This window comes from Nicotiana sylvestris, chromosome 3 (assembly GCF_000393655.2).
Source record: "Nicotiana sylvestris chromosome 3, ASM39365v2, whole genome shotgun sequence".
Taxonomy (NCBI): Eukaryota; Viridiplantae; Streptophyta; class Magnoliopsida; order Solanales; family Solanaceae; genus Nicotiana; species Nicotiana sylvestris.
The window spans coordinates 164,309,670-164,380,058 of NC_091059.1; the positions used below are offsets into that span (position 1 = coordinate 164,309,670).

At 35.2% G+C, this 70,389-nt stretch overlaps 9 protein-coding genes across 16 annotated transcripts; 4 read left to right on the forward strand and 5 right to left on the reverse strand.

The window, feature by feature from the left end:
* Nucleotides 1-9,698: 9,698 nt before the first annotated feature.
* LOC104213391 (putative receptor-like protein kinase At3g47110) lies at nt 9,699-14,108 on the forward strand. Its single transcript, XM_070170125.1, has 3 exons — nt 9,699-9,716; nt 10,622-13,457; nt 13,576-14,108. Exons 1-3 carry the CDS (start codon nt 9,699-9,701, stop codon nt 13,980-13,982), a joined length of 3,261 nt encoding a protein of 1,086 aa, XP_070026226.1. The 3' UTR covers nt 13,983-14,108.
* A 378-nt stretch (nt 14,109-14,486) lies between these two features.
* LOC104213390 (uncharacterized) lies at nt 14,487-15,138 on the reverse strand. The gene has a single exon (XM_009762886.2). The coding sequence runs from the start codon at nt 15,032-15,034 to the stop codon at nt 14,678-14,680; it is 357 nt and encodes a 118-aa protein (XP_009761188.1). The 5' UTR covers nt 15,035-15,138; the 3' UTR covers nt 14,487-14,677.
* A 2,823-nt stretch (nt 15,139-17,961) lies between these two features.
* Nucleotides 17,962-26,781, forward strand: LOC104213389 (putative pentatricopeptide repeat-containing protein At2g01510). 4 transcript variants are annotated; one of them, XR_011406234.1, is made up of 4 exons: nt 17,962-18,103; nt 18,359-18,436; nt 18,535-21,485; nt 26,208-26,781. XR_011406234.1 is itself a non-coding variant. In XM_009762885.2 (3 exons), exons 2-3 carry the CDS (start codon nt 18,363-18,365, stop codon nt 20,918-20,920), a joined length of 2,460 nt encoding a protein of 819 aa, XP_009761187.1. In that variant the 5' UTR covers nt 17,962-18,103; nt 18,359-18,362; the 3' UTR covers nt 20,921-22,802. The 4 variants fall into 4 exon arrangements, 1 of the variants encoding a protein (XP_009761187.1); XR_011406235.1 differs by lacking the exon at nt 26,208-26,781 and adding an exon at nt 22,606-22,802; XR_011406236.1 differs by lacking the exon at nt 26,208-26,781 and adding an exon at nt 22,648-22,802.
* Nucleotides 22,931-28,726, forward strand: LOC104229105 (xyloglucan endotransglucosylase/hydrolase protein 9-like). Its single transcript, XM_009781682.2, has 5 exons — nt 22,931-23,095; nt 27,393-27,494; nt 27,621-27,721; nt 27,819-28,012; nt 28,191-28,726. The coding sequence occupies exons 1-5, from the start codon at nt 22,945-22,947 to the stop codon at nt 28,591-28,593; spliced, it is 951 nt and encodes a 316-aa protein (XP_009779984.1). The 5' UTR covers nt 22,931-22,944; the 3' UTR covers nt 28,594-28,726.
* Nucleotides 28,727-30,005: 1,279 nt separating this feature from the next.
* LOC104229103 (uncharacterized) lies at nt 30,006-34,961 on the forward strand. Of its 3 annotated transcripts, none has more exons than XM_070171138.1 (6): nt 30,006-30,623; nt 31,508-31,557; nt 31,912-31,999; nt 32,276-32,392; nt 33,079-33,155; nt 34,781-34,961. In XM_070171138.1, exons 1-5 carry the CDS (start codon nt 30,126-30,128, stop codon nt 33,127-33,129), a joined length of 804 nt encoding a protein of 267 aa, XP_070027239.1. In that variant the 5' UTR covers nt 30,006-30,125; the 3' UTR covers nt 33,130-33,155; nt 34,781-34,961. The 3 variants fall into 3 exon arrangements, with proteins under 3 accessions (XP_070027239.1, XP_070027238.1, XP_009779983.1); XM_070171137.1 differs by lacking the exon at nt 34,781-34,961 and adding an exon at nt 34,259-34,338; XM_009781681.2 differs by lacking the exon at nt 34,781-34,961 and having other exon boundaries at nt 33,079-33,410.
* LOC104229102 (kinase-interacting family protein) lies at nt 33,501-38,857 on the reverse strand. Of its 3 annotated transcripts, none has more exons than XM_009781679.2 (3): nt 38,642-38,857; nt 37,845-37,995; nt 33,501-34,639 (listed from the first exon to the last, which is right to left on the reverse strand). In XM_009781679.2, the coding sequence occupies exons 2-3, from the start codon at nt 37,972-37,974 to the stop codon at nt 33,645-33,647; spliced, it is 1,125 nt and encodes a 374-aa protein (XP_009779981.1). In that variant the 5' UTR covers nt 37,975-37,995; nt 38,642-38,857; the 3' UTR covers nt 33,501-33,644. The 3 variants fall into 3 exon arrangements, with proteins under 3 accessions (XP_009779981.1, XP_009779982.1, XP_070027237.1); XM_009781680.2 differs by lacking the exon at nt 38,642-38,857 and adding an exon at nt 38,505-38,591; XM_070171136.1 differs by lacking the exon at nt 38,642-38,857 and adding an exon at nt 38,350-38,368.
* Nucleotides 38,858-40,045: 1,188 nt separating this feature from the next.
* On the reverse strand, nt 40,046-50,032 carry LOC104229101 (dehydrogenase/reductase SDR family member FEY-like). Its single transcript, XM_009781678.2, has 8 exons — nt 49,692-50,032; nt 48,783-48,903; nt 48,495-48,612; nt 47,044-47,180; nt 45,761-45,862; nt 44,634-44,726; nt 41,718-41,790; nt 40,046-40,771 (listed from the first exon to the last, which is right to left on the reverse strand). The coding sequence occupies exons 1-8, from the start codon at nt 49,943-49,945 to the stop codon at nt 40,509-40,511; spliced, it is 1,161 nt and encodes a 386-aa protein (XP_009779980.1). The 5' UTR covers nt 49,946-50,032; the 3' UTR covers nt 40,046-40,508.
* A 2,899-nt stretch (nt 50,033-52,931) lies between these two features.
* Nucleotides 52,932-56,216, reverse strand: LOC104229100 (uncharacterized). Its single transcript, XM_009781677.2, has 6 exons — nt 56,066-56,216; nt 55,915-55,941; nt 55,758-55,820; nt 53,482-53,560; nt 53,339-53,384; nt 52,932-53,159 (listed from the first exon to the last, which is right to left on the reverse strand). Exons 1-6 carry the CDS (start codon nt 56,105-56,107, stop codon nt 53,150-53,152), a joined length of 267 nt encoding a protein of 88 aa, XP_009779979.1. The 5' UTR covers nt 56,108-56,216; the 3' UTR covers nt 52,932-53,149.
* Nucleotides 56,217-59,302: 3,086 nt separating this feature from the next.
* On the reverse strand, nt 59,303-60,196 carry LOC138888286 (uncharacterized). The gene has a single exon (XM_070170126.1). The coding sequence runs from the start codon at nt 60,194-60,196 to the stop codon at nt 59,303-59,305; it is 894 nt and encodes a 297-aa protein (XP_070026227.1).
* Nucleotides 60,197-70,389: the final 10,193 nt, after the last annotated feature.

Below are 70,389 nucleotides of genomic sequence, written 5' to 3' on the forward strand. Positions count from 1 at the left end.
TTCAACTTTGTATTTTATTAGTTCTTGCTATTTCCTAAAGGAGACTGAAGGTCAGGATTAGCTATTTCCTTTCAAATTGAATGTCTTCTGTTTTTAAAACATATTCTCCAATATCAATTTTTTTACTTAGTTCACACTCTAGGCTGTCAATAGAAAAAGAAAAGAACTGTGTTGATCATAGTAAAAGGAGTTAGAGGCACATTATGAAGAATTTCCACTACTTTTTAAGCAGATAACAGTTAAAAGATTAAATAAAAGACTATCTACTTATATCCTACTAGACTTACAGTGGTGAAGCAAACTCCTGGATTTATTAGATGCTCTAATGTTGCAGATACAAGCAATGTTTCTGGCAATATTTTCCCAATCCCTGCTTACCTTCTCGAAGATCCTCTAGTTTCTTTCCATCCACACAGCATGAATAGCTTCAGCATACACCCGTTTGAGAGCAGCCTGAGATTTTCCCTTTGCATTTTGATGAATAGTCCATTGCATATAGTGATCCCAGCTACCCATAACAAAAGCATGTCCTCCTAGCCATCAAAGGACTCTATTCCACAAGGATCTAGTCATATCATATTCCATAAACAAGTGATTTCTGGTCTCAAGCTGATTATGGCACAATACACACAAAGGTTCAGCACTAATACCCCATTTTATGAGCCTATCAGCCAGTAGCGTACCCATGATTTTTCATAAGCGGTCATAATTTTAATAATAAACAAATAAAAATTTACTATAATAGTAGCATATTAAAAAATATATAATTTGAATTATTTTTATAAAATACAACTCAATTATATTACCAGATATGAATTTTCATTTTTAGAAATGTATTCAACATAACCGCATTAGAAATAAAATACTAGCAGGGGCGAAGCTACATGTTTTGAAGGGTGGTAAACTGATCACCCTTCGTCGGAAAATTACACTGCGTATATAGGTAAAATATTAAATTTTAGAGGTATATAACATATATTGAACACTCTTTGTCGGAGAATGTTTTTCACTTCTTTCAAGTTTGAACACCCTTGAGTAAATTCCTGGTTTCGCCACTGAATACTAGTAGTATTTTCTTATATATAGAACAATAATCACACAAAAACTCACCATTCATTCGATTCTGCAAATTGTTCGTTCTTAATCAATTTCAATGCTGAAAAACAAGATGAAAGGAAAAAAATAGTCGAACAACTTATAAGACAAGTTAGATGATTTATTGTTGCATAAAATATGCAAATGTGATTCTTGATCTATTGATTTAGTGTAATGTTAATGCTGAAGAGGTCAATGGTTCAAACCTTGATATATTTTTTTATTTCTAGATGAGGCACAAAGACTGAAGCTACATAGAATAGTACTAGTGACCTCTTTAAGAAAATTGAAGCACCTAACCAGTTAAGCTACACAATTGTCTTTGTCAAGTGGTGTCACTTTACTAAATTTATCCGCATTTTTCTAATTGGATTTTAGTTATATATACTTATTTAGTAAAAAAATTCGACCAAGCGGAGTCACGTGACACCGCTTGGGCTAAGGTAGATCCACCCCTGCTATCAGCATTGAGGAGCCTATCTTGTGGGTGCAACCACATTATAAACTTAGATTTTGGTCTTGCCTCAGTACAAAATAATGGGCATTTCCATGGAACTCTGTTAGTATTACCTAGCAGTTGTAGATATATTTGCTTAATGATACTCCTGCCTTCTGTAATAGGATTCTGCAATTAACTCAAGATATACTTAGCCTCAAGAATTTTCCGAATCAATAAGTAAGATCCCATATCATTTCAACTGAGCCAATGAGCATTTTCATAGAGATATTGCATGCCTTCTTTGTGGTGTCAAGATTTTGAATTCAGACAGACGAGTTATAGCATACAACTAATGTCAAATTCAGTTCCCAATGTCAAATTTATGAACCTGTTTCCCGTTTATGATATTGGTTCTGGCTTCTTGCTTTCTGTTGACTAAATTCACCACTAAAAAACTGCTTAAATTCGTCCAAAAAAATCGACCGAAATCGATTGGAAATTGAAAAAAACCGACCGATTTCCGACCGACTTTAATTAGTCGGAAAAATGATGGTCGCTAATGTGTTGCGACCGAAATCGATCAAAATTTTCCGATCGAAATCAGTCGGTTTATTCAAAGCGTTGACTGATTGTCAAACTTCATTTACCGAACGAAATCGGTCAGTATTAATAAAAAAATTATTTAATTTTTAAATATCGACCGACATCAGTCGGAATTTTAAATAAATAATAATTTTATTTAAATATATAATTATTTGTAAATTGTAATAAATTGTTAATTTAAATTCATAATTTCCGACCGAATTCGGTCAGAAATTTTAAAAATCAGGAGATTTCATTTGAAATTTCTGACCGAATTTCTGGGCAAAAAAAAGTATTTTCGACCGATTTCGGTTGGTTTTCTGGGTAAATACTGGGCAGAAAATGTCTGCTTTTAAGCTACACCACCCGCCAATTACAACCAATATTCATCCTATTATGGCAGCATTATATTGCTGCCATTCAACCATAATTAATCAACAACAACAACAATTAACTAACAACAACAACAACAACAACAATTAACCAACAACGATAATAACAACCACAATAACAACGCCAACCACAACAACAACTATACAAATGTTCAATAACAAAATAATATCAACAATACAATCATCATTCAAAACTAGTCCCAACTAAATATTGACAAGTTTAATACTTTGTTTAGCAATACATATCATTCAATGAGTGTTTTATATTGCATCATCTCCATCTTCACTACTAGAACCTTCATCGTCGGCATTAGGGGTGTTCATGGTTCGGTTTGGATCGGTTTTTCCATAAAAAGAAATCAAACCAAGTAAGGCAGTTTTTCAAATATTAGAACCAAACCAAACCAATTAAGTCGGTTTTTCTCGATACGGTTTATGTCGGGTTTTGTCGGGTTTTCGGTTTATTGTCGATTTTTTCTTAAATATAAGACATACTCTACCAAACACATATTTCGGCGACCACATTTTCAACGTAACACTATCAAATCAATTGCCCTTTGAGAAATCTATTATTTACTAAAATATATTGATGATAATTGAATCAAATAGTGATAAATAATTTAAGGACTCAATTAAAAATATATATTTTTCAACATGAAATGGATTCTTACACTTAACAAAAGAAAACTACCAATTAAACTAGAATATAAAGGTAAAGAACTGTACTAAAAATGCAAACGATTAACATTAACCATAAATTTTTTGAAACTTTGTATAAAAATATACATATATATATAGGTGTAATAATAAATTTGAAATAGCTATTCCTATAGTCGGTTTGGTTTGGTTTTTTTGATTTTTTTTAATTAAAATCAAAATCAAACCAAATTTGATCGGGTTTTAAAATTCAAAACCAAAACCAATCCAAACCAAAAAGTATCGGTTTTTTTGGTCGGTTTGGTTTGGTTTTCGATTTGGTTCGATTTTTCGGGTTTTTATGAACACCCCTAGTCGGCATCGTTCAAAGGATAACGAAGAGAAGGATTAGCACATGGGGAAGGCTCAGGAGCCCGGGGAATGGAGAAAGCACCACTAGCAAGAAGATTGGCCAGCTGACCTTGAAGGAGATTAAATTGTCCGTCCTTCTTTTCTAGCTGAACTTGAAGGGTACCAAATTGTTCATCTCTCTTTTGTTCTCTAGCTTTTGTCTCTTCAAGCTCTACTGTCAACTTTGCGATCTTCTGTTCCATAGACGAGATAGTCGACCTATCAATTGCCGCGCCTTGGGTAGAAGTCTCTATACTTGCAATCCAGCCCTGTAGCGCCGAAATGATCTCCCTGGAAGGCCGTATGCTATCCCCTTTTTAGGACCACCGACAGCATCCAACCATATCCTCGGCGCTTCTTCGTCTGAAAGGAGTGGTCGTTCACCTTACTCATTCGGTGGCAAGCTCTGAGTGTACTCCTCCACATTAATCTTGTGGCGACACTTTATTTAGAAAATTATTAACTACTCCCTCCGTTCGAATTTATGTGAACCTATTTCTTTTTTGGTCTGTTCCAAAAAGAATGATCCCTTTTTAAATTTGGAAAGAATTTAGTTTAAATTTTTAATTCTACCCTTAATGAGAAGCTTTTATAACTACATAAATATTCTAGACCCCTTTTTGACTTGTTTAGGACCATAAATTTCAAAAGTCTTCATTTTTTTCTTAAACTCTGTGTCCGGTCAAACAGGTTCACATAAATTAAAACAAAGGGAGTATATAATATTATAAACATTTATAGTAGTTATGACACTTACATATGCAGTCTCCGCCCGGTCCTCGACCCATCTACTTGGATCTGTCGGTGCCTTCTTCTTCCGGATGTGAGTCTCCATGAAGAACTCATCATGAGTCATCTTCCTCCCATATTTTTTTCCTAAAAATATAATAAAATGTGTTAAATAAATTAACATATATAAATATAGTTCGATAAAAATAGATGTAAATATTTTAAGGAATTACCAGTAGTCTCCTCGTAGCCCTCATGCTCCTTGCACCCACACAGTGCAAGGAGCCACCCTTCTCAGATGCTCGGGCCTTCTTTACATGTTCACTCTTCTTGTCAAATTTCTCGATGGTCCAATACCTCAACAGATCCTCCCATAAATACGGTAGAAACCATGAAGGCTTCTTGCTCTTCTTTCGAGCGGAGCTGAATGAATCAGATAGTCTCTTACGACATTTGAGCGCCAAATTTTACTATTATACCGGTCCTCCCAGGCACACTTAGTCTGTAAATAAAGTATATAACGTTAGATGAAAATATTGTTATGCTTAAATAGATAAGAATGGTATTAAAACCTTAAATTGATTGAAAATTTGTTGCACGAGCTCCGGTGGAAAGTCACTCCAAGTCGAATAGGGTGCATTATACAATCGGCCAAGAATTTCAGTGATTATCTTTGTAACCCGATTATTAGGTATGAACCTGCAACATAGAAATTACATTAAATAAACAAGAGTAGCTATTATAATTCAACAAAAATAAAGAAGTAATAAATAAATCTTACCCATTGCCCTCAGGCCTGATGATCATCCTATGATAACGATCATACCGCACTTCATCTGGATCATCATCCTCTGATGAATCTGAAGCGTGCGCAGAAGGGGAGACATCTGGCTCAGCGCTACTATCTCGAAGACAAAGTCTAGAAATGCTAGGAGACGAACTCCGTGTAAAAGGAGACGGGGTCCCTGATGAAGATGGTTGCGATCCATCCTGTGCATCAATCCAGACCATTGTTGCAATCCGGCCACCTGAAATCTAGATGGATGCGATCCAGCAGGTGATGAAGCAAATGGAGTAGATGAGGGGCGTACCACATGGCTCTGTGACTGCTGACTCGATGGACCCATATAACTACATGCATGATCATATTGAGGAAGCGGGGTATAGCCCTGTGGAGGAGAATGGTAATAATACTGCTGGGAGGGGGTATGGTGGGTAGTTTGATGAGTAGATGGATATGGTGGAATAGATGTGTGCCTAGAAGATTGTTGTCGGCCATCAGCAACAGAGGGATGCAAGTGTGGAGTGGAAGGAAGCGAGGGTGTAGCACCATCATCATGATCAATAGGCCTTTTATCCTTCCTAGACCTACATCGACCCCTACCAGTCATCTGCATAAATTAAAGAAAATGTTAGAATTGAGAATATAAATCTATATAAGTTGAGAGAGCTTGAAAAAACTAACATGCTAGTCATCTTCGTCAACGTATCCTTCCTCGTCTGAAAATCCTTCCTCTTCACTTATTTCATTTTCATTAGGTGATTTTTCATCCTCATTTTCTATGAGTGTTATTTCCTCCATATCAACTTCTTCTAATATGCATTGAGGATGCTCCAAGTCATTTTCTAACTGATCATCCACCATTTGGTTAACACTTGAGGTATCGTTTTGGTAAGCAACATCTAGCACATTCTCAACTTCCTCCCTACAACAGGTTTTATTTTTATTACAACCAACCAATCAACCTTATCCCTTCGCAATGGATATGGAGAATAGTACACTTGCCTAACTGTTTTTGCAATTATAAAAGGATCATAGCGATCATACTCCCTCTTTTTATTAACCTCAATTATGTTGTACTGCGAGTGTACATTTGTACCGCTTCTAGGTGCTGGGTCAAACCACTTGCATGGAAAAGTATGATCTTCTTATTTGACCTCTACCCATACAACATTTCATAGGCAAGAAAATCATTAATGGTCCACATTAAGTTAGCACGCAAGTTGAAATTTGGCTTAGTTGATATATTATATGTCTTAACTCCATCATACCACAACTCTTTAAGCTCATCAATCAGAGGTTGGAATGATCCACAGACTTGGAATTATTGTCCCCTCTCCTCTAAATGTTGTTGTTGTTCCAAGCATGATGAAGAAACTAGTCAACACTTGTTTTATGAGAGTCATATTTCAAGACAAGTGTGTGCGTCCTTTGCTAACTGTTGTGGAGTTAAAATGAGCCAGGGAGACATAAGGCAAATGGCTATGGGATGGTGGTTAACTATAGCTAATAATGGAGTTCATGCTACTTTAATTCAATGCTTACCTTCTGTTATCTCTTGGGAAATATGGAAGAAAGGTGTAAGGCCAAGTTTGAAGGGATAAATATGTCTGCTAGAATCACCATTCATCGAGTGTGCAAATTTATGACTTCGCTTAAATTGTAAATTCCCGAAGCTATGGTTGCCTCAATCATGGATGGAAATGTGTCTAGCAACCGAGAGGGTACAACAGGTATATCTAGCCAAGTGATGTGGTAGACCAAGCCAGGGAAAGGATGCTTTAAGTTAAATACAGACGGATGTAGCAAAGATAATCTAGGTAGCTTTGGTTGTGGAGGTGTAATTAGAGATGCTAATGGGGATTTAATTTGTGCTTTTACTGATATCTGGCTGAAGTAAAGGCAATAGTAAAAGGAATGCTTCTGTGCAAGGATAGAATTAAAGGCAATGTTGTTGTAGAATGTGATTTATTATTTCCAGTTACTTTGATTAACAACAAACTGAAACCATCGTGGGAGATAAGACTAATTTTGGAACAGATTCAAAAGATATAATATGATGAATGCTTTACTTTTGTTCACATATACGGAGAAATTAATATGGTGGCCGACTTGTTGGCAAATTTGAAGGATCATGTAGTTTTCAATAGCTAGACAAATTGTACCATACCATATTAGAGTTGTTTTATTGTTGGATAGAGAAGGCATACCAAACTTCAGATTCAAGCCAAAAAGGAATCAGTTTGTTGTTAATGATGTTTCCAATGGATAAAACAAGTTTTTGTATAGTCCTAGTATTAGTAGGATTATCATCTTTTTGAGAAATATTTTGTAGTCAAAATGTAATGGAGAGGATCTCCCAAACTAGGCAGATTAAATTTGAGCAGCAGACCTCAAGGATGATGCATATCGTTCTTCATTATGTATTGGGGCTAAAAGATACATCCTCCTCCATGTTTTACTGCTTTTCGATTAAATAGAGGTAAGGGTTCATGCTTGAAACCTAAGTTGCTCAGATTCGGGTGCGGGTATCCGATACGGGGACGGATCCGAGTATTGGATTCGGTAAAATCTAAATTTTAAGATTCGGGAGTGCGGATCCAGATATGAATATGGGTGCGGAGATTCGGCTAATAAAAAATAGAACTATAAAAATGTTGTAATTTTGAGAGATATTCTGTGAAAAACTTATATGAATATTCTAGAATTTAATCTTTCATTCTCCAAGATGGATATTATTCTTTCATTCTCCTAAATCTGTTTTATTTTTGATTTTGAGAAATCAAAATCTCATTTTTTTTCTCCCAAATTTGTCGATGGACTCCGGTCAAAGTGTCCAAAGTCAGTTGACCAAATCCAGGACGTATCACGCTCCCGCTCCCCTCTCGTATCGGAATGGGACGGCACCAAAATCGAAGAGTCCGCGCAACTTAGCTTGAAACCCCCGGATGCTTTGATTTAAAAATAAAAAATAAAAATCCTTCCCTTTTCAATCCCATTTTGGTTTTGTGAAATTAATGAAGATGTTGGCTAATCTTTTTTTAAAAAATTGTATGAGCTAATTTTGATTGAAAATTTTGCCAGGTTAATCGGTCTAAACTCTAAACTCCTTCAATTGATTATGAGCTCCAGCTTTGGGATAAAACTAGTACATGTGTGTATACAATCTGGAAATTTGCAACCTTCAACTTATACTGTCACCATAAGGTCCATAGCCATTATTTCATGTCTTATGATCTCCCAACAATTCTGAAATTTTTTGGGCGCATGAGTAATTCTTAACAATATATACGAAATTAAGGAAATTTGTATTCAAACTCAGCATCTATTACCAAGAGCGAATTCAACAGAACAGTGCCTAATTTCAACTACGTCGCCTTCGAAGTCATCTTTACTCCATCTTTAATCAATATATATGTCACATCTTAAGTCAATTTTATTCATCTCATTTAGTACGGTTTACATCAAATCTGTACTTGGAAATGAGAACTAGTCTTGCCAAAAGAATATTAGAAATTAAAATTGTTCAAACCCTTGGGATGAATTAATGTGTATTCTTTAGAAAATTGTTATTAAAGGTTGAAGTGAAAAAGAAGTATAGATGACCCAAATTGTGAAGTCAACGACAACTCTTTGAGAAAAGTAAGGCAACGACCATTATATTCAGAGTTTAACCTTTTATTTATTCATTAGATGTTGAATGAAATGTCGCAGTTTGCTTCAAGAACCATATCATTACCTTTTTCTGCGTTGAAAAATAGATCTAAAGTGATGATGGCAACGAATAACATGACCTTATTTCTTTTCTCCTACTTATATTCAGCTCATTCAATGACGTACAAATATTCCTTCTGGCTTCCAAGTGTTAAAGATCTATTTTCAATAGGAACAACTAAACTTTTTTTAATGATAGTGGTGTTCGGATCAGCTTGTGCGCACTTTAACTATTTCACTAGATACCTGCTATATCTTTTACTAGCACAGGTATTGGGTAACTTTACATCTTTGATGTCGCTAGGATTTGAACCCGATGAACAACTAAATCATAGTATATGTCATGAAACTTGTCTAACCGTTTCTTATGAATAAATAAATAAAAAGCAAGCAAGCTATTGCTTGCCTAAAATAAGTATGAGTTTTTTGCAAGAAAATAATGATGCTCTTAAAAGTAATAATTTGGACCATCACGGTCGCTCATCTTTCTGCAAATTAACTTAGTAGTTTATGTTTAATCTGTTGTTTTAGGGGTGTAGAAAACCAAGTTGAATTTGACTGAGTTTCATATAATGGCTTAGTACAGTCCTAAATTTTCATATGTAAAGGTAACATTATAAATGTGCTTGTTTGAGACTTCCACTTACCATGCAAAAGGTAAAATTTAATTAGTAGCCCTTTGTTTGACGATAATTACTCGTTTAACGTAATGCCAAAAGGGTAATCTTGATGACAAGTTTTATTAGATCCTTTCTAAGCCATAGTCTTCTCTCTTAGAAAACCAGAAAAATAGAAAATGAAACAGAGTATATATAATCTCCTGACGTCTATTGGAATTTCTTGAAAGTCAACTCAATAACTCCAGGAAAAGAAAGAGGCTACTCAATGCCACTATTTGCGGCGTAAATTGAGGAATGACATGCCTAATCTTCAAGAGGTAATTAGAATATAACCACGCTTACATCACTTTCAAACAAGGGCGGGATTAAATCTATAATAGGGGTACCACTTCGTCCTTGCATTACATATTCTGTTTGTTTACTAATAAATCGACTAATTAAACTCATGTTTTTTCCATGATAATTTGTGAAAAGCCATCTTCTTCTCAAGAATATCTTTGTCTATGAGCATCTTGTATTTCATATGTGCTGTTTTGACCTTGTTCCAAAGTTGTTAGAACAAAATTAACTGGATTTATGTAGTACGCTCTTACTGCATTTCCTTATGGCCAAGAACCACAGAAGCACAGTTCCAACTTATGTAAAACAATTTGATGTCATTGTTTTACTCACCGATATGCTTATGCAGACATTGCAATTGAGTATAAAGGCGCTATAATAGTGACTTAAAGTCACAATTTGAAGCTTAAAACTGATGCAAATACATATGCTATAAATCGGTTGCATTTCATCCTATAAAGCACTTGAGTTTAAAAGAGAAAAGACGACCAAGCAAGAGTATTTTATTCAGAATGAGAAATATAGCAATTCCACCTTAATTTATTCTGAATCAGTTATCTTATAGAGAAAAGATGGAATTAACTTACATGAAGCATTACAGTTAGTCAACCCGACCCTTGATTAACAAAAAGAAATAGTTAGTCAACCTTCCCCTTGTCTTGCGTGCACCAAAACTAAAAACAACATTTCGTTTTTAAAGAAAAAAGATACTCTTAATGCATATTTTAAAGAAAAGATTATGACAGCACTGATAATAAAAAGAAAATAGTTAGTCAACTTTCATTTCCAGTTCAAGAGCTGGAAAATTCTTAATGCATATTTTAAAGAAAAGATTAGGCTGATCAATCATCAAAGTCAGAATCAATCTTGGAAAAAAAAATAGTTAAACAATAAATTTTTGTTGATATGCCGTGGTACCTTTTTTGTGTCTTGTATACAATGCACCAGTGCTCCAATACCAAAAACAACATTTCCCAAAGCTATCATCTCTTGCTCCTTGACATTTTCCAGAATGGATGTTTTCCCCGCGAGTTTTAATTTCCACACCTTTTTGGCTATCCATGCTGTACTTCACGTGTTCCTATTCTTATTTTTCTCCCAATATGCTGCAGCCGCTACATTACTTGGTAATGAAACGGACAAACTTGCCTTACTCGGGTTCAAGTCCCAAATAACTGAAGATCCATCAGGAGTTTTGGCCTCTTGGAACGATTCTGTTCATTTCTGTCTATGGACTGGAGTAAGATGTGGCCTTAGACAGGAAAGAGTCATTAGCTTGAATCTAAAAGGGCTAAGCTTGGCAGGTCCAGTCTCCGCTTACCTCGGAAATCTTTCCTTGCTCAATTCTCTTGACCTTGCGGAAAATTCCTTCCATGATCAAATTCCTCGACAACTCAGCAAGCTGTCAAGGCTTCAAAACCTGAATTTGAGTTTTAACTATCTAGGAGGGGAAATTCCAGTTAATCTATCACATTGTGTTAACCTCAAGAGCCTTGCCCTCGACCACAACAATCTTGTGGGACAGATTCCTGACGAAGTTGGATCATTAACGAGGTTAGTGAAATTGTATCTCAAAACTAACAATCTGACAGGAGTCTTTCCAGGTTCTATTGGGAACCTAACATCTTTACAAGAGTTGTATTTATCGTTCAACAATCTAGAGGGAGAATTACCAGCTTCTTTAGCTCGATTGACCAAGTTGAGACAGCTTGGATTGTCAGTAAATAGCTTATCTGGGGAGTTCCCTCCTCCGTTATACAATTTGTCGTCCCTGGAATTAATAGCACTTTCCCATAACAACTTTTCTGGTAATCTCAGATCCGATTTAGGCCATTACTTCCCTAATCTCCAAAAACTTTACTTGGCAGAATGTCAATTTATTGGTTCCATTCCATCCTCTTTGGCTAACGCTTCAAAATTGCTACAGCTTGATTTTCCTATAAACAATTTCACCGGAAATATACCTAAGAGTTTTGGTAACTTGAGAAATTTGCTGTGGCTCAATGTTGGGAGTAACCATCTTGGATATGGTAAGCATGATGACCTCAACTTTGTAAGTTCTCTTACCAATTGCAGCAATCTGCTGACGCTCCATTTTGGAGACAACCAGTATGGAGGTACATTACCCCATTCAATAGCCAACCTTTCTAGTCAGTTACAACGTCTACTTCTCTACGGAAATAGAATTGATGGAAGCATACCCAAAGAGATCTCAAACCTGGTAAACTTGAATGTACTTGACATGAGTTACAACAATCTCACAGGTAACATTCCAGATTCTATTGGAAGACTTACAAACTTGGGAAGTCTCAACTTGGGTAACAATCTCTTGATGAAAGGGGTCATCCCTTCTTCACTAGGAAATCTCACTAAACTCGTGTATCTTTTTTTGGGATATAACGGGTTAGAGGGTAACATACCTTCAACCTTGGGAAACTGTAACCAACTGCTAAGATTGGACATTGCTGAAAACAATCTGACAGGAACTATACCACAGGAACTTATTGCTCTCTCATCCCTCACAAAAATTTATGCATATTATAACTCTTTTACGGGTCCTTTGCCAGTGTACATTGGTAACTGGAGTCAACTTACTTATCTTGATTTTTCTTACAACAATTTTTCGGGTATGATTCCACAAAGTCTGGGAAAGTGCTTGGCCTTGGGGGATATCTATATGAAGGGAAACTCCCTCGAAGGGACCATTCCCGATTTAGAAGATTTACAGGATCTCCAGTTCTTAGATCTTTCCCTCAATAATCTATCAGGGCCAATCCCTCAATTCATTGCAAATCTAACTTCCTTACTCTCCTTTAACTTATCTTTTAACAATCTAGAAGGCGAGGTTCCTGTCACCGGAATATTTTCAAATGTGAGTGCAGATATGTTTATAGGGAACTCCAAGCTTTGTGGTGGGATTCAAGAGCTGCATTTACCACCTTGTGTTTATCAAGAAACTCAAAAGACACGGAAGAAGCATGCACTTGCCCTCAAGTTTATTTTGACCATTGTCTTTGTTGCTTCATTTTCAATCCTGGCCTTGTTAGTAGTTTTCCTTTGTTTGAGAAGAAGTTTGAGAAAAGATCAACCAGAAGATAAATCTAAATCTGCAAACTTCTATCCCAATATTTCTTATGAAGAGCTCCGCAATGCAACTGGTGGATTTTCTTCTGAAAATCTGATTGGCTCTGGCAGCTTCGGAACTGTTTACAAGGGATCCTTGGCCTCTGATGGGGCGGTCGTTGCTGTCAAGGTACTCAATCTCCAACATCAAGGTGCTTCTAAAAGCTTCATAGCAGAATGCCAAGCATTGAGAAACATTAGGCACCGGAACCTTGTTAAAGTCATCACAGCATGCTCTGGTTCTGATTATAAGGGAAACGAGTTCAAAGCTTTGGTTTTTGAGTTCATGCAGAACGGGAGCCTGGAAGAGTGGCTGCATCCAAAAGCAGAGACACAAAGGAGCAGCTTGACGATTCTTCAGAGAATAAATATTGTATTAGATGTGGCTTCTGCACTGCATTATCTTCATCATCAGTGTCAAATACCCATGATTCACTGTGATATAAAACCACAGAACATTCTTCTTGATGAAGATCTCACAGCTCATCTTGGAGATTTTGGTTTGGTTAGACTCGTTCCTGGATTCAGTATAGAACCCAATCTACATCAGTTTAGCTCACTTGGAGTTATGGGAACCATTGGCTATGCAGCTCCAGGTAAACTAAAACCGCGAAAACACAAATTGAAAGACATACAATATGAAATTACAGCGTATATTCTATGTTTTCTTCTAATAATAGTGGTTAATTTATAAGCTCAATTTTCTTGTTGCAGAATACGGCATGGGTGGTAAGGTCTCCATTTTAGGAGATATGTACAGTTTTGGAATCCTAATATTGGAGATATTCACTGGAAGAAGACCCACAGACACTTTGTTCCAAGAAAGCTCTAGTCTCCATCACTTTGTGGAAACAGCATTACCAGATAGCGAAATGGAGATTCTAGACAAAACAGCTCTAAATGGTGACATAATGGGGAAACCAACCAACGGAGAAGAATATTGGGCCAGTATAGAGAAAGAACAGATGGAATGCTTGGTTCGCATACTTGAGATAGGAGTTGCATGTTCAGCTGAATCCCCAAGAGACAGATTGACCATGAGACAAGTTTACAGTAAGTTGACACAAATCAGAGAAGATTTTCTAGGAGTAGAAGAAGTGAAGAGGCGATTGAGGCCATAGGCTACAAGTGAAAGCATTGGATTTTAATCTAAAATGTATTGCTAGTCTTACATTCCGTCAATTTGGTAAGAAAAATGTGAAAGCATTGTATTTATAACAGATTTCAAATTGCAGTAGAATTTTCAGTATGCAGAAGAACTAAAGTAGTACATAGCATATTCCTTGACACTAATGGCTTTAGTTTAGGGGAAATTACATGTTAGTTCTAGACTTCTATATTAGGGTGGAAGAATTGATGCATTAAGTATCTGCTAATAAACCATGAAATATGGTACAGCCTATTCGGGAAATTAATAAAATTAGTCATTCTAAGTAATTGAGGAAGAACTACATCTACAGAATGCTTGATTCCATCAATGTATTGCTTATTGATATTCCTACAAATAGTGAAAAATCAAATCTCTATTTAGTTAGTGATTCTCCTTAACAAGAGATTCAAAATTGGAGGACTGATCATATGTTGTGTCAAAACAAAAATATACTTCTTTAAAAGGAAGAATTAGCTAATCAGTAAACAAAACAATACTCAAAATGTTCCATAATACGATTCCATTGTTACAGGGAATAAAGCTGGGGCCAAAACTCTAATGTCAACTTATTAGTAAGCCCCGACGTAAGCTAACATCATAGGATCATTTGAACCTGAAATAGTGAAATTACAAGGATTGATAGACGATACCTAAAAAGCAAGGGATTCATTTACAGTAACGGTCAGCTTTCTTCTTGACCCGGTCATCAAGGGCATCTTCAACGGACTTGACTTTTGCATTCGGGTCGTACCCGAATTTCTTAGCCTCGACCGGAAACAACTCATCGTATTTCCTACGCTTAGCGGCGTCAATCGTATAAATATCATCAGTAGCGGCGTCGGCATCTTGTTCAGTAGCGGCAACGGCAGCGTCACCGGTCAAGGGCTCGTCGGAAACGACGTCGTCGGTGGACTTGTTCTTCTTTTTCTTCTTCTTCTTGTCGATTGCTTTGCTGCGGCTGGCTACTGTGCCTCCCTTGAAGGTTAACCGACCTCCTTTCACTTTCTCGTATGGGTCCGACATGGATCTTCCTTTGCTTTCTTCTCTGTTTGTTGCAGCTACGAACTTGAACTTGAAGGGGGTTCTACTCTTCTAGAGGGGTGAATAGAGGGTTTTTTTTTTTTTTTTTTTTTTGTGAATTTGAATGGGATTTTTAAAAAAAATAAGGGTTGATAGTTTAAGAGTGGGATTTTGTTTCTTTTACCCGAAGGAAATATATAGAAATGTTAATTTTAACGTGAAATAGCATGGCTACCCAATTTCCGGATTGATAATCAAAAATTATTGAAAAATATTTTATGCGAAAATAAAATCTAAACGAAAATACTCCAGCTAAAACACGAAAAATTCTATCATAATATGCTAGTAATGGAGCTCATGCGTATAATCTTCCAACATATTATGTTAAAATTCCAGCACATTATGAAATTCCAGCACAATATATTGAAATCTCATATATATAAAATTTGAACTCCAACATATTGTACTGGAAAATTTTTGAATTTTTAAAAATATTTTTGTTCAAATTTTATCTTTATATAAAAAAGTGACAAAATTTTAATTATTTTTAAATATGTGACTATTTTTCAATTACCAACTATAAATCAGGCTATTTCTGATTTAATGATAACGGACCACGAGAGTTACAATCATATCAATGTTTGAATTTTTTGTAGTTCCATCTACATGTAGAAAAGAAATGTTATCTCTACTTGACCAATATAAAGATTTTACATGTTCTTGCTAGTATTCTCATTTTCTAAAACAATGTGATTCATCACAATTTTTTTCTTTAAAGTAAAGGACCTAAAACTAGTTGTATCATGTCGATACAAAAAAGAAACGGAAATGATTGAAATCGTTTCGAAAATTATATATCTTAATTATATACAATAGAGTAACAAAGAAAATTAATATAATATAAATTTCTTAAACTAACCGTCGAATCAAATTATTGACAAGCCTACATATCTTAGTGAAACTTCACATTTATTCATTTGCTCATGAGTACAATCATGTCAAAATATGTGTTGCTTTCTTTTGTACTCTTGCTATGGTTAAGAGGATAATAGTTAACACAATGGTATTATACTATTATGGTGCAAATGACAAAAACTAATAACATCTATGTTTCCGCATCACAGAATTCGCAATCCTTTGAACCACATATGTTGGGAAAGAAGACACAATTCAAAAAATATTAGATGATTTTTTTTCATATGCTTAATTTAGTGCGCAAATTTAGTCTAGACCAACACCATAAAAAGGGGCAGAAAAAAGAAAAGCAATTGGGGCTTAAAACTAGGTGTGTGTGTTCGGCCAATTCAATTTGAATTTAAAATTTCAGTTTGAATTTTTATTTTTCAGATTGAAAAAATGACAATCCAAATAAGCTCGGATTGGATCGAATTTTTTAAGTTCGATTTCGAATTAATCGGTTTGAATATTTCGATTTTCGATTTTGAACTTATTAGTAGAGATGTTTCTTCTTCTTCTTTTTTTTTTTTTTTGCAAAAATGAATATCCAAATAAAGTACTCGTGTTAAATTGCCTGAAAAGTTTCTCATTCTCACCGCAATCATCCAAATAAAGTATTCAAATAATAAAATTATTATCAAGAAATGCAATAGAGATATTAATACGTCTGATAAGAAGTAGCAATAGTAAAACTATATCCAAATAGAAAATATTATGACAATAATTTAGTAATTATTATTGAATATATGAGATAATATCCAACGGATAGGATATTGAACTTATTACTACTGGCATACGGATTAATAGACTAAATATAAAGTATAAAAATTATTGGTACTGTGTTCCAAATCAGAAAATTAGAGAAGCAAACAAACGTTAGTTCAATAAACAAATCGTAATATAATTTCGAGCCCACTGAATTCACAGTGTGTCCTTAAGGAATTTAATCCCCTCACCGTTGCCCAAGGTTATGGATTAATTCCTCCTAGGACAGAACGGAATAACTATTTTGTGATAGCGGCACCACAAATCACAGAACTTCAGTGAACTCAACAAACGGAGCAAATCACACTTGAATGTTTATTTAGAAAATACAATGTAGAAAAGAGGGGAGAAATTTTCAGATTTTCTATGTCTGAAAAATGAGGCCAAGCCTCTAAATTTATAGACAGTGAAAGGGTGAGATGAAGAGGTGCAATCCAAGAGGTGCCTCTTCCATTTTCCATTCACACTCCTTAATAAAAACGCAACGAAAATTTTGGATTTTCGGATATCCAAAAGTTCGAAGTACCAAATCCAATATCCAATATTCAATCCGATATTCAAAATCCAAAATTTTAAAAAATTAAATCCAAAATTCAATCCGTAATGTAAAAATCCAAAAAATTTAGATTTCAATTTGGGATTTTGGGTTTGCCCAAACTATGCCCACCCCAACTTAAAACACTTCTACCTAGTGACTAAATACCTATTATTTGAATAATTTTGCTTGCTTTTAAGCTATCAAAACATGAACCTCGAAATTAAGCTTTCGTTTGGCCATAGATTTTGACTTTATTTTAAAAAAAAATTAAAAGCATCGTTTGTTAATGAAATACGATCATATTTTGGGAAAAATTTCAAGTTTTCAAAAACTGATTTAGGACAATTTTTGGATGAAGTTTTTTCTTTCACTCACAAGACTTCAACTTTTCTTCAAATAAAATGCACGTCCAAATACAACAACTTTCAAAAATTATTTTTGAATACAATTTTAAAAACTCTTTTTTCAAGTTTCAATCAAATCTATGTCCAAACACTAGCTAAATGAATGAAAAGAATGTCCAAAGAATTACAAAAAGGAACAAGAAATGGACAATAAAATATCTAAATGTGAAAAATAAAAGAAAGTACATAGTAACATTTTTACCGATATATTATTTAAAGGAAATATGAAATCGCAGTTTTAATATCAGTCAAAGAAATATTTTTCCTTTGCGAGCAACTTGGGTTTCTGTCCTCCTTGTCCTGGGCGGGAAGCTGACTGAGTTGTCTCCCCATTTCCCCTTTTCACGATGACTAATTACTCTTTAGTTTTTACCGTTTAAGCGCCATTTGTTTCTCTGCCTGAGCCAGGTACCTCTAAATCCTTCTTCATGCTGTTTACGTCCGTTTTTCAATGTTTTTTAATTGGCTGAAAGCAATCAGTATAAGTCTGATGCCAGTGTTTGTTTGGCTGCCGTTTTATGAGAAATAGTTCCAATGAAGAAAATAGGAAAAAGAGCAGAAATTTCTAGCAAAAGACGTGTGTGGTCAGGCAAATTCATGCAAACGATATACCGCAAATTGATGGAACTTCCAAAAATTTAATCTTTTTGGTTATGCTTGCAGCACAATGGGCAATTTAAGAGCTATAAATCCTTGGGATGCAATTAGGATGTCCACAAAGAGATTTTACTATGGCTGCAGGTTTTTTTTCTTTATTATTATTTCTACTCCTATTTCTTCTTCTCATGACATTTGGTTAATAAAATATGTTTTTAATTAAATCGCTCTTATGAATGCAGTGAACGTATTTTTGATGTTCCAGTAGATGTCCGCAGAATCAAAACGGGTTTTGACCCAGAAATATCTCGCCTTAACTTCCAACTGAAGGATTTAGTAAGAACAAATCAAATTGCAAAGGCACGTCAACTGTTTGATGAAATGCCATGCAAAAACACTTGCTCGGTGAACATGATGGTTTCGGGTTATGTGAAGTCACATAATCTTTCTCGTGCGAGGGAGTTATTTGATAGCATGCTCTCTCGTAATGAAGTTTCATGGACTACGATGATTGGTGGTTACTCTCAGAACAATCAGCCTAAAGAGGCTTTTAGTCTATACACGGGGATGTGTAGGTCGGGGATTAACCCGGATCATATTACCTTTGCAACTCTCTTATCAGGTTTTGATGATGCAACAACTTTAAAAGAAGTAATTCAGATTCATTCCCATATCATTAGATTTGGATTTAGTTCAAGTCTTATTGTTTGCAACAGTTTAGTAGATTCATACTGCAAAACTTGCTGCCTTGATATAGCGTCTCAACTGTTCAATGAAATGTCAACTAAAGATTCTGTAAGCTTCAATGTTATGATAACAGGGTACACAAAATACGGTTTTCATGAAGAAGCATTAAAGCTATTTATGCAAATGCGGAATATGGGTTTTCAGCCTTCAGATTTTACTTTAGCAGCAGTGCTAGGTCTGAGTGCTGGATCAGATGATGTTATTTTTGGCCAACAAATTCATGGACTTGCCATCAAGACCAGCTATGTTTGGGACATATTTGTTGCAAATGCATTGCTTGATTTCTACTCGAAGCATGACTATATAGATTTCGCAAAGAATCTCTTCGATCAGCTGCCTGAGTTAGATGGTGTTTCGTATAACATAATTATCACAGGTTATGCATGGGGTGGGCAGTATGAGAAATCATTTGATCTCTTCAAAAGGCTACAGCGTACAACATTTGACAGAAAGAATTTTCCTTTCCCTACGATGTTGAGCGTAGCTGCGACAGAACTAAATTTAGCAATGGGAAGACAAATCCATGCACAAGCAGTTGTGACAACAGCTGATTCAGTAGTTCAAGTAGGAAATTCCCTTGTTGACATGTATGCAAAGTGTGAAAAATTTGATGAAGCTAACAGAATATTTGCAAATCTGTCATACAGAAGCTCTGTTCCATGGACAGCCTTAATCTCAATATATGTTCAAAAGGGTCTTCATGAGGAGGCACTCAAAATGTTCAAGGATATGAATAGAGAAAATGTTCATGGTGACCAGGCAACTTTTGCTAGCACTTTAAAAGCTTCGGCAAGTTTGGCTTCAGTCTCTCTTGGGAAGCAATTACATTCTTCTGTGATCAGACTGGGATTGATGTCTAGTGTTTTTTCTGGCAGTGTTCTTGTAGACATGTATGCAAAATGTGGGTCCATGAAAGATGCAATTGAAGTTTTCAAAGAGATGCCAGATAGGAATATAGTATGTTGGAATGCACTGATTTCGGCATATGCTCAGAATGGCGATGCTGAGGCCACATTTAGCTCCTTCAGGGATATGATTGAATCAGGTATCTATCCTGATTCTGTTAGTTTTCTCAGTGTCCTAACTGCCTGCAGGCACCGTGGGCTTGTCGAAAAGGCACTATGGAATTTCAATTCTATGACGCAAGTATATAATCTTGACGCAAGGAAAGAACACTATGCAACAATGATTGATGTGTTATGTAGAAGTGGAAGATTCAATGAGGCAGAGAAGCTGATTTCTGAAATGCCATTTGAGCCGGATGAGATAATGTGGTCATCAGTTTTAAACTCATGCAGAATTCATAAGAATCAAGACCTTGCCAAAAAGGCTGCTGACCAACTTTTCAAGATGGATGCTCTTAGAGATGCTGCTGCTTATGTCAACATGTCCAACATCTATGCGGAAGCAGGCAAGTGGGAAAATGCGGCAAAAGTCAAGAAGGCTATGAGGGAAAGAGGAGTTAAAAAGGTCACTGCCTATAGCTGGGTTGAAATTGACCACAGAGTTCATGTATTCACTGCAAATGACAGAACCCATCCACAAACTGAGCAGATCAGAAGAAAAATTGACTCATTGATTGAGCTAATGGACAAGGAAGGATACAAGCCCGATACAAGTTGTACCCTTCAAAATGTGGATGAAGAAATGAAAATAGAATCACTCAAATATCACAGTGAGAGGTTGGCCATTGCCTTTGCATTGATTAGTACTCCTGAAGGATCGCCCATTATCATTATGAAAAACTTGCGAGCTTGCGTAGATTGTCATGCTGCAATTAAAGTTATCTCCAAAATTGTTGGAAGGGAGATCACCGTGCGAGATTCAAGTAGGTTCCATCACTTTAGAGGTGGATCATGTTCATGTGAGGATTACTGGTGAGATATGGATGGATGATTCTAAGATCATTTCATTTGGTTTGTGCTTTCCCTCTGTAATCAGAGGTCATAAAATTTGGGGACTTCTTCAATTTATTCCTTGGGGTGATGATGATAATTAGGATTTACCTTAAAGGATGGGCTTAGCCCAATTGCAGTTCTTGGATCCAAACCTTGTGGTTGTTGAACTATTGCAATTATTATCTCTCTAAGTTGGCATTTTGATTCTGCTATGAACTGCATGGAGAACCAAGTTCTACTTTTTCCTGAAGAACACTCTACTTTTCTTCAAGAGCTCACTGGTTTTCTCCCTTAAACACGAATTATTCTTTCAACAATAAGAAGGATTTGCTGTCTGGAGATGGAGGGGTTTTGGTTTCTCTTCTTGGGAATGCAAACATATACCAAGTCTATATCATTCTCATCTTCAAGAGGGAGCTGGTTGGAGGAGCCTGATGCTTAAAAAGAGAATGGAGCTCGTAAAGAGTTCATAATGGTATATTTCTACCACTTTGTGTTCATCAAAGACATCATAAGAGGTTGTCAGTAGACACCTATGCTTTATGCAGGTAACTCTCTGATTGTTTACTCCCTCATTTCTATCATTTGGCAAAAGTTTACAAGAATAATATGCATCTATTCCAGTTTTTATGAAGTAGACAACAAGTTTGTTGTCTAAGCAGCATACATACATCTAAGAGATGCATATGGTAATGAGATTGGTGTCGAGTTGATTGCCATTAGATCCAACTTGTGTACATTTTTGGCCAGTGTTGAATGATAGAGGATTTCCAAGAAGATATTCTCCATATCAAGATTTGATCCTCTAAGATTTGTCCATATCAAGTTTTGATTCTCTAAGATCTTTCCATATAAAATTTTGATTCTTTGTTTTATTTTATTTTGTATAATTCCAGATTTTATGGGATTTTGTTTCTAACCTCTTCTTGTATATAAAGCCATGTATATGACATTCAAAAATATGAATGAAATTATTCAAGTTTCTTACTCTTTCCACATGGTATCAGAACCTTAGGCTTATTACTGACAGATTTTTTTCATTCATCCATCTTTTCATCACATTTGTCCTCTTTATTCCGCCCAAGGGTTGAAACCATTTGAAAACCATGTCCGAAGAAAGTACTATTGCGAATACTCCAGTCTCTGAAAATGTTTCTGCCATTGTAGAGCGTAGCTCTACAGTTTCAACTGGAGATTTACAAAATATTCAAGCCTCTTATCGGTTGAATGGGAAAAATTATCTAAAATGGTCTCAGCTTGTTCGTACCTTTCTAAAAGGTAAAGGGAAATTAGGACATCTCCTCGGTACATGACCATCCAAAGAAGACCCCAAGTTTGATGCATGGGATGTGGTGATGTCATGGTTATGGAACTCCATGCTTTCAGAAATTAGTGATACTGTTATGTTTCTGAATACTGCTAAGGAAATTTGGGATGCAGTGAAGGAGACAAACTCTAAAGTTCATGATGTTGCCAGGATCTATGAAATAAAAACAAAATTATCTGCAACAAAACAGGGAGCTCGATCTGTCACTGAATATTCTAACCTTTTACCGGGGTTATGGCAAGAGATGGATCACTATCAATGCATTCAAATGCGTTGCACAGACGATGCTGTAATTTTGAAAAAATTTATTGAAAAAGAAAAGATTTATGATTTTCTTGCAGGGCTAAATGCATAGTTTGATGTTGTACGAGTGCAAATTTTAGGGAAAGAAGATCTGCCACCATTGAATGAGACAATGGCCATTATGCGGACAGAGGAAGGACGGAGGAGTGTTATGCTTGAAACTCAAATAAATAAAGGATCAACTCTTATGCCAAAAGGGACAAATAAAAAGGAATCTGGAGTTTCACAATTGAAGAGCACCATCAAGCCCGCAAGTTCATTCAAACCGATTGTCAACAGGGACAATCTTTACTGCACTTCCTGCAAAAAGTACCGGCACACGAGAGAGATGTTGGAAACTCAATGGTAAACCTCCAACCAAAAATACTTCTGATGGAATGCAGGCACACATTGCTAGCAGCCCTCAGGTTGATAAAAAAAGTCCATTAGTCCCAGAATTCAACAAAGAAGATATTGAGAAATTGAAGACATTGCTGGAATCTCTGGAGATATCATCTTCGGCAGGTAGTTGTTCAATGGCTTTTGCAGGTATTTCTTCCACTTTTGTTGCTAATGTTAGAGACAAATTTTTTCCAATGTGGGTGGTTGATTCCGGACAACTGATCATATGACTTGTTCCTCCCATCTCTTTATATCATATTCACCTTGCCCTAGCTATAAAAAAATAACTATAGCCGATGGTTTAGTTATTGCTTTAGCTGGCCAAGGAAACATACAACTGAGAAAGTCTTTGATACTTAAGAATGTTCTTCATGTCCCAAAGTTATTCACGAATCTTCATGTGTCAATACTCAACAAAATGGGATAGCGGAGAGAAGAAACGGTTTGTTACTTGACATTACTAGATCACTATTGTTTCACAAAAGGTTCCAAATCAGTATTAGGGGGAAGCTGTCCTAACTGCTGCATATCTTAGTAACAGAATATCATTAAGGATTCTGAATTTTAAGAGCCCACTTGATACTCTTAGGAGTTTCTTCCCGAATTTCGAAAACTACAGGAAATTGATTCCTAGAATCTTTGGGAGTGTTGCCTATGTTCACATTCATTCTCAGAATAGAGGCAAATTAGATCCACGTACTCTTAAGTGTGTTTTCATTAGATATTCTCCTACTCAAAAAGGATATAAGTGTTACCAACCATCAACCAAGAAGTTTTTTGTTTCAGCTGATGTCACATTTGATGAAAGTGAGTCATTTTTTAAAAATTCCTACATTCAGGGGGAGTCATTGGATGGAAAATGATCTCTAGACTTATCACTACTTGATTTGTCTATTCCTAGCCATGACAAATCCTTATCTATGTCCTTGCCTGAGTCACCATCTCTTAACTCATCTGAGTCTCTAAATCCTAATGAACCTATTGAGTCTTCTAATCTTGATATAGATAAAGGAATTCAAGAAAGTAATCCACCATTGCAGGTTTATTCCAGAAGAAAGAGGCTAACTGATCAAACTACTCAACCACAATTATCTCCTCATGTTCCTGCTCCTAATACCTATCCTGAACCTGTTGAACCATCAGAAACACCAAACCAAACTGATCATGAAGATTATAACCAACCAAATGATCTTGACCTTCCTATTGCACTTAGAAAAGGAACAAGAACCTACACACAACACCCTTTGTGCCTTTCCTTGACATATCAAAACCTATCCCCAAGCCATAAAGCTTTTCTCAGTAACCTCCACACAATTCCTGTTCCAAAAAATTTGTCTGAAGCATTAGGCAACAAAGAGTGGGAAGAAGCTATGAAGGTGGAAATTGAAGCATTACAGAAGAATAAAACTTGGGAAATGGTAGAATTACCAAAAGGGAAAAAGTCGGTAGGGTGTAGACCGGTGTTTACCGTGAAATACAAGTCCGATGGGTCTATAGAAAGATTTAAAGCACGTTTGGTAGCAAAGGGTTACACACAGACCTATGGAATTGATTATTTGGAGACTTTTGCCCCAGTGGCAAAAATGAATACAGTGAGGATCTTATTGTCATTGGCTGCGATTCTTAATTGGAACCTACAGCAATTTGATGTTAAAAATGCTTTTCTACATGGAGATTTAGATGAGGAGATCTATATCGAGGTACCACCTGGTTTTGAAAGCAAGAAGGGAATGGTATGTAGACTGAAGAAGGCACTCTATGGACTAAAACAATCACCCCGTGCATGGTTTGGAAGATTTACAAAGGTTATGATCAAGCTAGGCTATCGGCAGAGTCAAGGAGACCACACCTTGTTCATAAGGCACTCAAAAACAGGAAAGGTAACTGCTCTACTAGTCTATGCAAATGATATCATAGTAACAGGTGATGATTCAGAGGAGATACACAATTTGAAGAATTGTTTACTCAAGGAATTTGATATCAAAGATTTTGGAAAATTAAAGTATTTTTTGGGAATTGAAGTAGCACATTCTAAACAAGGAATCTTTATTTCCCAACAAAAATATGTGTTTGATTTGTTGAAAGCAACAGGAAAATTAGGGTGTAAACCAGTGGCCACACCAATTGAATATAATCACGGGTTGTGTAATTCTCCAGAAGATTCTGTGGTAGATAAAGGCTCGTATCAAAGGCTTATAGGAAAATTGATCTACTTGTCCCATTCAAGGCCAGACATTGCTTTTGCTGTAAGTGTCGTTAGCCAATTTATGCATGACCCTAGAGAAATGCATCTCCAAGCGGCGAACAGGATTCTACAATATCTTAAAGGAAGCCCCGGAAAAGGAATACTATTCAGAAGAGGAGGAGACATGATTTTAGAGGCTTATACTGATGCGGATTATGCTGGTTCATTAGTGGATTGAAGGTCAACTTCTAGATACTGTACCTTTTTAGGAGGAAATCTTGTGACTTGGAGAAGTAAAAAACAGAATGTGGTGGCCAGATCAAGTGCAGAATCCGAGTTCAGATCTATGACGATGGGAGTTTGTGAGTTGTTATGGTTAAAGATAATCCTTGGTGATTTGAAGATAAGATGGGAAGGACCTATGAGACTATATTGTGACAATAAATCAGCAATAAGTATAGCTCATAATCCTGTACAGCATGATCGCACCAAGCATATTGAGGTAGATAGACACTTCATTAAGGAGAAATTAGATAGTGGACTCATCTGTACACCATTTGTATCTACAAAAGATCAGTTGGCCGATATTTTAACAAAAGGACTGCCAAACAATGTGTTTCAAGACCTGATAAGCAAGCTAGGAATGGAAGATATCCATTCACCAGCTTGAGGGGGAGTGTTGAATGATAGAGGATTTCCAAAAAGATATTCTCCATATCAAGATTTGATCCTCTAAGATTTGTCCATATTAAGTTTTGATTCTCTAAGATCTTTCCATATCAAATTTTGATTCTTTGTTTTATTTTATTTTGTATAATCACAGATTTTATGGGATTTTGTTTCTAACCTCTTCTAGTATATAAAGCCATGTATATGACATTCAAAAATATAAATGAAATTATTCAAGTATCTTACTCTTTCCACAGCCATTAATGTTTTTCTCTCTTGTTTCTCACAATGTTTCCTCCCTTGAAAGGATAAAAGGTTCGCACTATGTCAAACATCTGTATTTCTCAGATTGGTTCATCCATGAGACTCTCTATCTCGTAATTTTAACCCTTTCATTTTGTTTAGGTCTTTGCCAGATGCATGCTTTCAATATTGTATCATCTTGGGGCTTGAACAATGTCTACTAGCATCCTTTCCACGTGGTGGAGGTGCCTATGGGTGTCTACTGCTCATCTCAGCTTCGACCGGTTCATACAAATTGCCTGGCAGCGTAACTCATTTTCTTTTCATATGGTCAATAGTGGCCAGGGGTCAAATTCTAGTCTGTGTAACATCAAAGTATATTGATTGGGTGAAACCATATGAAGAGATTGCACGAGGGGTCGAACGTCGGGGAACTTCATATTTTTGTTTTGACTTAGACTCACTTATCACGATGATACTGACAGTTGGCCTGAATTTTCAATAGCATAGAGAGTTCAAAGTTGATTTCATCTTCTAACCCTGTAATTTGTCTATAGGTAGGACACCTTTTAATCAGTATACAGATATTTGACCAGTTATGAGGTTGCCTATACATGGCTATTGCTCATGTATAGTCTCAAAAGATTGGTGTAGCTTATCAGTTCACTATTTTGCCTTCTGGGAAATTACCTGGATAAAGGCGTCTTCTTGGAAAATTTTGTATTGCAGATGGGATAATCTATTCTTGTTTATTCCCTGCTTCATTCAATCATCAAATCATAGTGCGTTTCCAATGCTTTAGTGGGTGGGTTGTTGCCATGCCGAACTTTCGGCAGTATATACTGTTTTTTGCTTCACACTACCAGTCTACCACCTAATAACAAACTTCCCACTTGTTCCCTCCCTCTTATAAATACAGTCATCCTTATATGCCACTTGAAGTTTACATTGTGGAATGTTTGAACAAAAGAATCTGTTATCAAAACTGGTAGTTAGTGGAGTGCAGCAACGAATCAGTTCATCTGGTAAAAAAGAATATAGTAAACAAAACATGAGAAGAAAAAGCTGCATGCTGACGACAGTGCCATGGCTGCCACTAAAACATTCTCTTGCTCGCTGTAATCCATGATCCTAATTTAAACAATCCAGTCCATAAATATATGTTAATACTAACTTATATATAAAACTAAAGTGCCTCCAAGTTCTTGATTGGCGTTTTTCCTAATAGACCAATATAGACTTGAACCTTTTACTTCTAGACCCTAAAATTAATTGGTTTCAAGTTCCAGACAGCAATGTTATCCTCTATGATTGTCTTTTTGATCCTAGCTATGTTACTAAACACAGGGGTTGGTGTCAACTTCACCGAAGTTTTCGAGTCGAGTTGGTCACCTGACCATATTACTGTGGTAGGAGACCAAGTTATGCTCACCCTTGACAATGCTTCTGGTAGTTACCAATATGTCTCACTTCATTTCTACTTACTTTCTCTTCCTAGTCTTTTATTATATTTTCTGTTTTTCCAGGCAATATAATTAAATAACCATTGATTTATTATGTTGATATTTTGCAAAGGCTGCGGGTTTCAGTCGAAGAACAAATATATGTTTGGGAAAGCCAGCGCGCAGATCAAACTAGTTGATGGAGATTCAGCTGGAACAGTCATTGCTTTTTATGTACGTAACGAAAACCAAACAAATATTCATCAAGAGTACTCTTATATTGTTTCTTTAAACTATTACCAACATTATTGGAATTAATATGTGGTTGCAGATGTCATCAGAGGGAGCTAATCACGACGAACTGGACTTTGAGTTTCTAGGGAATGTTTCAGGAGAACCATACCTAGTACAAACAAATGTGTACGCGAATGGCACCGGAGACAGAGAGCAGAGGCATAGTCTTTGGTTCGATCCAACTGCGGATTTCCACACTTACTCTTTCTTTTGGAATCATCATACCATTATGTATGTAGTTCTTACTTCGACCATCGCTAAATGTGTTTGATCTTTCCTTTAAATAATTTTAGAGGCTTGCAACTTTGGCAATTTAAAGTAAATTTTTATAACGAGTTGATAACATATATAACGAGTTAAATTCACATCTAATAATGAAGAATTTTACTTGTCATATGAATTCTTGCAGCTTTTCGGTTGATGACATTCCTATTAGAGTGTTCAAAAACACAGAGAAAAAAGGCGTGGCATACCCGAAAAATCAAGGCATGGGAGTTTATGGATCGTTGTGGAATGCAGATGACTGGGCTACACAAGGAGGGAGAGTGAAGACCAACTGGAGCCACTCTCCATTTGTTGCAACATTTCGAGCGTTCGAGATTGATGCTTGTGATTTGTCTGGTGAGGACACAGTTGCTGCAGGCGCAAAATGTGGCAAGTTAGCACAATGCTGGTGGGATAAGCCAGCCATGAGGGAGCTGAACAAGAGCAAAAAGCGCCAATTCAAAATGGTTCAATCTAAGCACTTGGTCTATGATTATTGTAAGGATACTGCAAGATTCACTCAAATGCCTAAAGAATGCTTGGACTAGAGTTCGGCAAGCAACGTGTTGTTCAATGTCTAAATATGTTTATGTCTCGCACAATTTTTGTTTCCCAAATTTGTTGGTCCAATTTGCTGATCTTATTTTATTTTTTGGCTTGTTATGCAATCTAATAATTTAAACAGTTCGATGGTCAATAAGTCGTTATTCAATACTGTCGTGTGTGTGAATCCAATTCTAACCACTAGTATCCACATGGGATTTTTCTATTTTACAATTAAGTATGTGGAAAATGGGTAATAGCAAATCAAATTAGAAGAAATAACTTTTGTTTGCTTTTCACCAAAAAAAAAAAATTAATAATAATAATAATAGTAACCCCACTTATACATAGTACTAGTACATAATTTTGGAAAGAGGATAAATTGGGACTCAGGTATCGTTTGGACATAGATCTAGTCGAAACTTGAAAAAAATAGTTTTCAAAGATGAGATGAAAAATGATTTTTCTAAGTTAAAATTGTGTTTTGACATGCATTTTGCTTGAAAACTGATAGGTCAAATATGTCCTAAAGTATTTAAGACAAGATAACGCTAAAGGAAGAGTCTTCAAGTCATCATTAGTCGAGGTCGACCAAGCAGTAGCGGGATTCGTGGTCGAGCTGTCAACAAGGGTCGAGGTCGAGCACCGTTGGCAAAGCTGTAACAGCTAGTTGCGGAAATAGAATATTGAAAAGAATAGCCTATTGGATATTCTTTGTATTTGTACTATTAGGGTTTGTTAAGAATGTATCTCATATGAATAAAAAGAAGGACAATGGAGTACGGCATGTGACTTTCATTTGTAAGAACACATTTTGATTAAAAGAATCTCTCTTACTAAGATACAAACAACACATTTTTTTACCAAGATTCTTGTCCATATTATTTCATACTTTCCGCCGGATCCGAGGATAATTCGAACATTCAAGGATTTGTATGTCATTATTGTCGGGAGGAATAATATCTAGCTTCTCCTTTATTGGGCGAATCATTTCTTTATTTACTCAAATGTCATTTATTATTGTTTATTGCTATGTAATGCTCTATTATTACTCACGTTACTTGAAATAATTGTCACACATTATTATTATATTTCTACTAGATTTGTCCAACATTAATCACGCTCTCATAACTCGCATCTAAAAATATTATTGTTAATTAGGGTTAACCTCTTAATACATAAATTGAATTATTTGAACCAAAAATTATACTTTTTGGTCTAGCAAAAACTAAGTTGAAACTCTGTGAGTAGAAAACTTCAAAAACTAATTTAAAACGCTTTTTGAAACTTAACATTCATCTTCAAAAACTGTCTAAAAACTAGTCATTTCTATAAATCAAACGATATTTTCAAAATATTTCTTTAAAAAAAACTTATGGGAGCTGAATAAATGGACGACCGAAGTAGAATATTCCATTATCCTACCCGCCTTAAATCGTTTGAGACTGTATCATCCCTGTGTGGAGCATACAAATGAAGAGAGCAAAAAAGTAAAGAAATCGGAGAAACCAGAAGTAATTAATTAAAGTAAAAGGAGATGAGTACAATTCATATGAGCAGTCTCACTCTCCCCACCATTTCTCAGCGGCAATCCTTTTCGTCATTCCCCAATTCCAAACCAATTGACTCTACAAGAATCAAAGCATCGCCAATAGAAGCAGAAGCAGAACAAGAATTAAAAAGGAAGATAGAAATGAGAGTTTGCACAAACAGGACATGCAGGAAACAGGGATCTTTAGACACCCTTCAAGTTCTTTCCGGTATTGCCCCTCCCTACGTCACCGTTAACTCCTGTGGGTGTCTTGGCCATTGCGGAGCTGGACCTAACGTCGTCGTTTTACCCGACGCCGTCTTTGTTAAGCACTGTGGTACTGCTTCTCGAGCTGCTGAAATTATGACGTTCGTCTGCCTTGGTAAGAGGGATGACGTGGAAGGGGAAAGCAGGAAAAGCTTGGAGGCTTTAGCATTGAGGAAAAGAGCGGAGGATGAAATGAGTAATGGCAATTTTTCTGAGGCTCATAGTTTGCTCTCACAGGTATATATTGGTTTCGTATTTTGATGAATTGCACTGAATCAAGTTTTGCTTAATTTATACTATCTTAGGATTACTTTTGAAGAATGCTATCGATCAAAAAGTTAAGAGGTATCTGATTTCTTCCCATCTCCCTAAGCCGGTGGGAGGTAATAGGTACCCAGTGGAATAGTCCACCGTCATCCAAAAACAATAGAAAAAAAAAAAGCTAAGGGGTGTCACAGTGACACTGACCATTGAGCTTTTTTGGCTGTCTTAATGGGATAGAACACATTGGAATGAATATCAATGCAGTGATTTCCGCTTTGATTAGTAGAATAAATTGAAGTCTATCAAAGCATGTCATGATAAAAATGGTGAAGAAACGAAATAAAAAGAGATGTCATTGATTCAAATCATTTCAACATACAGATGGCACAGTCTATTAGAAGCTTGAGATGTAAAAATCAACTTTTGGTTTCAAGGTCTTATATACATTATAACATTTGATCCTTTCAAACTAATCAAATTGAACATTTTCTTACTATCAGACAAATATTTATCACCAATTCAAGCTGATCGGGGCACCATCGTTGAATAGAAAAAAAAAAAAAGAAAAGGTGTCTAGCTTTCTGGCAACACTAAGTAGTTACGCTGGATTACTTTGCACTTCGTTGTCCCTTGTCTTGTGCATCATAAAAGAAAAAAGTACCTATTGGGGCATTCAATATCCTTCCTCTATAAGTTAATTAATGTGTCTAAAAATGATGTTTAGTCCTTTCACTATTTCTATGTTTCCATCGTTACTTATGTTTTAGTTTTACAGGTCTCTTTATATATGGCTTGTTCATTGTATTTAATACAACATTGGTGCCTAAGGGCACTGATGTTGCCATTTTCTTGTGCAGGCTATTGATCTAAAACCGTTTGGAGGTGTTCATATTATTCTCAAAGACAGGTTTATTGTGTTTAAAATCTCCTCTTTTCAATTGGAAGTTAAGACCTTTTGCAATCAAATAATCAGAAGAATACCCTAAATCTATATCTATTATTCAAATGATTGTCATGCAGCTTTAGCAAAAGCAACCATCATTATTCTGTCTCTTAAGCGTTTGTCCTGGCATTTTGGCTTTCATCTTCCTTTCTGGTTAATGTACTGAAGTTTTCTTAAAGTCATTTCAAAAATTCTTGGATCACTAGATTCTGTTCTAGCATCCAAATTTATATTAATAATTTGTCACTAATTCCTTGTTGTCTAGATGGTCAGAATGCATGTGAACAACAAGATGCTGAAATAAGTATCTTCATTCAGGTCTGCTGCGGAGTTGGCAATGGGAAATTTGGCTGATGCACTTGACGATGCTAAGGAGGCGTTGACTATTGCTCCCAATTATCCTGAAGTAATTTGATTATTTGTTACTTCTGTTACAGTATACATGAAAAGCATGTTTTGTGCTTAAACTTAACTTGAAATGTCTTGTGCTTAAACTTTGTTAACTCACATTAGCTTTTTTAACCATGAGATCCTGATCCCCTACATCCCCATTTCAGAGTGAAGTAGATAAAATATATGATTGCATAATATCTGTACTCCCTATTAGTTTAAGAAGAGAACATTAAAATACTATATCTACTAATCGCTACTTACAAATATTTATTACATTTGATTTTTACAGGGTTATATCTGCCAAGGTGATGCTTTGATGGCTGCAGACCAAGTTGATGCAGCCGACAAATCATACTCCATGGCTTTGGAGTTAGATCCGTCCATCCGTCGTTCAAAATCATTCAAGGTTCAGTTCATGTCTGCTGTACTTCTAGAGTAGAATTGGTTTAACTTTTTGCATCTGTTCTGCATCATAAATCCTATGACTTAGGCTTATTGTTTAAGGTCTACTTCCTTGCACTAACTGTTGGCGACACCAAACAAGTATAAAATGTTTTTTTAAGACAATGATGCGCTATTTGAGAAGTAATTAAAAATCTGATATAGTTCATTTGTTAGTAGTGTAAATCCGGTTATGACATTGTAGAAGTCATTAGTCTAGCCAGTTATGTTAATAACTAAATAAAGCTATGGTAATATGTTTAAAACAGATAGTGTGGTTCCAATAAGATAAGGCTGCAAGCGCAGATAAATTGCCTGATTGTGGTTGCAGCCAAGAAAAACGTTAAGCTTTATATTACACTTTCATGTTTCATGTTTCGTGGTATATAGAGAGATCTGCCCATGCACACCACAAAGTTGATCCAAGAGGAGAGTGGTGTTTGTCAAAATGTTTCTAAGCCTTCCAAACAATTTATTATATTAAAGAATTATGGGCCTCAAGTAAATGTATCACCCCACTGATGCCCCTAAGTAGCTGAGTCCATATGCATACACACAGGTGACATGCTGAGATGCTATTGTAGAGAACTATCTGTTCTTCACAAGATCTGCTTTTTCAAGACTGATGTATCATCATCCTTGATGTTTCAGGCTCGGATTGCAAAGCTTAAGGAGAAACTTGCTCTTGCTAATTTGGAATGAGTGATGTGTTGGTATGTTTTACTTAGGTAGGATCTCTGTCAACATAATCTGCTTGAAGTATTAGGTCTTGCCGAGGTAGAATAGGTTCAAATGCCAAAATCTACAGTAAGTGAACTTCCACTAATCTAAATGGTTCTGTGTTGTAGTTTATTGTCTAGTTTAACAGTGTATATAGAACAATGTCTGAGAACAGGAGAATATTTTGTTAGTGACTATTTGCTGGTATTTTTGTTATATATATGCATCATATGTCAATTTATCACCCTACTTAAATCTTAGCCCATCTTTGACAGTGTTCACTTATGCAATCTTGGAGGACCTTACCCATCTTTACTATTAGAAATTATTAATATGTGAGATTAGGGCAGAGATTGAAGTTTTCCTTCAGATGTCACTTGTATCTGGCCAAAAGGGTGGAATAGAACATACAAAATACAAGAGTTAAGTCTCAATTAAACTTACAGTATACTAGTAAAGCTATAATTTCAATCTAGTAAACATTTGTTTCCCTATAATCAGCAATAGGGTGAGTTGAAATTAGGTCCACAAAGGAAGATATCAAACTTCTTGACCCTATCCCACAACTTAGGAACTTTCTTCTCATCTTCAACCTTAAAATTTCCATGCTGGTCACCTTTTTTCAGATTTCCAAAACTAAAGCTCCTGGTAATCCCAGCAACAACATCTTCAGGAACTTTAAAGCAACCCTTTAGACTAACTTCTCTTTTACCCTTCATTGATTTGGACCTGCTCTTCTTCTCTTCTTCATGCTTTACAAGCTGATCATAATACTCCTTGTTCCTCTTCTCCAGCCCGTATATTTGCCCTTGAAGATCCTCAATCTTTCGACTTAGCATACAAACTCTATGATCCTCCCTCATCTTTAATATGCACCTTGCTAACTCAGCAGCCTTCCTCTTCAAGAACAGAGATTCCGAAGATAACCCTTTGTTTTCCTCCATCAATGAAGCTACCTTGTATCCTAATCTAGCATTTTCGTTTAACAGAATCAACCTCTCTGATTCCAGCACGTCCAGTAAGCTTTTCTGCAAATCTACCTTCCTTAATGACTCATTGTTTTGCTTTTCCACTTGATTAAGCTCGTCTAAGACGAAATCATATTCCACAGTTCTGATCACTAAGTCAGCAACAATCATGTCTGCATCAAATTTGCCTTGTGTTGAAGGTGGAAAGGAAGGTTGATATGATAATGAACTCTCAGCATCAGACTCAATGATCTCTCCACCATTGTCTTCCTCATCACAGTTATCATTCTCACTGAAAGTTAATGATGGTATAGGAGAAGAATATCGACGATTATGATGATGGTTCTTGGCAAGTGCTTGGCAGTAGCGATCTGCCAAAGAGACATAGCTGTTGTACAATTCTTGAAGTAAGGCTAACAGCTGTGGCCGTTTCTGGTAATAGGCGTCGGCACGTTCTGCAAAACTGTCAGCATTGTTTTTTTCTGGAATGTTCAGAGCAACGTTCTTCATCTTCTCATCCAAATCTAAAGAGAATAGAAACACCCAAATTCAAGTAGAAACAAATAAGTGAATGATCTGTTTTTTTCTTGACAGTTGAAGAATTTGAAATTTGAATTCCATAGCACATGGTTTTCATCTTCAGCTCATTTCTTTCCTATGTGCAGATTGTGACAAATTTGGACGTGCATGAAAATGAAATCAGTAGTTTGAATCCAAACAATAACACTGGTTCTAGTCCTTGTATATTAATTCTTCAACTTTCCACATTTCTACGAATTTAAAAACATTGATGTAACATGCAGCAAAATATTAAAATCAAAATTGCCGGCACAAGATAAAGATGGCATCCATGAAATCATAATTTCTTTCGTCTATATGAGCATTACATTATAACTCAAAACTAGACTTCCAAAATGATCATTGCCTAATACTGCCTAATCCTTCTTATACTATAATTTTCTAAAAAATTTTATGAAAAACTCATTTAGGCAAAAAAAAAAAAAAAAGAAAAAAAAATTTGTGGGTTATGACTAAGAAATCTAAATTTTACAAAAACAAATTTATTTTAGGCCATATTAAAAAAACACCGCCGACATATATCGGTTGAATAATTAGAACCGCCCATCCAACAAGGTACTACTAACTAAACTACTACTGGTCTCTATGTTCCAATTTATGTGAACCTATTTTCTTTTTGGTCTATTCCAAAAAGAATGACCCATTTCTAAATTGGCAAAATACATAAGTAGCCACCTGAACTATACACCAAATCCCTGTTACACACTTTTTGAGGACGAATATCAATTTACACACGCAACCTTTCAAAATTGTGTCTACTACACACTACTTTTGCCAGATGGCACGCGTGTGTTTAACAAAAGACACTGAGCGTGTAAAACCTATGCATTATTTGTCTAAATCCTTATATACGCACACGTGTCCAAATCTTATTTGTTCTCCTTATTTTTCTTAAATTATTAGTTAAAAGAAAAGATAAAAGATGTCCAGGCCTTCTTCCCCATTTGGAGCCCCCTACCGTCTTGGGGGGTCGACGACAACCACAACACCATTTTCTCTTCCACGCCTCCCATCTCTCCCCCTTTCATCTCCTTTAAGTAGATCTCGATCATAACTCATAATGCCGGCGGCGACCTCAAGCAACGCCGAGACCTCTGTTGCCAGGTTGTTACTTTCACTGTCAGTTCATGGCCGACGAGGTCAGATTTTCTCCGACGGGGTAAAGCTCTCAAATCTTTCCGACAAGTTGGTGGTTCTTCGTTCAGATCTGGTCTCGTTTTGTTAAAATTGCAAATAATGGCGACCTCTATTTTCCGGCCACTGTTACAGTGGCAACACCCATCGGTAAAAATAGTATTTCTATAGCAAACAAAACCTAGAAACCAAAATATGGTAATAAATTTTTAGAGTAAGGAGAAATAGTGGTAAATAAGAACAAAGATGATGAAGAAAGTGGGTCTTCATATAAAGAGAAGAATTGAAGTATGGTGTGGTGCCTCTGGTTCTTTCTGGAAGAAAAAGAGAAACTGATCAACAGAAATTTAAGCATTTTTTATTTTAAAAAATTACTAACACGTGGCATGATGTTATTGGTGCGTGACACTACACATATTCTGAGAAATTGGTCAAGAAAAAAGTAGGGTGTACTAGACACAATTTTGAAAGGTTTCGTGTGTAATATGATATTCGTCCTCAGAAAGTGTGTAACATGGATTTGGTGTAAAGTTCAGGTGGCTACTTATGTATTTTGCCTTCTAAATTTGAAAACAATTTAGATTAAACTTCCAACTCTACCTTAATGAGAAGCTTTTATAACCACACAAATACTTTTGTACATTCTTTTGACTTGTTTAGGATCACAAATTCTAAAAGTCATTTGGTCAAAAATCTTATATAATCTTGTGAACCAAGCACATGAATTCGTACTTGGAATTAGAAACAAAATTACTAGCTGCACATTGGATTCTTGTACTCAAAAAGGATTAAAGCTACATTGCCTCTAATGTAGAGATAAAGATTCAGAAAAGAAAGAAAAGATTCTGTCATATTTAAAAACAGAAATCGTTTTCTTTCTGCCACACGGCATCAGATAATAAAAGTAAATACTACCCTCCATTTGAAAACGATTTTAGTATTCAAATTTTGAAAAAAGTTTAGACAGAAACCGGAAGGGAAGAGACGTAAATAGCAAAAGGACACAGCTTTTTGAAATTAACTTTCTGTTTCTATCATAATTCATAATCTGTGAAAGAAAGTGACCCTTCATTTCAGAATGATACCCTTCTCTTCTCTTCTCTTCTCCCCCATACACTTCCAAAAGAAAGGTAAACACTTTAGTCATTTCCCTAGGGAAAGAAATGTTCCCATCACCTAAAATATAATGGGCCCCCTTCCCCAACAAATTACAATCAATGCTCCCTTCTCTTTCTGTGTTTCTGCCATCACTAGTCCAATCTTGGGATTATAGTCCTAAAGTTATAATTTTTGGACTAATTTATCTTACTTTCATAAAATAATTGCAAGTTATTTGTACCTTCAATCAAACACAATTTAAATTTAATCTCAGACCAAACTACAATCTTGAAATTTCCAACTTATCTTCTTACTACTAGTCTACTACGACAACAAATAAACAAATTATGGTACAACATTCAATATGCTTCTTCAAAAAATAAAATCTTGAAAAAAGGTTTTCTATGTGTCAAATATGGGTGTAAAAAAACTATACTTAGGTAAAAGCTTCAAATTTACACCTTTACTCTAGGAAATATTTCAATCTTATCTCTTCTTCTATATTCCAGGGTCATTCATACATTTGCCCCTGACAGTAAGAGATTTTATGTGTCAATATATGGGGAAAAATCCAAATTTATGCCTCTACTTTTGACTATAGTTTAAAATCAGTTAACGTAGTTTGGTACGCGGGATAAAGTGTGAGATTAAGTCAACTAAATATAGTATAAATTATCTCACTTTATCCCAACAAAATAGTCCAGTGATCCGGAATAATTTAGTCCGCACGCCAAACGACCTTAGTGTCAAGGAAAAATACTATTGATAACGGCAAAGGCATGAATGATACTCAAATATAATGGATAGTAAAATGTACTAGTATATTTGGGTATTGTTCTGACCTTTTTTCCTAAAATGATGTTGGTATACAATTTAACAGATAAGAAAAAGCAGAGTAAAAAATATCTCAATATTTACCAGCAACTGTGCAAAGAAGCCAAGAGGGTCTACTGAAGTTTCTCCTTTTTGAATAATTTGAAGAAGCCATAGAAATAGGAGTTGAGGCTTCACCACCATGTTTTTTCTCTGCCTTCAGTTTTGTTTCCATTTCAGTAGGCAAAAATAGGGCCTACACAATTCAAAATGAAGTTCACATCAGAAATAATTTTTATCTCTTTCATCAATTAATGAAAGGCAAATAACACATGGAAAAAACTGAGACTTTGTTGCATTTCATGAAGATATTGATATACCCCATAATAAATGAGAATGCACAGTACAATTAATGATCTGTTTGAGGTATTAGATGAAAAAAGAACAGAACAAAAAAGAATAGAAGCAACATAATAGCAGTATAGAACCTCAAGAATATATGTAAATGCAGATAACGAGGTCAAAAGATCAGTTAACAAACTTAAAATATGTAAATAATATTATTAAATGCCACTATGTTCCCCCTTCTCCTCCTGCATTTCTAATTTACCTATAAGTTACAGCAGAGTTGGACTACACGACTAGAAACCATGAGTTTAAGAACAAAATTTCAAGTGAGAAAAACAAGTTAATGCAAAGGAAGCTGAAAACTAAGAACAAGTGCTAAGCAAAAATCTCCAAATAAGAGAGAAACAGAGAGAATACGTTTGTGGGGGCGAGAAGAACAAACTTGAGCAGAAGTTGAGTGATGAAGAAACGAAGAAGCTTACTTTACTTGAAATTCTTGATCATTTAAAAAAAAATACTACTAACAGATAAAGAGAAGTGCTTCTATTACAAACCTTTGAGGTCCAAATGCACGTTTAGGCGCAGTTACAAATCCAAATTATGGAGAGTAAAGGTTTGTTCTTTTTTTCGAAGTTATAGATATAGATAAAGTTGGGGGTGTCTTTGGGCTTTTCTGTTTTCTTGGTTTTAGGGGACTTTTTCTTTGGTTTGGGGTCGAGAAGTCAAATAGTTTCTTGCTGGAAGCCCGCATACAACGATTTGATTTTTGGCGAATCAATAGCTGCCACGTTTTAAAGTCCGTGCAGTGTATTTAATGCAGCTGCTGAGAACTGAGTTGATAGACAGGTCAAAGATGGGGTTTTGAGTTCTAATAGGGAACAGACCTACAGCTACTGGTTACAGCCCTATGATACAGCCTGAAAAGTGGGGAAAAAAACACAATTTTTTCTCCACAAAAGAAACTCTCCCCATCTCATATGATATGCATATCATTATTTTTAGCTTAGAGATATTTGCGTGGACTTATTTGGTTGATGGGATAAACTATAAAGAATAATAATTTCGGAATAAAATGTTATCTCACGTTTGATATGAATATTAATTAGCCTCGTGAAACTATTATATACTTAAATGATGAGATTAACTATTTCACATAAAAAGGTGAAATAGTTAATCATGTGGGATATCCTTCTATCTTATCCGGGTAATCAAACGACCCTATAAACTTCCTTTATCCAAATTTATAAGAGATTTAAAGTATGAGAGTTAAATGTCACCTAAAATAGAATAAAATAATTTATTGTGAGAACGCAAAACTATCTTGTGCTGTCCTAGTACAATTGCTATCTGTCTATTGCCTATATACAGGGAAGGATAGTGAGATCAGATCAATGTCCTTTAAAAGGCATATAAGATATCGAATCCGAGATTTGTTGTCAAAAGAAAGTGTACGTGTCTCTACAGAACCCAGTATTTTGTCGTCTTTGCACGTTTTGTAAACTTAGCAAATGGTTATCCTACATTATTTGGGGCATTTACACAAATGATCTTTTCGGAAGTCACTACTTAACTTGGTCTGAGAAAAAAAATATTCATCCAATTACTTAAAGGTGAAGTGTAGCCTAGAACAAAAGGATTACATAGTGGCGTCAAGAGGAAAGTCATCCTATGCAAATAATCCAATTATTTGTCCAATCTTGGACAGAGCTTTAACACAAGTTGGGTAATGCCCATTTGCATCACCATATATAATGCTTTGGTTAAATGAAAGATAAGTTGTGGACAAGGCAGTAGCATCCTTCTGTGCAATCAGACCATACCAATGTATAGTTGTGTCGGCGCGAGACGTAACTGTGGGTCAAAATTTCTCTTAGCAATACGTTAGAAGCGCACTAGATATTTGCCATTATCAGATGACAAAAGCCAATTTTTCTTATATTAAGATATAACATGTAATGGACGTCTTTGCAACATATTCATGCGGCAATAGAGTTGATTCATTTTGTATGATTTCGTATACAAACATTAACGCAGCAAACCGAAAAAAGTCTGTGTGGACTTAAGACATGGGGAAAAGGATTCCAGTGGAGAACTCGTACACAGACCTTAAGCACAGAACAAGAAAACAAAATACATGCCTGTGTCATCAGTTACACGACTACAAGCTGAAATATAAGAAACCTCAAAGGCAGTCAACTTGCACGTAAACATTAGCACAAGCCAAAAAGTTTCTATCACGCAATACAGGTTTCTACAACATGCTCTATTTCATCCTTTGAATACTGAAACACATCAAGGGATGAGAAAGCTGAAGGCATGATGACCTTGCGGAGGGCCAAACTTCGTGGATAGTGGAATGCTGTCTGAACCAATCCAAGCACCGAGCAATAGACTAAGCATTACATCCCATCACAGATGGAGTTACTCCTGGGAATTCCCATACCGGCATTTAATTTCTTCCCCTTCTATAAGCCTCTCTACTGAGTCTAAAGGAAGGCCAACCAAATCTAGCGTCTTCTCCCAGACCTTATAAGAAGTTTCGACATTATGTGCTTCTTCAGAAGCATTTGTGGGACGACAATCGTGAGAAATGTAAGCACAGACTGGCCAGTCATCTGCTTTCAGCATTTCACAATACTCGGATATTTGAGGATCTGTTGCTGCAAACAAGGTACTTCTAGAGCCTGCAACAACTGACTAATTTGAGTACGTTCTACACTATATGCATGGGGATGCATTAGGAAAACAATCAGACTGCACGTTCTAATTAACCAAGCAATTATATAAAATAATTGCCAGTTGAACTTCCCTTACACCACAACAAGAATACATGCATGGATCAGTTTCTATTGCTTCCTTCAATTTATCTTTCTGATGAGATATCACTACTACTAATATATTTAACTTTAAGCAACTTGTATAGTCTTTCAAGCTCCCTTTGAGTTCATTTTCTTGTTTTTCCATTTTGATCAAATTATTCTTAGTTTGTTCGCAGTCTTCTTTCCTTATAAAAAAGTATCATCCACCACTGCAGAAAACTATCAAACTAAGTTGATATGTTCGACTTAGTAGTGTATGGAGTCTATGAAGTACATCCGACAACTATGCGGTCATACTAGGCCTACAAGAATATTAGGTTTCATGCATAGTCTAGTTGTTATTTCTTCAAATTTCTATGGTATTGGTGACTACAGAATGATTGATTGAATGAAGAATCACATGGTACAAACTTTGGAATCATGCATTTGCGACTCTTCAGTGAAGCTTTTGTAGCGTCATAACTTATTTTTTTCTTTTATGGAAACTAATCATAACTTTTACGTAGGGACACTCCGGTAAACAGCAAACTGAAACTGCTATGAGGTTCGTGCTGTGTAGTTACACAAGCCCAACTTCCTCAAGTCAAGGAACCCTCACCCCCTCCACCAGGTGTTACTGAAAGAGGAAACTGGCTCTGCAGTGGGAAAAAAACAGGGAAAAACTTGCAGTCTAAGCCTCAATACTCTAATATGCGACCCAACGTAAAGAAAGATATGAGACATTTTATTCTTTTCCTTTACTGCAAGAACATGCAATGTGCACAGTGAATCTTCAGACAAGAAAAAGTACTAGGACTTAAGAATAACATACCTTCTTCTGCATTAAATATAAAATAAGGTATTAGACGATAACCCACTTGCAGAAACTGAGGAAGATCCCTGGCCTGCAATTTTTGAATGTGTAAACTCGAACTTTAGCATTTGTAAAATGATGTCATAGAAAAGGAATGGAAACTAAAAAGAAGAAAATCATGTCGAAGAAATTTAGATCTTTTTTCTTGTTCTTTTTGGGATAACGAGAAAACCCAGGTCAACTGACACAGTGGTTAGAAACTCGACAATGGGCTTCCCCTCTACCCTTCTCTACTTAAATACCATGCTTTTGTCTGTGGCAAGGTTCGAACTAGCTTAGTGAAGGGGAATAGATCACATGACCTAGTCAACTGTAAATGAACTTGAAACTTGAAATAATAGTTTAGGGAAACAACAGAGTTATGGCAAATTTAACCATGTGAATAATCATTACCATCTATTATCCTGTCAGAATACTCAATTCTGGAGTTTACAAGCTCAGAATAAGCTTAAGGATATGTCAAAATCGAAATATGGTTTAGATATGCATCATAGAAATTTGACAAAAAACCCTTACCACCCAATAACCCATTATATCTTCCAAGCATAAATGCTCCCCTAAAGCATCAGAGGCGAATCCAGAATTTCAAGAGGATGGGTACTATTATAAAGAGATGGATCTAGAATTCTCACTTGACGGGTTTAACTTTAGTCTTTTACCCTGAACCCACTAAACTTTTGAAATTATAGGTTCAAAATTATACTTTTTGAAATTTTATTGATTTTCACACACACACACATATTGTATACACATACTCGATGTCGAAAACAAGACCGTCCGGAGTGGGTTTTTAACCGCAAATTTCACTTGTAAAGGTGCACCCAATAATTATTGCTCCATAGGAGTCCTTGAGCATGGGTGCGCACTCATATATTTAAGTAATTTTGAAAAAATATAACATTGTTATACATGATTTAGGGAAAGGAGCATGAGTTCACGTGAACCCATACACTAAGAGCTAGATACGCCCATGTAAAGCATAGGACTAAGACGTTACTAGTTTTGTTTGCGGATGAAGGTGGCCACTAAAAGAAGATTTGTGGTATACATTACAAGTTTAACACATCCTAACACATGAAGCAAGATTATATTGTACACTTTTTTTTTTTTTTTGATAAGGGATTATCTTGTACACTTCATCAGCAAGAATCTATATTTTCAAGATATAACATGGATTTCTCGTATGCTGAGTGGTATTGTCTAATGAAATTGTCCAACCAACATAACAATTTTCGACTTAGTGTTCAAACTTGAGCATTAAGAAGCCTTAGAGGTTGGTGGTAAAAGCTAACAACTAATTAAGTAGTACTAAACTGCTACATATATTTACAGATTTATGAACTGATAATTTTACAATAGATTGAAAGTGTATATACTCTGGGACCTTAATGTATAAAGTTAGAAATGTTACAAAGAGAAAATAGGGAGGAACTTTAATAAAATGAAAAACTGAGACGCATCAAAGAATAACATCAACAACTGGCCAACAAGCAGACTCAAGAGATACACTTACTGTACTAGTTTGTTCATTGAATTACATAAAGTTGATTAATATGAAGATCAAGTCTACTTAAATATCTTACATTTATGGCCCCCAGGGGCAAGGGTTTTGGTTCAGCAGTAAGGAGGCAATGCTGGGTGTATAATAATGCGCATGCCACAAGTTTGAATCATGTCACTTACCAGATAGCCCCGTTTGTCTTCTTTATTTTTGATTTCAAATTTCTTTTTTCTTTTCAGGGGTCCAAAAGGCTAAAAAAGAGGTATTTAAGTGGGAATGGAGTAGAAGAGCGGGCCCATACTCTCTCGAGTTCTGAATTTGTGGACCAACTAGGGATAGGGCAGCTAACTCACATGGAACTTTTTAATTACAAAGAGAAAATATCTTCTACTGGCATGTCAAGACAAATACTTAATAAAATTTAAAAAGGAGAAGAAGAACTTGCAATTTTGTGGCAGTCAAATCATCAAAAAGAAATAGCTGAAAGTTGAAAAATATTCTATTAGCAGGAATTGGTGTTGAAGGTGGAAGCTAGAGGAGAGTTTTGGGATGAGATAAAGAAAGCAACCATTGCTCATGAGAAAAAGACATTTTAACGAGATCTCTCATACAAAAAGACCTTTTTGAGGTCATTTACAAACTTCCAGATATCCAGATGTCTCAGTTGGGTACTAAGAGTTAGTGTATTTGCATCCTTAGGTTCATTTACTTCTCATGCTATAGGTAGATGGGACAATATTGGGTTTCTTTTTCTTTTTCAGATAATGTGGTCACTCTTGGGAATTGGGAATTGGAGTTAATTATCAGTATAGATAAAGATAAGGCACTGAAATTTTTATCTGCTATAAAAACATCTCAGTCTGTGAGCTTAATCTGAACAAGAAAGGTGTGGCAGCATTCTTAAGTTTCGTCCTTGAGCAACTAAATACACGACAAGCTTGAAAAAAATTCTACTAACTAAGAATCCATCAACACAACTTACACCAAACATAAATCTTCCAGAGGCACCACATGAAGCAACATCTCACCTCACCTCAATTGGTTCTTTTAGCATTTAGAGCAGAACATGTTAAGGCTGATTAGTGGATGTCCATGTTTAATTGGGACCAGAACCTCTTCTAGAGATCTTTTAAATCGAAACAATATGAGGCTCCTCAAGTCAAATATATATATAAGTGCACTAAATAATGGAAGGATCCAGGACGAGTACGTCTAGCTTTTTACTAATTTTTAGTGTTTGTTGAAGGACCTGCACAAAGCACCCACACTCTTATCACACACGTTCTACACGAGTACATCAAGACACAGCCAGAAGCTCAATAACATAAAATAAGGCAACTAGAGAGAAAATCGCTTTAGTTTTTTAGACTTACAACATTGGTTAGAACAATTCCAGGAGTAACACAGACTACACTTATGCCAGCTTCAGCAGGTAGCCTCTTGTGAAGGACGCTACTGAACATAATCTGCACTTGTAACCAAAGAGGACTAGTTACTGGAGAGCAAATCAACATAGCCAGGACATTCTTTTTTTAAAAAAAAAAAAATTAAATGGAAACTGATATGTATTCAACTACTGCATAGCATGATAAAAGTTCTAGTACACATCCACAGCAACTTATACGCGAGATGCTCTACATAAAAAGTTATGATTTAAACAATTCAAGCAACTCTTAGCATAGCTAATAGCAAACAAAAGACTTGTTTAATAGTGCCATAAAAAAGTATAACCTTTACTAAATAGAGAACAATTCATGTTCTTTTAACTATGATTAAATAAACAGTTAACGTTAAGATACTGTAGCCTCATTTAAATAATATATTCTGCAGTAACTTGATGAAGGTCTTCAAAACTCCGTATATGGAATCAAACACCAAACTAAAACAATAAGATTTTTCATCAACTAGAACTACTCCAAAATGGTGATTTCTACACAATTTGATTATTCAGTTCAATATCACAAGCTGACAACCAGAAAAAGAAAATGTGTATATAAAGATTCAAGATAATCAAATAGACTATGTAATAAAAGATGAAGATATGTTTACTTTTCATAAGCTAAACACTTCAACAAAAACAACATGCATCTCTTTCAGCTGCATCTGTTGGATGACATCTAATAAATATTCTCTATACAGCTCTAGACTGAGATTTACATGTATGATCCTTAACTACAACTGTACTATTATGCACAAAAACTAGTGAGATTGTGCTAAAACAATACAGAATGTGCTACCTTCAGTCCCCTTGGCTGCTGTGTGAGTCAGATCAGGCAGACCATGGAACGGGCGTAAATATGGCAAAATTCAGGTTCCTAAGCTTTATTTAATAGGCAGAATGTAAGCTTTGTGAAACATGGAAAAAATGGAGTATAACTAGGCAGCCACTTGTGTTAAGGTGCTTTAGTGCAGTGGTTGAACAGGTTGTAGCGTCTCAATTAACACTAACAACAAGCAAAAGACCTTTAGCAGGTAATAGCAATAACTTTTTAGATAATACCTGAGCAAGCTTACTGCCTCCGTATCCCACTACACTGGTGTACTTTCTCTTTCCAGATACAACATTCATATCTTCTGGATCAACAAACCCAACATAGTGCATCTACACAAACGAAATAAACTATATTCCTGTCAGCTGACGTGACAATAGCGATATACTGAAATGGAAAACCTACTCCAGAATCCAACATATAGTTGCAAAATTTTTTATCCTTTTTTTAGACTTCCAACATATTATGGTGCAATCACTTAAATTTAAAGGCAAATTTATTTCCCATCCTCATACTTCTAGACTTGGTTTCGCTGAAGAATAGACTTAATGGTTATTACACCTTAAAGCCACAGCAGAACATCTACTTCGTCCTTTTTAGTTCACTTTCAATCCCGAATTTGGCATGATTATAGGATTTCTTAGCTTCTTTTTTTTTGATAAGGTAAAACTTTTATTAATAAGGTACCAAGATGGTACAATAAAGTTACAGAAAATCATCCCAAATTACAACATCAGCAAGCTATTCTCCCCCTCCCAACACCTCTAGAAACTCCATAAATTGATTCAAATTTCCTAACTGGCAACATCTACACCAAAAATACAGATTATGAAGACATATATTCTTAATTCTAATAATGTTATTTCTATGTCCTTCAAAGCAAGCCTTGTTTCTTTCCAGCCATAAGGTCCATAGAATGCACAATGGAATGGTTCTCCACATCTGTTTCATCCTTCTAGGTACTCTTTAGGATTTCTTAGCTACAACATCTTTTTTCCCTTTTCATATCCAATATAATGATTTAGGTCATAAATCCACCTACTCGATCCATTATGTAGCAAAGTGCAGCAAGTCCTAACAATGTGCATCCCTTTTTTTGTTCTTTTGTATTCTTAACACATACACAGAAATCTTAAAGGACAAATATCCAGGCCAAGCGACTTCAATTTCCCAAGCAGTAAAATTTTCTGCTCAAACTGTTCATGAAAAGGCAAAGACTTCCAAAAAGAAAAGGACAAAAATAATGAAATACATGCTGGACCACCTACTCTTTGCTGTCTATCATTGCTTCAACCAAGCTTACGCTTTATACTATCCTAAATTAATGAATACTAGATAAACATTTTCACCAGTGTTGAAACTTCAATTTGCAACTTATTTTAAAGTATCTCGTGGATATCATGGAAAAATGGGAATCATTTAAAGCAATAACTTAGTGCAAAAGGTGAGGATAGAAGCAATTGAGTATATAACATATCCATCTAGAGCGGGGGGGCATATTGCTAAGACTTACCGTAGAGTTCACGTTAATAATTCGGCTCGGAGAACCTCTAATAAGTGATGGTAAAAGCAATATCGAAAGCATCGCCGGAGCTAGATGATTCACTTGCATGTGTTCTTCATACCCATCTTTCGAAAACTTCTGTGGTTCTGTAAAAAACAATATGATTCATTAGCTTAGTTAGAAGACTCAGAAGCAAAATCTCACAAGTTTCCAGATAAAAGCAAGTCCACTCACTCGGCTATCATTCAATCAGATTCCATCTATAGGAGAAAGCAGGTTAAAAGTTGTATCGTATTTCTATTGCCGACACTATGTATTTCCATGCTTAAACAGCTAAATAGATCCACACTAGCCAAGCTTTAGTGCATTGGCAAGAAACATGGTCATGCAAGCCAAAGTGGGAAGGCAGGCTAAGGCAACTGCATTAATACAGGACAGGTGACCGGCATGTAGGATTTTCTTGTTACCTCTGATCATGATCATTATCAAGAGTTCTAGCACACCCATGAATGTAAACATGATGAACATCTAATTGTAGTTCTTGAAAGGAAGAAAAAGTTGTAGGAACATATCTGAAGGTGCATATCCAAATGTCAATCATAAACTTATAGTTGTAAAGATAACCAATTCCATAGAACAGTAAACTGTGTACCGAGAAATGTAGACTAACCATTACAACTTATTCTAGGGTAGTAGAAAAACATTTTACTTTACACATACACTATATCACCATGCTTGAGCTCATAAGAAGTAAGCATTAGAAGGTGATTATCCAGTTAAAGACCCAGATGCTGCTGCTACAGGATCTTCCCACTTCAGAATTATATATGAGACATCCTCTCATTTTATCCAAATCAACCAAGTAACTAATCAAATAGAATTTCTCATTCAGGGTCTCTCTAGAATATCCCATCCAAAGACGAGATTCAAAAACAAAGCTTTATGCAGTTCTTATTTTACATAAATCATAAACCAGCTTTTTTCGTATTTACCAGGTAGCCCTAGCGAATTCAAATTGTAGGCCTGTCTGAAGCTAGTAATGGCCCATTAAGATTCATTATCATCTCGACTCTAGAAACATTCTAGAAGAATATGTATATAGAGTAAAGATCAATCGTTGATGTGTTTGGTGTCACGAGAATTTGATATACAATGATTTATCACATTTACGGATATAGTGCCTTGCTTTTCAAACAGATCTTTATAAATGCACCACATAGACCATAAACTTCTAAACTAAATGAACAAAAAACTTGACCACATGATGAAACTTCTGAAAGATGCAAACAAACAATAGTATTTGAAAAGATTAAAACTGGATATCAAGTAACAAATTTTTTTTATGAAACAGCTGAAACAATAATAGTTGTTCTCAATTTATCATAGCTCCAGTATCGCACAAAAAGAGTGGACATTTTGGTTAACATCAATTAATAAGAAGAAACTAAAATAGCACTAACCCCCTATTGAAAATATGCCAGCATTATTGATGAGAACATGTAATGGTGCCAAGCGGGCATTCCACGCTTCTGCAAATCGTGCAACAGAATCCAAAGAGAGAAGATCAAGCTCCATGACCTTGCAACAAATGTGAACCATATTTCATTTAGGACAATTCTCTCATGACAGCGAAAGAGATTCACTAACACTAACTTCAAAAATTTCATGAAACTTAAACATTTGTAATAAATTAGAAAGTTGTACTAATTCTTCCTAGATGTACTACTATTAAGTGAAAGACAACATACCTCAATGTTGAGCGGAAGGCCCTTGCCAGACCAATCTTCCTGCCATTTCTGTATTAATTCCTGTGCATTTTTCGTGTTCCTTACAGCCATAACAACATGTGCTCCTGATTCGGCCAACTGCCTGTCTAATGCAAAAGCAAAAATGTTTATACATTAGAGCAAATGGTTTAGAACTTGTACTTAATCTTTGTATCTGGAAGATGAGAGATAAGAGATTAACAGAATCAACAATATAATGAAGATAATAATGTAAAGAAAAGGAACATAGAAAAGCATATGGTGTAACATTATTATCACACATATTCTTTTACGGTGGTGTCTGGCAACTTGTGGGCCCGTCGACTATTCCACCTGGTACCTGCTACCTCCTAATAGCACATGTATCAGGTAACTCTGCTCACCTCACCTAGTGTTTATTTGCCTCCACTGAAATTTGAACCTGAAACCTTCAAGGTTCACCGCTGCCACTAGGCAACACCCTTGGGTGCTAATATGGTGTAACATTACTGGCCACAAAGGAAGTATGCATCATCGCACCCAACTCACCTAGAGTTTATTTGCGTCCGGTGGGTTTGAACTGGAGATCTCATGGTTCTCCTCCACTACTACCACACCCTTGGGTTCTAATATGGTTTGACATTATTCACCACGAAGGAGTTACGCATCAACATAACCACGATTGTGGCCTAGCAATCAATGAAGTGGATACAAACCTCGGGAAGCAGGATTCAAATTGCAGCAAAGACAATAAGCACTAGGTGATTTGAAACAAGTTACCAGTGCAGTGGTCGAAGGGCGTGCAATATACTTTAAAATTGGCGCAGAACCTCAAAACGTGCTCAACCCAATAGACAAAATGCAAACACAAACGGTGAAAGCAAAGTGGAAGAAGCAGAAAGTAAAGCATACCGAGCGATTTCACGGCCGATGCCGCTGGTAGAACCAGTGACGATGCAAGTGAGATCATTGATAGGAGGGAGAGGCATAGGGTTGTGCAAGTGACTAGCCGATATCCTTTGAAAAAGCATCTCGAAAACCAAATAGAACCAGCCTCTTAGCCATTCCATCCATCCTAATGCTTCCTTCTTCACCGTTGTCTTCAATGGCTGCTTAGCTTCTTCTTCTTCTTCTTTCGAATTCCTAATCTCCTCCACCTTCGCCATTATCTCCTTCGGCAAACAGATTCTCCGCAACAGTCGCACTGCTGTCTTCTTTTCTATTCTTTGTTTATTGCTTTTTTGTCTTTTTCTTTGGCCGTGTGACTCTCACGTGAGTCATAATATTAAGACTGATCAGATCATAGATCCGTTCTCACCGTTGTTTGCTTCTCTTTTTCTTTTTTAAAGACTGATTAGATATCGCAAAGTCTAATTTTGTGGTGATTAGTATTGACTAGTAGATTAGTTCCTTCTTAGTTGCCTTGTACCCACGTCTTTAAAGGACCACACAGTGTTTACTACTGAATTATGAACCGATGTATCTATTTATTTGACTTTTTCACTTTATATATTTATTTTTGGTGAATGTTGTCACAAATCGATTGTCTCTGAGGTGAGGATCTTCCGAAAATAGCTTCTTTATCCCTTTGGGGTGGGGATAAAGTCTGCGTACACTTTACCCTCCCCAAACCCACTGGATGAAATTTTACTGGGTTGTTGTTGTTATATTTTTGGTGAATGTTATGAACCTGAGCTGATCTAAGTTTTCTAGGGGACGATCTTACTAATATACCAACTAGGGCAAATTAATGGATAATTAATATTTTATATTTATACGAGAAAAATATATCTAATCAATTAAAAATGATGAAAAAAGTAACCCTCCATTTACTAGGCAAAGGAAAATTTTAAGCAAATATACTTTTGATTTAATGATATCTCAAAATTAAAGAGTTTCGATAATCGTTTTATTTTACATTTAACAAAATAATTCTTGTGGCTTTCTTAGAAAGCCCATGGCACTATTAGTTGAAAAGAATTGTAAAAATTGCACGGGACGTCTTATTTGGTCGCCCACATTTAACTTATACCCATTTTTTGAAAAGTTTTAACTTGTATTCACTTTTTAAACAACTCCAGCCCCCTTTCTCTTCATCATTATCCTCCTTCGTTTTCTTCTTCTTCTTCTTCTTTCGTTTGTTGCTGTTGGTGCTTCTATGAAACTTCAGTTCACGGAATAATTGCCATAAATATGTTTATCAAATTATTTAAAAATAAATTATAAATAATTACGTAAGTTAGTAGACAATAATTTGTGAATATTTCCACGTATGCAAGTTAGTAGACAATGATAATTCTGTTCTTTTCACGTTTATTGTTTCCAAAATTTATGATTTAGATACTGTTAGCAATCTGATTATTTATCTAGTATGTTAGAAAGGTTTTCAAAAACTTCAGCTTATATAGTGCTGAAGTTTTCACAAATGAACCAAATAATTTCAGCATCTTCTGCTGAAGTTTTTGAAAAAGCTTAATGACAAAACTAATGAATCCAGGATAAAAAAAAACTTTAGCTTATTTAGTTCAATTACAAACAAAAACTTCAGCAAATAGAGAATAAAACTTCAAGTACTATGCTTAAATTCATCAATTGCAAACAAAAACTTCAGCAAATAGAGAACAAAACTTCAGCTACGATGCTTAAGTTCAGCAATTACAAACAACAATTTCAGCATACTTGGTTCAACACACTTGCTTAAGGTTCAGGCAATGCAGCACACCTTCAGGGAGGCCAACAAGCCGGCACACATGATGGCTAAGGATGCACTAAATGGCAATAATGGCAGGGATCTTACTATTATCTACTATGCCCCTCATTTTGTAACCACTGCCTTAAAATCAGACTATGAAGGTTTGACTTATTTAGTTAAGTATGTTGACAGAGATGTTTGTTCTAGACTAGTATCTTTTAGAAACAAAAATGTCATTCGAGACATGCTATTGGACGGTAATAGACAAGTAGGTAATGCCCTATCGGGCACTATGAATGTTGTTAACTCTACTATTATGTGATATATATAATAAGATCACTGTTGTCAAAAAAAAATTCTCATCAAACAAAGAGCCTGTAAGTACCGTTATCTATCGCTATTATGGCATACAATGTATTTACAAACAAAATTGAAAGATGGAAACTATTGTGGTCCACTTTAAGTAATTTTTGGCTTTTTTATGATCCACAATATTTGATTTTTTTAGATATTAAAATTGAATTATCTTCTTCTATCCAAAGTTGTCTTTGAAATAACAAGTCTAGGAGTAGCTTGTTATATTGTGAATGAGCAAATTAAGATTAATTTGGTCAATTTTATTATTAATTAACGCTAAAGGTGAATTTCCTAATACGTACAGAAAGTGACAAAAACATGTTCTTCTATATGATGTTCTAAATTGGTCAAAAACATCTTCGGAAGGCTGCCAAAAGATGCGTTTTCTTTGTGTTCACGATGTGTCCATTGCTATAATATTTCATGCCACTGGACACGTGTAATTTTATATTTGAGGGATGATGGCTTTGCATCATCCCACAGAGAAAGCTATGGAGCTATCGAGACACAGAAAACGGATAAAACGAAAATGATGACCAAGGACCTGAGAAGCCTTGTAATTAATCCCTCATCTAACACACCTAACACTATCATTTCCACATCTTTGGTGTCCCATTGAGTTATTCCCTACTGGAGCATAATTTTTTTTCCATAAACAGCAGTGTCATTTCGCCTTCCACATATTGGTTGCCTACAGAGTTATTTCCACATCCCGTGCACTTGATTGTCTTACCAACAAATTGAAATGGGAAAAACAGGGGGGGGGGGGGGACAAAGAATAGCCACACCAACCACTCTTTTCCTTCCCAGATCTGTCTATAAGAATCAATTGTCATACGCAAAGAGATGGCATAGAAAGATCAATAGCGCTAGTCACACACGCACACAACACAGAGAGCAAGCACTAATGCCATAACGAAGTCAGCAGTCATGGCAGCAAAACGGAGCCAAAGAAACGTTTTACGAACAATGTCTCCAAATCAAACATATTCCAAACACAAGAGCTCAAATGATAAAAGGGTGTTGTGGTTGATTTATACCCAACCCACTGAAACTTGGAAAATATACACTGCTAATAGTCAAGCCATCAAGCAATCCAGAAATGCAGAGGAGCCCAGATCCTGTTTAATAGATAGAAATTCATACAACAATTAAAGCATTTGTTTCAATGAAACCATGTCGAATATACCTATAGCAGAATACACAATCTAAATAGAAGTCAGGGCACATATTCTGTCATTCATGAGGACACACGGTTTCAATTCGCATCCCGCAAACACATAAAGATGTCACCAACCTCCGTACTCCAACTGACGAAAAATTATTTCCCCCTACATAGAAAAGAAAAGAGTAAAACAGTCAGAGATTCCCCCCCCCCCCCTCCCCCAAGGGTGGAGGTGAAGGAACATCAGAGAAGGAAGAAAGATCATAACAGAAGATTCATATAGTAGCTATTTTATTTATAAAAAATATGATTGTACATCAGAAAATTAGGAGAAGAACGACATACGTGTTCATCATCAGTGTGATATTATCGCCTTTCAGAAGAATACGCCCTGCAAAAAATCAGAGGTTAGAGACGCAAGACACATCGAAATATTAGTTTCCTTGGTAATTCTACGAGAGGGAAGAGGTCAAAATAATTTTACCCACCCAACTGTTTTCTGCTTTTCTTCTTCACATTGACTTCCTCAGCATCATCCAGAACCAAATTCATGTACTCATCGAAACCCTAAACACCGAAAATCAATACTATTAGTAAACAAGTATTCACATGTTTATTCACAGTCCACATAGTGTAGCGTGGAAGTATCTAGATACGGCTTGTTCCGGAGAAATTAACACTTCAAAGTTCTACAAGTCAATCAGTACTAATCCCTTGATCAGAAAAGTCATCTGGCCAAAAGGATTTAATGCAGGTGCAAGAGGCAAAGCAATATTCAATACTCTTAATTTATCAAAACGAAAAAGATGCAAAAGCAGTAATTCAGAGGCAACACGCAAGTCCCAGGCGGCTTTTTGTCAACAACCAAGCACATGGCATTAAATTTTGCAGTTATAAGAATGAAGAATACATAAGTGGCACAATGATAAGATAAACAGACTTTAGCACTTAAACAGACCAAAAGATGATCAAAATACAGAGCAGAATAACATTTACACTGCTTGCTCCGACGGGTGTGGCTTAGCAGCCAATAAGCTGGTGCAAAGACCAGGTGAGACTAGGATTCAAATCCAAGCATAAGCAAAAAAAAGCTAGGTGATGTCTTCTCATATATCCAAACCTTGGTGGACAGAGTTCATAGATGTCTTCTCATATATCCAAACCTTGGTGGACAGAGTTCATAGATACATGTCTTGGTGGGAAGATGCAGGTCCATGGTGGAAAATATGAGGTGGGTGAAAGTAACTCGAACACCTCTATTATGAAAAACAAAATAAAAATAACATTTACGCATCTTGCAAAGAAATAGAAAATTTTAAAATGGCCACTAAGCCACACATCTATACCAAGTAACAAAAAGACCAAATGATCAGCTTCATATTCACTAGTCAAATATTATCATAGAGATCTTCAGATATAACCAGTTCCCCCAAATAGCGACCGCACACTATAACAAGCTCTGTAACATGAGGCGACAAACAATAATGAGGATAAGTCTGCCAGCATTACATTAGAAATTAGAGTTGCCCATTCAAACTACTGGAAATTCAGGCCATCCCCAAATTCAAGTTACAGCTACTAGTGCCTCAAGGAGCTAGAGTGGGAGTTTACCCAAGAATATGCCCTTCTTTTGCCAATACAACTTTGCAGGCATATATCATGTGTAACAGGCACCAATTATGGATTTGTTACCTCAATGAACTACCAATAGTTCAACGATGAGCTTGCTACGGCACATATGAGCTTCTAATTATTGGGTCCAATAGGACCAGTATGAGTTTCTATGCACAGATCCTGTTTGTGATCAAATCTGTATTAGTTATTACCAATATTTCTATCATGAACTTGTACAGCATGCATGAGCTTTTTTTATGTCCACTGATATATATTGCAAGACATTTTGGATACTATCTGAATTGCACCCATCACTACAAATGAAGGCGACTGACATGTGATAATAAATTCAGAGAAAGAATATGATGTGTGGCTTCCTAAAAGCTGGATGATATACCTTGCCTCAACCATGAAAAGTCTTTTTTCTTGTCTCTTCAGTTCTTTCTACAGAATATTTTGAAAATTCAGTCCTTCTCATGCTACTAAATCGAACCAAGCTAATCTTAAACCAGATATAGACTCATGGAAGCTGTACAGAGGATCAACCTAGATTACACCATAAGATGTCTAACCATGGCTTTCATTAACGATTTAAAAAAAAGACTAGTTTAAAGCTTTGCAAGCAATTCTGACATGAGATCATTAAGAGGTTTGAAATTTACGGACAAATAAAGTAATAAACTAAACAACTTTACCACTAGGAATCAATAGTGGTCAGATGAAAGGTCCTTTCCAAATGTGTGCCTAGAACCATCATCCAGATTATTCCAGCTAGTAAAAAAACAATCATGCATTCCAAATGTAAGCTATAACCTCGAACAATTATCTATACTATTACACACACAAAAAAGGATCTCTGAAGTAGCATGTACAATCAGGACCTCTTTAGCTTCTGCATAATTGAAATGTTCTTATAAATAGCATAAGTGATTAGACCTCAAAATTGTCGCATACCTTTGTCCGGTTCCAAATGGTAACTTGCAAAACTTCCTTTCTTATTTAAAGGAACAGTGGCCAATTAACTCACTAATTATGTTGTTTTCACTTCTTTGAGGTTGAGGGAATTATTTGGGAGAGAACATGAAACACATCATGCAACATCCACACTCCAACTACTAAAATTAAAAAAGGAAGAAAAACGACAGCTTACGATAATACGTCCTTCAATCCTCAGATCTTTCTGCTCGAAAAGCCATATCTGAATGCGAGCTTTCTGAAAACAATTGTCCATAAATTTTAAGAGCATGAACACCCATTAAGTAATAAAAAATAAAAATTTAAGCACAAACAAACGCGAAAATACTTACACTCTGTAGAAACCTGAAGATCAGGTTCTGCAACAAAAAATAAACACGAAAACACGTTACCCAAAATTTTAGTGCAGAGTGAAAACGAGAGAGTTCTAAATCGATCATTTAAATGTTAACAGTCAATATCGGAAAGCAGAAAAGAACTTACAATGGGCTGGGTCATAATCCTTTGAACTTTGGTGCTAGCCATGGCTAAGACTCTTGTTTCTCCGACGAAGTAAAGCTCGCTCTGCGGTCTCAAGGAAAGCAGCTAAACCCTAGCAAATACCCTAATACTTGGATGCGCCAATCGAAATGGCGCCTAATACCGTAGACACTTACAAATATAAATTCGGGTTTGGGCTCGCGGAAAACGTCGCCTTGCGTCTGGGCTTTTCTTTTCTGTGTACTGCTTGGGCCTGTCTCGTTCCTTAAAAAAATGCAAAAATATGACACTTTTTGAGGTGTCTTTAATTTTTGGCCCTCATTTGCCTTATAGGTAGAACTTTAAGGTCAAAAGTTAAAAGTGTTGCTCATGGGCAAGAGAGAAACAGTATTTGTTAAACTTAAAATTATGCCCATGGGACAGGCAGGGGAAAAAATTCAAGACTACCCACTTTGAAGGCTATTTGTGTACTTCACTCCTCGTTCCTCCTCGGTATGAAATTGAGGTAATATAGTGTAGGCTAGCCACTTTTCAGCCATGTAATAGAAAAATGATCACTATTATGAACAGTAACTATTTTTCAATTACAGGCTGAAAACTTTCTATATGTGTATTTTATGCGAAACATAGTCTCCATCCAATTTTTTCTCTTTCTTTTTATTTTATTAGGATCGAGCTGAAATTTTTCTAAATAAAGGAGTTTCTTAGAGTTAGCAAAAGTAATATTGAATCTACTACAAAATATATGACAAAATAGCACGGGCTAGTCAGTTTTCGGACTGGTCATTCAAAAATAGCCAGTGTTTGTCAAGTCATTGAAAAATAGTCACTATTTATCTGCAACAGAGATCGATCCAGCATAATATACTGGAGTTCGGTGCACATGTGCCTGAACTTCCAGCATATTATGCTGGACTGGTATACTTTGTTGGCTCCTGTATAATATACTGGAGAGTGGAGCATCGGTACTCCAAACTCAGTATATTATGCTGGACCGGTATATTATACCGGAACTCCAGTATATTATGTTGGAGTATTTTTCTGGATTTTGATCAGTATTTTCGTTCAGATTTATCTTTACATGAAAAGTGGCTAAATTTTGATTACTTTTGAAACTGTGACTATTTTTGAATGACCACTTGTAAATCTCACTATTTTTAAATTTCTCTCAAAATATATACTACAATTTGGTTCCTCGTTTCTGTTGGGCCTTGGCTATATGGCTCATTCGGGAGAAAGTTGAGTTTCAAGAAATATTATGGCACTTGGATGTCGCATCTTCGCCGCCACCTGGGACTGGGACTGGGACTGGGACTGTAGTATGTTACAAATGTTTAGTTGTTCACCATGAAAGCGATATTTGAGTTGGATTCAAAACATCTTGAGACAGTTTGAGTATTATTTTTACCAAGCAAGAAACATCTCAGCTTAAAAAAGAAGAAGAAGAGGCTATTAGAGTTAAAAGTTATAGTATATAGTTAGAAATTGACTTTTTATTCGTGAAGTTATGTTCATTATGTTATAAAACAATGTAAAATCATAAGATTTTACTGCAAAGCAAATGTGAATATCCTAAGATCTAAAGATACATGACCAATATACCATATTACTGGACCTCATGATAAGCTGGTAGCCACCTAATTACAAAAAAATTTACGGTATGCTCCGTTGATGAGTAGCAGATACCGAATCAAGAACAACAATTTGAGAACAAATATTAAAGTATAAATTTACATACAAGACTATATTAAAATCTCAAAAGAGCTTATAACTTAAAATCTTTGTCACAAACTGCATTTTTTATGAATCACAACAGAAGATCGTGGAGCAACTGCAAGCACTATTGGAACTAAACATGGTTCAACAGGTAATTTTCTGATTTACGTTTGATTAAAGTAACATTGCCTATTTTAACACAAAGTATATGATCCTGGAATGTATTTATGTAAATTCCATCAATTAAAACATACAATTCCATTTAATTACTTGAATATTAATATATACATTGTGAACTTTCTGTTATATGTTTGGTGTATACCTTGTCGTTAATATAATCTTATTTTGGTTTGCTTCTCCAGGAATATTATTGATAGTCCAATCAAAACGTGCTATAGAAGCAGGAGAATAAATAGAATCAAAGTTAGTTATACCCTGTATACGCTTCAACTCAAACAGTTCCATTGACGAAACGACCCAATCCAATAGTCAATAGGCCAAATTATTTGACTCCAACATCAATAATTTTACTTAAAATGGGACCTAAAAAGTACTTTACAGATATTACAAAAAAGGTGCAAAATGCTATTGAAGTTGCACTCAGCTTCAAATTTCCCATATTTAGCTATTCATTGTTAACTGTTAAGTACCCTACATAGAATTAGTTGAGGATTTAAAAATACACGTAGTTGCTTTATAATTAAGGACGACGACAACTAAGATGGTGACACTAATATTATCATATTAACGTGTGAATGGAGCAATTAGAATTAGTTACTGATCTTTTGTATGTTCAAACCTCTTTGGTTTGTATATTTTAACATTTCTTTTTCAATAAAGAGAGTCTGATTATATAAAAAGGAAATTTGAAATATATATTAAAAAAGAAATTTTAAAATATATGTTAACATATCTTCAGCACTCATTGCTTTTTGAGTCCTACTTATATAGTATATACAAAGATGGACTTATGCTTTGAGAAGAAGGGTCACTGGACCTCTTCGATAAAAATTCAGAATATATTAACGTGTATATATATATATTGAAAATAATCATATATTTTGCTTTGAACTGGATGGGGCACTGGTTGAACAACTCGCTCATGTGCTTGCCACCTTCAAATCTTAGGTTCGCCTCTGAATATATATATCAAGAAACTATATTAATAATGCATACACTTTATTGAGTGAGCATCCAATTTCACTAGCAATTCCAGATTAAAAGTAGTCCTACAACCCACGATTTAAAAAATTTGGGTACACACAAAACAAAGTAAGAACAAAAATATCACTAGAAAATGCTGCAAGTGATAGTACTTTACAGAAACAACAAAGTAAAAGGCAATCTGAATTGATGTAGCAAACACTCGTGAATTATTTCAAAACTTATTGAAGTACTAGTACTAGTGATGAGGAGGAGAAAAACTCTTCTTTTGCTGGCCTCGCATTTTATAAGTAACTAGTAAGATGTATTGAATAGTACTAGTTTTAGGTTTAGCTAGATATTAAGCAATCTGAGTTTAACTTAGCGGGCGAGATTTAACATATATCGCTGATCAGATTCTTGCCTCTGAAGTATTCTCTCATGATTGATCTTTTTTATGAAATCATCAAATTTCTTGTTGGATTCCTCTGGACTTACAGAGATGTCCCCTCTTAGCCCACCTATTCGAGACATGGATAAAGCATCGTTAAATGTCAATGACTTTTTCAGCTCCTTTTTCTTGTTTGTAATTGCTTTCCATGTCGCCTCCAATGAGTCATCCTCTTCTTCTTTGCTTTGAGTCTCCTTAAACTCTTCAAACTTTTGTTGCTTTGTCTTTGTTTTTGTAGCAGTGGTAATCTGTGGCGGATGTGGTGAACGTGGTTTCCTGATTTCATTGGCTTCATGACTCAAATGAGATATGTCTGGAAAAGTATATGCTGTCTGTATACTATCAATTTCAATGTCTTTCACACAGCTAGGCATCTCATCTTGAATATCTTCTAATAATACTGAAGGGTGTGAATTATAACGGCTGAAAAAAGACATAACAGTGTCCATTGCAATAGCAGAATTCGTTCTATTCGGCATGTCTACTTTTTCATGATGTTGTTGTTGAATATCATCAGCATCCTTTTTAACTAGAAAAACATTGAGAAATTCCATTATTGGGTGTTGAAATAATATAAGGATGACAACAGAATTGATGAAGACGCACATGTATAGTGGAGATGACAAGAAGCTTTTCAAAGAATTCAAACTTTCCCTCAGATTAACAAGAAACATGTCAAATAAGTAACTAGGACTTATAGCTTTTTTGAGCATGAAAAAAATAGACACAAGTCCTGTTGATAAGAGAAGAAGCTCTATGGTTAATATTGCAGTTTGGACCATGCTTTTCTTCTCTGATAATCCATAGTTAATCAAGGTTGCCATGGACAGAGATGGTGTAGAAGATGGGAAAAGAGCAAGAAAATACTGTTTTGTTCAAGTCTAATGAAGGGCTGAGATGTTTACAAGAAACGCATATTAAAAAGACAATTAGAGAAGTGGGAGAATTAAGTTGATGATAGGACTTGGGATTTTTAGTTTGCTGGTGCTGAATTCTTATATATCTTTACAGGCTAGACATTAGAGATAGACACATATACTGAGTATAATAATAACAATATAGACCCACATAGAACATCAAGTAAGGCTGATGGAAGCCTTTTTATAAGCTGACAATGATTGCAGTTCTTGCCCCACTCATCTACCTTTAACTTAATTAATCTCGATTTTTCTCTTTCTTTTTATATTTGTGGGAAGGATAGAGGGGGAATAGGTCATGGGAATTGCGGGCAATTAGGGGTGAAATGAGGTAACTTCCATAAGTTATAAATAGGTAAACAGTCCAAGTTGTTCATGTGATGTTTGAAATTGATCAACTTGCTCCTCGATTAATCTATTAAATATAACGTCGCTTAACGTTAAAAAAAAAATCTCGGTTGAAGCTCATTAATGGGAAGTGCAAATACTAGACAATTACTAATGAATCTCTAATTTAATTAGTATGTATGCGAATTCTAACAAAAGACAAAAAAAAATTGAGTTATTTCGAACACGTTAAATTTAGATCGTTTCCCTAAGTAAACTAAAATGAAGCAAGTAGATTCAAGATTTGGAAGTTCTCCGTTGGACCCTTAACCACATCAACACGGTCTAGTTAATTAACTTTTAATTAAGTTATCTAGTATCTAGCTAGATACAAGAACAAGATCATTAGAAACTTGCTATCATCTTAAACAATTAACAACGTAGTTTTAAGACATTCTTTGCTCTAGATTTCTCATGTTTTTGATTTGTAGCTTTCCGTATCTCTTCATCAATCTTATTTCAGTGAGCAAATCCAAATAGATCGTGTTGCTCAAGACGTTTTCCTAGATAAGCGTATATGAACATATATATATATATATATATGACTGATAATATTGACTTAAATTAATAATATAGATATTTAGTGAACTTTTAAGAAAAATAAAGAATTTGAACCAAAACGTTATAGAATCCAACCAAACTTTAAGGGAACTTAAATTACTTGACTCCAGCCTTGCTTATTATAATTTGAGTCAAACAAGTAAAATCAACAAACTTATACATATAATCAGTCTTTCTTTATTCTTACAACTGTAGAGATATCCCAAGCCAGTCAATACTATTACTATACTTGTTTGCTGATGTGCTTTCTCTTATATATGAAGTGACATATAGCTAAAAATATCAAATAGCACAATTATAGCATTTGCAAGCATGCCACAGATATATCAAATGGCCATGACAAATTATAGGATAATTTACACTTTTCTATCATGCTAATTGTCCAGCTGTCCATCTTTTATAAATTTATAATTAATAGAACTCATCTTTTGAAAGTTGGCAGTTTCAAATTATAAAAGGGCGGAAGTATAGTTGTCCGATCAAAAAAATTACACGAACATATAAATATTCTCATGTCTTTGTCTATGAAATTCAAATCAAATCAAGGGCCCAGATAACTTGTCGCTCTTCCTGTTTTGATTCAGTTGAAAAGAAAAAACAAAGGTAAAGGTGGCCAAAATCCCATTCATCTGTGGCCTGGCCTGCCTTGGTATTTGGGAGCACAAATTCCCCTCTATTTTGATGAGTCTATTTTAATTTGGATTTATCGCAAATATAAGATGTTAACTTAATAACAAAACTCCAAGAAATGAAAAAAATAGAATACTTCAAAGTACAATATATTCCATGAATTGCACCATTTATGTGATTATTCTCTTAGTCTTTTTTGTGAGACTATTTATGGTGCTTTCACCTTGCATGGCCATACGCAACAGTTGCACATGGTAATCGTACAAGGTGAAAGCTGATTGAGTAAGATTGTGCTTTGTTGTTATTTTTAATTATTGAAGGTTGACAACAACGATGACTAAATGTTTATCTAATTTATTTATTAAAAAAATGACTTTTATTCGTAAGTGATGGAAATCATTGTTCATCTCCTTTTCGTCGTCAAGATAATTTCCTTGGCAAAATTCATATTTCCAGTACATTAGACTACGTGGATAATTGTTATCAGAGGTGTTCATATTGTGATACCTTAGCTATTCGGGAAACGTATTCAAGATCGTTTATTTACTGATTTAGTCTAGTGCTTGTTTTTTTTTTTTGGTTGAGTTAGGCATTTGTATTTTCTCTCTTTTTTTTTTATTCGGTGTCCGGTATTTGATTGGGGCGCGATTAAATTCAAATTTGCATCGGAAAGTCCCATACTAAGGTTAAAACGCTCCCTAACAGAGGTGACCCATACCCACGGCTCAAACTCAAAAATCTTTGATTAAAGATACAGGGGTACTTACCCCTCTATCATAATCATGGTTGGTATATCTTCTATTTGTTAAGTTATGTGTGTCTGGTATGACAGAAAAAATATCTATTGGGAAAGATGTGATTTTTTGTGTGTTTAATTTCTTGGAAAATCACTTTAATTTCGTCGTACCGAAATAAAATTTAGGAACATTTATAATGGAGTAGCTAGTATGATATGACTATCATTGAAATTATGCATGGTCGAATACAAGTTTAATGAACTTGATTATACAGTTGCCTTAGAAGTGAATATCAAGGCTTAAGTTTGTTGTCAGAATTATGTCCGGAGGGCATGCTTCTTCAAGAAATCAACAAATTTCAAATGATGTTTCCTATAATTATGCACAAATCAAATTATTTCCATTACTACCTTCCCCTGTTTACCTTTTATTTCCCTTAATTCACTCCCCGGTCCATATGTATATTAATGTAGTTACCTGTTCCTTTGCTTCGATGAAGGACTTTGTTTTTTTTGGTTGGGGGGGGGGGGGGGCATCTGGTGCCTGGATGTCTTAAATGAATAAAAACTTCATCAAATTATTACAGTTTTTATTTAGTGCATTTTTATAATATTGTGGGACGCTAACTAACCCCACACTAAACTTCTATTTTGAAAGCTATGATGTAGTTCTCCTTCGCCGTAGCTCTCTATTAAGTTTAGCGACAAGAAAATATCCTCATTTTGTTTGTCTATACTGTCGTACAATTTTGTTACGTCAACGTAGGAAAGTTGGAGGAACGAGAAGGCTAGTGCGCTGTTGATAATTAATTGGTTGATATTACTAGAATGTAGAAGAGGTTGTGAGTTCGAATCTCCCAAAAACAAAGTGAGAAGTTCTTGGAGGAAGGATGCCGATGGTCTATTTGGAAACAGCCTCTCTATCCCAGAATAGGGGTAAGGTCTGCGTACACACTCCCCTCCCCAAACCCCACTAAATGGGATTATACTGGATTGTTGCTAGAAGCATTAAAAGTATGAACGTGATAGACATAACCTAAGTCGCCACAAAAAAAAGTTAGCACTATAATTTAGCTTCAAAAGCTACATCAAATCTTGAAAAATTCTTCTTACGTAGAAATTACTGCATTATTAAAAATTAATGAGATTTATAGAGTATGAGTTCGAGTTGTAGAATCAATCACCGATCTTTTGCATTAGTATATATATATTCCATGCAGAATCAACCACGGATTTGTTTTGTTTATTACTTTTCAATTCTTTTTCTTTTTCTTCTTCTTGAACGAGCGCCCATGAAGTTTATACATCGAGTGCGGATACATGATCTATAAGGTTAATTAACTTTAACCTTTGCTAATTCTAGAGTGTTATTAAGGAAATTAAACAGTAGCACATCATGAATTATTTGGCCAATAAAGTTGAATCATTGCTACCTCGATCAGCAGTTGAACCGGCAGAAAACCTGGAAAAAAAGAAAAACTTCAGCAAGTACCCCCAAAGTTAAAGATTAGGTAATTCCTAGAGGAGCCTAGATAAAAAGTGAATACGTGCAATAAAATAATTGTCGGCCACTAAAGCTAAACTTTAGGAAATAGAAGAAGTAGTAGTACTGTAGTTCAAAATAATGGAGAACATCAAGGCCTGTGGAATGATGGTTGTAAAATTCGTCAATCTTTAATTAGAGTTTAAGTTCGAGCTTTAGAACTAAATCTTCCTTATAGGTCGCTTTACCCTAGAGTAATTTACTTAATGCGAATCTAAATCTATTGAGCCAGTGAATTTTAAATACCGATTAAAAAGGCAACTTAGTGCACTTAGTTTCTGCTATGTCGGGATCTGCAGAAAGACCGGACCACAAGGATCAATCGTACGCAACCTTACCCTACATATCAACTCATTAACCAAATTCAAAATTCCGATTGATTAACCAAATTCAAAATGCATTGGATATGCCACTTATATATTTTACAATGGGAAGTTAGGAGCGTGGCCTAAAGAATGAGACACAGGAGGACCGAATTGCTAGGCTTTAATGCCTATGAAATGAGGTTAAAATCAATCTTAGGACCCGTCATAGATTTTGCTAAAATAAACTTGAATTTTATTTGGCAAACACATATTTGGTCATAGATTTTGCTCATATTTTGGCAAAATTCCAAATCCCAAAACCAGTTCAACAGCTAGTTTTGGGTTAAATCCCTAATAATACACATATTTTTTCAAAATAAATGTGGGAAATATGTTTTGAAAACGTATGTCCAAACATATTTTCATCTTCAAATCAAATTTCACCGAAATCAGATTTTTCAAAATAAATTTGGGAATCTATGGTCAAACGTTAGCTTACCCACTATAATAAAATTCAATTTATTGCATAATACAAGGATAAAAAGGCTATAGAAATGGGGCGTGGTTGTGGTAGTGGGTTCCATTGGGTGGCTCTTCTCTATCGCTTTCCATGGCTTTAGGGAGGCATATGTATATATCTTTAATTTTGTATTCATATTTTTGCTTGTCATTGAAGAATTATTAGCTTTAGGGTCTCCATTTTTCCAAGATTTTCTTGTAGGTATGTACTGTAGTTAGCAATAACATAATCATTGTTTTCTATAATTTCGTAGGCAAATGTCAAACTATGCCACTACTAGAATCACAATGGTGTTTAAAATTTTAAAACATTCTGGCAACGGTAGACCAGTTGGGTGTTTCCTCATTCCCTACTAAATCTATTAAGAAAAAGAAAAAGTTAGCTATATTTGGTGACAATTAGTACAAGATTAGTCATGGCCGAGGAATCATACTTACTATATATATATATATATATATATATATATATATATAATCCTGAGAATAGTAAAGCTGATATGGCACCTTCCATAGATAAAGATATCAATTTATCTTTTTTCCTGTTTTTTTGCATTTCCCCCTATTTGTTTCCATTTATTTATATTTCTATTTAATTATTTTCTCAAAAGTCATGTTCTTCCAAAAAATGTGCAACGGTTGCAGCAATTACTACTAATAATTGCAATTTCTAAGGACGCCGTCTATGAACGGTTACAACAGTGATCACTATAATATAATCATTTATTTTGAAAAACTTCCTACTACTTTTTCTTTAGTCATCCTATATTCTGCTCATTTAATTCAGAAAACTATCCTTTGTATATTTATTACTAATTTATTACAATTAATACCTCAATACTAATTCTACCACAATTACTCATTCTACGTTATTGTTTCTGTTCAGATATCGAATGTACGTTACTAATTGTATTGGTCACTATAAATACTAAAGCACATCTTTTTCGTTACATACCTTTCTTCTTTTTTTTATTAATAATATTTTTTTACTTTTCATTCAAACTCTCTATAACAAAAAAATTATTTTTCTTGTACCTGTTGATCTGAGAGTGGGCCGAGGGAGTGGGAACTAGAAAAGCATATGTCGTTATGCGGCAGTAAGAGAAAGCATATGTCATATGTCGTTATGCGGAATACTATGAATTTTCAATGATATTAGTAGGAAGGGGACGGGGACTTGATTTGGTTCTTTGAGAAATGATAATAGCTTTTAATTTTCAAGAGGGGTTGAAAGGTATGAATACGAAAAGCAAAATAATACTACGAAAGTAAAAAATATTTTGATTTACTCTTAATATATTTTGTAAAATATTTTAGTATCTAAATTTTACTTTCAACATCAAATTATTCATGTATTATTTTGTCTTTTTTTGCAATTTATAGTATTTACTGAAAACTGCTTTATAAAAATAGGTAAAAATTTGAAGAAAAATGATGAATCGAGCATTAGAGTGATGGGAGAAGGTTACAAGCATTCCAGCTGATTTTTTGCTTCCATTATAATCCCCAACTATCACAAAAATGTAGTAGTTAACTTTCTTTGAAACATTATTTTCTTTGCATTTCTTTTTTTGTTTCTAAAATAAATTAATCGGGCAATGCTAGGATGCATTCATTTTTTAGGCTTTGATCTTTTGTTTAATTACTAATACAGAAGATTTTTCCGTTACCATATTGACTAATCAATTTTATTATTGTTGAAATAGTTATGTGCTATTAGGTGCTTCAATACATTTGGTCAGTAAATTTGAACATATAATAGACGAACATAATAAAAATTTGAAATTTTTTCTTTAAAAAAAGTATAAATAAACATGTAACTTATTCTTTCATACAAATCTAACTTGGAAATTGATAATGTGTTTCTAACTCTACTAATAAACTTTGTATATGCAGTGTGACAAAAATAAATATAGGAGGCGAGTGAAAACCCTCTTTGCGAACACAAAAGATGTAAATACAATTCAAGACAATTGTTTTAGGCTTTTTGTTGTGCGACTACTTTTTATTTTTACTTTTTTTGTTTGAAATGGAACTTTTAGAACTGGAGTTGTACATATATAATTTAAGACATCGTAAATCCTAAAAAGTAGAAATATTTGGAGCTCTTTAAATTTATATATAAAGGATAATTTTTATAATTATATTTTTATTGAATAAGGAAGTTGATAAATTTTTTGATATATATAAACAAAGAAATTTGAAAGAGGCATATCAAATTATAAGAGCAAGATCACTAAATAAGTTTTAATCAAGAAGAACTCTTGAGAAACATTAGAGTAGCTATTCACTTTATCGATTCATATGATCTAAAAAATAGATGTTGGATAAACAATAAGAAGGGAGGGAGGTATAATTAAGAGTATTCAAGAAGGAAAGATAACATTTCCGAAGGAATAAAGGTTGTAAATATTTAAAAAGAAATAAGAAAAAGTTAAGCACCGAAAAAGAGAGCGAAGAAAAATAAAAACTAGACAATAATGTTGGAATGAATATAGAAAAGGTGAAACTATATGAGAAAAAAATTATCAAGATGGAAACGATAAATAAGAGATAGCAAAAATGACGGGTAGACAAATACAAGAAAAATAACAAAAGAGGAAAAGGGTATTTCAAAATGTCAAGATAATAAGAATATTAAATGGGAAATCTTTTTCGCATCTTCTTTATTTGTAAAATTTAGAATAAAATCTTTTTATTATTTTTCTCTTTATGAAAGTAAGAATATATAGAACAACACTTGGATATACATATATTAAATTCCTAAAATTGTGAAAAGAGATGTTTTTTTTTTTTGTTGCTACAAAAAGGATTTCATTGATAATTAGGAACGAAGATACATAAGCTGATGCTGTTAACCTAAAAACAACTAGAAATCTTAAGAAAATAATTAAGATGTGAGGATCAAAATTATATGTGTACAATTAGTCCTTTTTGACTCGACATGAGTGGAATTTGGAAGCGAAGACTATGAATAATTTTTCACTCATTAGATATTAATTTCTGAAACATATATGTTTTAATCAATTGGATACTCTTTATTATTTTTAATATTCATTTATTAGAAGAAAAAATTCTGTCGATAATTTAACTGCGCGAAGCGCGGACAAATTTACTAGTTTATAATAAGATTTAATCCAAGATTAAAGGCTAAACCTGTGCTTAGGACTCTCTTTGCTCTAAAGACAAGAGTTTCATATGCCTTGTGGTCATGCATGAAACTAATGGGAAGAAAATTATTTCGTGTATATATACGACAATTTTGGTCAGTTTTATTGTTTGTGTACTTCATTAAGTTTGATATTTGATGATATAAAACGGAATTTGAGAATTTTTTTGTTCAAATAGAGCATGTGCAGCTCATGTATATTTGTTAGTTAGAGTGTTAGTTATAGCTGTTAGATAGTTAATGACAGCTGTTAATGAGGTGTATTAGTTTGATAAGTTAATTAGCAGTAGTTATTGGTTAGTATATATGTATAGTGTTAGCTACTGAATGGGCTAATAAAACAGTTGCCTTCTCCAAGTACTCTATTTTTCTCTCTCCTCTGATTCCATTAACGAGCAAGGTGTACATCCTTGCATTTCAGGATGGTATCAGAGCGGGAGTAATTGTTTCTACACATTGCATCTTGTTTAGGCTGAAATTCATAGAAAATTTTCAATTTGATCAATCATTGTTCGATTATTCTGAACAATGGTAGAAACTTCGATCAACCACACACATCCTTTATACCTAGGTCCATCCGACACTCGAAGCTTAGTTTCTATACCAGTGAAACTCGCTGAATCAGACAATTACGGGCTTTAAAGCAGGTCGGTGAGGATCTTACTTTTGGGAAAAAGGAATCTAGGGTTTGTTACTGGCACATGCAAGAAGGATCTGTACAAAGCAGTTGAATTGCAGGAACAATGGGAAACTTGCAATGCGGTGTTGTTGTCATGGATCATGAACATTGATAATAGGCAAGATTCATGTAATTTGGCGACTGTTTATGCCTCAGCTTAACTATGCTTCACTGTTCTAGGATAGTTAAATGACAATAAATTAGCTCTAATTGTGAATTTCATATTTTGCATGAGCGAGTTGCGCTTATGAAGACTTAGGACAGTTTTGGAGCTAAAATTAAAGCAAGGGAAGCCCCTCGGAGTTGAGTACGTGTGAAAGAAGAGAGAAAAGATGAGCTAAAATGATGACCCAGCTTAGCGCGGCCATTAGCGTGACCGCTCTATCTCAAAACCTTGAGGCAGAAGACTTTGCTATATGCGCGGCCTTTAGCGCGGGCACGAGCGCGACCGCGTTAGTCCAGTTCGGGGTACATAATTTCAGGGGTAAACTTGAAAGTTCGGGGGTAATTCCGCTTAACCTATAAGAGGTCCAGCTCGCCCAAAGGGATATTATCAAGGTTTTTACAGCTTAGTTGAAGGCAAGGAGAGGCAAGAGGCAAGGAGGATAATTCGACATCGAGTTCTTCCTTTCTTCCTTTTGTATTTACCATTTATGATGAATTTTGTTGTTGTTAGTATGAATACGATTATCAGTAGCTAATTATTTAGTCTAGGGTTTTGATGGAACCTATTGAAGGATGAACTTCATGTTATGTTAATATAGTTTGCCCAGTTTAATCTCAATTTGTTCAACTACATTCTTGTTGTAGTTAATTGATAGGATCCTCAATTAGCTGTGCCTATTTATTATGTATTATTCGGGAGAGAGTGCATATTTAGGTAATTGTTGAACAACACCACTCCCAAAGTATAGGAGGAATTAATAACCGAGGGTTTAAAGGTGGGATTAGGGATAACGAAACCGTATGTGCGATCTAAAGTGAGCCGTAATAAAAGGCAGCTAACGTAACTCAGGAGAGTGTGTCTTGTAAATTGTCGTAATTACTCGGGAGAGATTTACGGTACTATGAGTGTTCATAATCAATAGAGACGATTAGGCAATTCTATGCAAAACATAACAGGGAGGGATTCCATCAATAGAGGAAATCACAACCTTAGATCCTTCTCTTATTTGTTTACAACTCAATCACAGTTAGCTTTTAGTTTACTTAACGTTATTCAGTTATAGTTAGTAAAAACATCTCCAATTGTTATTCAAAATATCTGGAAAGTTGATTACGAAGAATTCAGTGAGTCTGACAAGAGTAATTGGTAGGTTAATTCCCTGTGGGATTCGACTTTGGGCTAAATACTCGGATTATATTTGTAACGACCGCTTGTCCTTTTTGTAAGTCATAGTTTAGCGTGATCAAATTTTGGCGCCGTTGCTGGGGAATTAACGGTGTTATCAATTACAGTTGAAAGAAATACAAAAATTCTTAGTGTAGTCATTTTTCTTTATTTTCAATCTATACATTGAATTTTAACGTTTGTTGACTTGGTTGTATAGGTGCATGCCTAGAAACTCATCGAG

Bases quoted from the DNA above. Each gene is read 5' to 3' on its own strand.
- LOC104213391 (XM_070170125.1), top strand. The intron at 13,458-13,575 runs GTAAACTAAAAC...TTCTTGTTGCAG, and splicing joins CATTGGCTATGCAGCTCCAG to AATACGGCATGGGTGGTAAG.
- LOC104213390 (XM_009762886.2), bottom strand. From the start codon at position 15,034: ATGTCGGACCCATACGAGAAAGTGAAAGGAGGTCGGTTAACCTTCAAG.
- LOC104213389 (XM_009762885.2), top strand. From the start codon at position 18,363: ATGGGCAATTTAAGAGCTATAAATCCTTGGGATGCAATTAGGATGTCC. The intron at 18,437-18,534 runs GTTTTTTTTCTT...TTATGAATGCAG, and splicing joins AGATTTTACTATGGCTGCAG to TGAACGTATTTTTGATGTTC.
- LOC104229105 (XM_009781682.2), top strand. From the start codon at position 22,945: ATGCAGGCACACATTGCTAGCAGCCCTCAGGTTGATAAAAAAAGTCCA. The intron at 27,722-27,818 runs GTACGTAACGAA...ATGTGGTTGCAG, and splicing joins GAACAGTCATTGCTTTTTAT to ATGTCATCAGAGGGAGCTAA. The intron at 28,013-28,190 runs GTATGTAGTTCT...GAATTCTTGCAG, and splicing joins TGGAATCATCATACCATTAT to CTTTTCGGTTGATGACATTC.
- LOC104229103 (XM_070171138.1), top strand. From the start codon at position 30,126: ATGAGTACAATTCATATGAGCAGTCTCACTCTCCCCACCATTTCTCAG. The intron at 30,624-31,507 runs GTATATATTGGT...TTTCTTGTGCAG, and splicing joins CTCATAGTTTGCTCTCACAG to GCTATTGATCTAAAACCGTT. The intron at 32,000-32,275 runs GTAATTTGATTA...TGATTTTTACAG, and splicing joins TTGCTCCCAATTATCCTGAA to GGTTATATCTGCCAAGGTGA.
- LOC104229102 (XM_009781679.2), bottom strand. From the start codon at position 37,974: ATGGAAACAAAACTGAAGGCAGAGAAAAAACATGGTGGTGAAGCCTCA. The intron at 34,640-37,844 runs GTAAATATTGAG...TATTCTCTTTAG, and splicing joins GCTTCTTTGCACAGTTGCTG to ATTTGGATGAGAAGATGAAG.
- LOC104229101 (XM_009781678.2), bottom strand. From the start codon at position 49,945: ATGGCGAAGGTGGAGGAGATTAGGAATTCGAAAGAAGAAGAAGAAGAA. The intron at 48,904-49,691 runs GTATGCTTTACT...TGCATTAGACAG, and splicing joins ATCGGCCGTGAAATCGCTCG to GCAGTTGGCCGAATCAGGAG. The intron at 41,791-44,633 runs GTAAGTCTAAAA...CAAAAATTGCAG, and splicing joins GAATTGTTCTAACCAATGTT to GCCAGGGATCTTCCTCAGTT.
- LOC104229100 (XM_009781677.2), bottom strand. From the start codon at position 56,107: ATGGCTAGCACCAAAGTTCAAAGGATTATGACCCAGCCCATT. The intron at 55,942-56,065 runs GTAAGTTCTTTT...TTTTTGTTGCAG, and splicing joins GGATTATGACCCAGCCCATT to AACCTGATCTTCAGGTTTCT. The intron at 53,385-53,481 runs GTGGGTAAAATT...GATTTTTTGCAG, and splicing joins GAAAAGCAGAAAACAGTTGG to GGCGTATTCTTCTGAAAGGC.
- LOC138888286 (XM_070170126.1), bottom strand. From the start codon at position 60,196: ATGGCAACCTTGATTAACTATGGATTATCAGAGAAGAAAAGCATGGTC.